Raw genomic sequence first — 71,301 nt, 5'->3', positions numbered from 1 at the left:
CACAGAAATTACTTTTTAATTTCAAATGTCAAATTTCTTCAAATGCCCTTGAGCTTGCCTTGGGGAGGGAAGGAACACTAACATAGGGAAAAAACCAGTAGATCTCTTCCACTTCCCTTTAGAGTTATGGGAAGAACTAAACACAAGACTAACAAGGGAAAAAACAGTTATTAAAACAACAGATCTGTGCTGTCCTTTGCTCTAAACATGCACTATGTTTACTCTCTCCTCTTCCTGCATTTATATGCAAGTCTTTTCTTTGTAGGTCAGAACCCCCTAGTTCTTAGGGGCAAAGGACCCCCAAACTATGTCAGCTTTATGGCTTCAGACATGGCATGTTTCTGCTGTTATTCCTGTACCTCAGGCACAGTAGAGGTCTTCCTCTGGAAAAACCTCTTTCAAAGGCTGCATTTACACTGAGGATTTTTTAAACCATCTCAACTTTGACCTAGCAACTATGGGAGTGCAGTTTCTGCCAGCAGCTGATACTGTAAACCTTATTTTCTAAAGAGATTAAATTTATGAGAGCAATCTGCCTGCCCCTCCCCTTGTCTGTCTCTCAAGCTTGTCCCACCCCTCAGCTTCCCTGTAATTTTGGGATCTATTAGCCAGTGTAAATTAGAAAGGAGTAGAAGTCTTAAAGATATACTGATGCTCTCTCCTCCCCTGTAGGTGCAGAGATGTAAACAGTATGACCTGGTCACATCCTCTGGTTTTGTGTACTTCTCAAGAAACTGGATGATGGCAAGGGCAGAAGTTTCCATAGGAAAGAAAGAAGTGCAAAGGATGGGACAGCCCAGAGACAAGAGGCGGGGAATGACAGGAGGCAAAGGCCATGTTTTCTAGCAACCACACTGGTTCCTCTCATGAGACTCCAACATAAACAAGCCTGATACACATTGTCCTGGCAGCCTGTGCTTCTCAGGATTCACTTTCATTTACTTTCACAGGGTTTCCCTCAATGAAAAAAGTAGCTTCATCCCCTTTCCTTTTCTGATGGGTACAATGGCCGGTGCCTCAGGATGGTGAGCTCCAGCACTGCTGCTCCAACCTCAGCACCGCCAGTGCAGCTGCCAAGGTCAGCACGCCCTCCTACCCCATGGAGACATGCATCTGCTGCCCCTGTTACCTATATTGATAGTATATGGCATAAAGAAGCCTTCTGAGTATCAAGGTGACAATCTCAGTCTTGTTCTCAAATATTTCCAAGAGCATCAAGTCCTGAATCAAGGTGTATCATCAGTAAGTTCACAGATGACACCAAGTTCAGCAGGAGTGTCGATCTGCATGAGGATAGGGAGGCTCTACAGAGAGACTTGGATAGATTGGATCGGTGGGCCAACATTAACGGGATGAGCTTCAACAAGGCCAAGTGCCAGGTCCTGCACTTGGGCCACAACAACCCCATGCATCACTACAGGCTTGGGGAGGTGTGGCTGGAGAGCTGTCTGGAAGAGAAGGATCTGGGGGTTCTAATTGACAAGCAGCTGAACACGAGCCAGCAGTGTGCCCAGGTGGCCAAGAAAGCCAATGGCATCCTGGCTTGTATTAGAAACAGTGTGACCAGCAGAAGTAGGGAGGTGATAGTCCCCCTGTACTCTGCACTGGTGAGGCCACACCTGGAGTATTGTGTCCAGTTTTGGGCACCTCAATATGAGAGAGTTATCGAGGTGCTGAAGCAAGTGCAGAGGAGGGCAACGAAGCTGGTGAAGGGCTTGGAGAATAAATCCTATGAGGAGCGATTGAAGGAGCTGGGACTGTTCAGTTTGAGGAGGAGAAGGCTGAGGGGAGACCTCATCACTCTCTACAACTACCTGAAAGGACATTGTAGAGAGGTTTGTGCTGGTCTCTTCTCACAGGTGATTAGTGACAGAACAAGAGGGAACGGCTTTAAACTGCAACATGGGGGGGTTTAGACTGGATATTAGAAAAAATTTTTCCCAGAAAGAGTGGTCAGACAGTGGAATAGGCTGCCCAGGGAGGTGGTGGAGTCACCATCCCTGGATGTGTTTAAGGGTCGTTTAGATGAGATGCTGGGGGATATGGTGTAGGGGAGAACTTTGTAGAGTAGGGCTGATGGTTGGACTCGATGATCCCAAGGGTCTTTTCCAACCTGAATGATTCTGTGATTCTGTGTTTGAAGGACTCAGTGTCTGTTTCGTAAAAGGTCTTCAACTTTTTTCTTTTTTTTTCTTTCTTCTCATGCTCACCTATAATGGCAGCTATCCTGCAAAGTCTGAGTTGTTTCCCTAAAACAAAATTCTATCTTAAACTCATTCTGAAAGTGAGTTCTGAAGATAAAAAGATCTTTATCACAAAGTGGGAGACTGCCTTGAGAGGCAATCCATTGCTGAGGCAGCCTAGTGTAGGTGGACATGCATTTGGAACCCACTATAAACCCACTGAATTTTACCTTTGCCTAAGAAAAAAAAACCTCGAGAGCTACTTTCTGTGCATGCAATCACTTACCTTTAATAACAATTGGGAAAGTGAAAAAACTTTGACAACTTTACTGCAATTTGACAACTTTTGCTGAAAATCCAGTGGACTGAACTGCCACAATCTATTAAACTGTACATTCACTGCCTAAGCCCACTCTGTCTTGCATTAATTACAAAAGACAAATCAGATCTTGAAAAATGTTTTTATCAAGAAAAAAAGGCAATACAAAAAAAACCCCAAAACCTTTATCTTGTGATCTTTTGTTAATTGCAGCAGCATTTTAATATAATAATTTTAGAGCTGGTGTCTTTTGCCTGTGAAAAATTGGCAGCTCCTGCTAAAAAAAAAAAAAAAAAAAAAGGAACTCCTGATGTCTTATGACTTTTCATTAACTCATCAAAATCCATCTTTCATTTGACCGAATAAAAAGAAAATGCAATCTCAAAGCAAAACTATGAGAGCAGGTGAAAATGATGACAGCAACATGAAAATTGTTGGCTGTTGGCATCAAGTAGCAATTTTTTCTGCTACTATCCCAGCTCCCCCTCAGAGGTATTACAGTTTTTACACAAGCAAGATTGACTCTGACACAGTTCTCCTGTATTCAGCTGAGTCACAGGTCTAAAGACTTTGTAGTATCTTTACTATTACTAGTTTAATGAAAGTCAGCATAGGATCCCTGTCTATCCACTCCAGAATATGCATCAAAAGCCAGAACTGCTCTTTCAGGGGAACTGAAACAAAAAGCAATGTATTCCTTCTTTACAGTACCTAAATTGGGGGTGCCTACTTGCTTTTCTGTAGCAACACTGAGAACATAAGGCCACGACTGCTCTGACAACTGTTCTAGAAGAATAAGATAATGGTTGTAAGTTAGTTAAAATCTAAGCATACTGGAGAAAAGCTAGAATACCACATTTTTATTCAAATGCATTGCACATGTCTTACACCAAGTATACATCTTGGATCAATGCTATTTGCATCTTCTTCATGTACGGTTGACCACATTCTGGCCTAAACTTCATGCCACTTTGAGAAGACTGGGAGCACTCATAGCATAAAACCAGCTTGAATTTGTATACTTCTACAGAAGAAAAGGGGAAGATCTGTGGTCACGTCCATGCAATTGTGGTCAGAGTTGAAGACTGCGTGATCCCAAGCACAGTTCTGTGTGCAGTGGTACATAGTTGTGCACTAAAACTCATCTGCTATTATAAGCGTTGGATTATTTAGAGTAAGATGACTGCGTCATGCAAGATCTTTCTCAGACACTTTGGATTGTGGAGTCTGAAATTGTGTTTTACATACCAACCATAGCCACGCATATATCATGGCCTGTTGGCTTGGGAAGGTAAAACTGAAAAACAAATGGATTGTCTGGGTCAATCTTAACATTAGGTCTCCAGTACTTTCTCTTCTTAGGCTGGCCTTCAGTCTGCCCTGGGCTTTCATGCCCCTCAGCCTGTGAAAGCCCTTTGGCAGGCTGAGAGTTGACCCCCGTTGAGTGACAATTTAAAAATAAAGAGAGAGAATTCTTAGAGAAACCCGACAGCCTTGCTAGTATATTAAATGACAGCCTGTAGCCTGGCAGGCAGCTTCCCTTGCTCCTCTTTGCAAACACCCGGAGGCCGGCGGGAGATGCTGCCGCGGCTGCCAGCGGGTCCCGGCCCCACCGGGGGCTCCGCGGCCGGCGGCGCCCAGGCGGGACTGGGCCGGGGGCTTGTGCCCCTCGGGCAGCGCCCCACCCCGCCCCTCCTACCAAATACGTACATAAATAACGGCGCTGACACATACAAAACCAAACAAACTTACCCAGCACCCAACCCAGAACCGCGGTTGTTGGTATTTCTCACCGCCCCTTCGCATAATTAATATATTCGCGTTTCCTCCCACTCTCCCAATGGGCTACCAGCTGCAGAGGTCCTGAATAGCGAGCTTAATTGGGCTTTGTCATGCAGAATACCTCCATTTTCTATAGCAGGTTACAAAGGGGCCCTTGGCAGACGTGGCGGTCTCCCCTGGCCGCGGGCCCTGCCCGGCTGCGCCCATCACCTCTCCGCAGGCCGCGCAGGTAGCGCCGCCGCCACCGCTGCCCCGTGCAGGGCCACCAACCGCCCGGTAGCCGGTGCCCGGCGCAGGGCCACCTCCAACCTCCCGGTGGAGGGTCCCGCTGCTCCCCGGACTGCTCCCTCCGACCCGGCTGGGCCCCCTTCCCTTTCGAACACGGCAAAAGGCTCGCCCAGAGTGTATTTCCTACACGATCTAATGTTTCATTAAAACTCGGACCTTATGAACAAATGTTCCCGTCTCATGGCAAATCGGGGTGATTAGGGTTAATTGGCAAACCCCGGACTCAAAAGAGATTTGCCATTATAGGCTAATCATACATTCTCTATATGATATAAATAGCGTAGAGTGTGGGGTGTGGATATTCACCGTGAATTACAGCTAATTATTATTTGGATACCAAGCTACTACTTCTGCCCGTTGATTGGCACTGTTGCCTTCCGAGTATCTTTTTCCCCCCTCTTGTTTCTTGTTTTGACAGTTTAAATCCAGGTCTATGTGACACAGAAAGCTAATAAAATTCTCATTTCATTGTTAATCTGATTTCATCGCAGTATAGGTTTTTACCCTCACACCTGCGTAGCAGGGTGTAATTCCATTAATAATAATAAAAAAAATCAACATATTCATTGCATGTCTTTTCCTTGATGATATATTGTGAGCAGTGTGAGTTGAAAAAGAGCCATTTATTCTCACCGTGAATGAGTCTGCCTGGAACTGAAGACTTCACCTGCCTCCTCAGTCAATTAGGAATGTATCGAAAATTCTACCAGAAAACGAGTTAAATTAACCGTTAGCTAATTTCCTTGTGTCCCTCCTACATAATCCCCCCTTTTCAGCTTGCCCCAGAAATTACCACATGTTGCAAGGTTCAAATAGTGCCTAATGAAACAGTGACTAAATGGTTCGCTCAAATCCACAGTGAAGCCCTTTCGCTGTGCCTTCAAAGCCTGGGGGGCTGCAGCGGTCGGGGGTCCCCATGTGAAAAAAAAAAAAAAAAAAAAAGTAAAAAATAAGAAAGGTAAAAAAATCCTCAGGTTTGATAGAAAAATCTCAGTCGGCAGGGCTGCGGCACCCCGGCTGTCCCGGGGCAGAGGAAAGGTGTCCTCCCACCCGGGGCCAGGACGGGAAGGGCCGGGGACCAGGAGGGACAGCCAGGACCCGGGAGAGGCTGCGCGTCCACGCGGGACCGCCGCCGCGCGTGGGAGCCTGCACGCGCACGCACACACACACACACACACACACACCCCGTCCCCCGCGGGATGGGAACACGCCTGAGCTGCCCGGGAGATTGCGTACAACTTTATTTTCAACTCCCCGTGTTGGAGCTCTCTCCGAGGGTGCAGCAAGTGATTTCGGAAGGACCGCCCCTGTGCTGCCGGGCTCTGCCGGCGGGCAGCGTTTCTCCGCAGCATTTCGAGGTCTCCCGCCGCTGCCTTTGCGTTCATACGGAGCGGAAGCGCTTTCGCTCTTTCGCACAGTGGTTCCACGTCAATTGTAAACCTTGATTTTACCTCCCTTAGTTTGGGGTCGGAAAGAAAAAACAGCCCCGGGTCGGCAATCTTCTTTGCGAAACCCGCCCGAAGAGGAGTTTTGCCCCGCAGCTACAAGCCCTTGTTCCTGCCTAAAGCGGCTTCACTGAAGTGTCATCTACTAAAACTCGGTGAATTCCGCAAAGAAAGTCGAGTCACTTATTTGAAACGGTGAGGCTAATACAAAGTCATCAAAGCACTATGGTTCTTGTCTTTAAGTGACAACCCTCTTTACTGAACTGTTTGAAATACGCCTCCTGCTTTTCAATGTCTCTCTATCCATCTTTGTCTGCTCTTCAGAGAAGTAGACAATATAAAGCAAAGCCTGGCGAGCTCCCCACGCTCTGGCTCGGGCAGTGCCAACGTTAGCCTTGAAATTGTCACTCCTCCATTAATCTGGGACTAGTTATTTTTCCAGAGCACACAGCACACGCTTCCGATCTCTTTGGGTTCGCTTCCAACAGCTTAAATCCCCTCGGACCCTCCGGATGGGCTCGGGGCAGGGGGGAGGCGCGGAGGGGCCGGCTCATCGCCCGGAGCGGGGCCGGCTGGAAGGCGCGCAGGGGGGCGGAGCGGGGCGCGGAGCAGATCCTGCGTGAAATCGGCGCTTTCACGGCGAGGGCGGAGCGCGCCGCAGCGCGGACACACGCCCCGAGGTTTTCCGAGTGGCACATTGGCTTCGGGCTGTTTGTTATTCCGCTGTCATGCGGGGCTCCCCGGCAGCTGCCCCGCGCACCGGCTCTCCGCCCCGCGGAGCGGCCCAGCCACCGGCGGGGGTCCGGCGGGGCGGGGGCGCCTTCCCGGGGCCGGGGTCCTGCTGCGCACCCCCGGGCAGGGCTGCAGACCCTCCCCGGGGTTTCTCCCCCAGTCCAGCCGTCGGAGGTGCGCGGAGGCTGCGGGGTGCGGTTCCCGCGCTCGTACTAAAAACCGTCACGATTACCCCAGATCCTTTCCGAACAGCTGCAAAGACTTAAAAGAAAATTGATGAAATAATAATGGGGGGCGAGGGGGGTGGGGGTTGGCCGGGTTTCTTTCCCGAGGGACTGCGTGCGGTCATCCTCAGGCCCCGGGTCCAGGCGGGGAGCGCTCCCCGCCCCGCCTGCGGATGCTCGCTGGGTTCCCGGGGCGGTGGCAACCGGACTCGCTCCTTCCCAGCCGTCTTAACCCGGTGGGCACCTCAGCAGCCCCCGAGCAGGCCTGATCCTGCCGGCCGTGGCCTCGTCCTACGGCCGAACCGCCTGGCTGAGCCGCACAGGCGGGGAAGGGAGCCGAGCCCAGCCTCGGGCAGCGCTGCCGCCGCTCCGGCCGGCACTGGGGAGCCGCTCCCGGGGCAACGTCCCGGAGGGTCGGGTCAGCGGGAGCGGCGGGAGTAGGAAATTAGGACAAGTTAGAGAGGAATGCAGGGGACTTAGATAGATCGTCCCCTCTAATTCCCAGATCCGAAAGCGGAGCAACTGAGGAAGGAGAGTCTCCCGCAGTCCCCTGGCCTGGCTGCCGGCGTCCCGGCACCGGGAACCCTCCTCTCCGTGAGCGCTCAGGCCCTGCCTGACGGGGCTCCGTCCACCCCGGGGTGGATCCGCAGCCGGCCGGGACGGCTGAGCGGTTGGGTCTGGGGGTGCCTGTCCCTGCGGCACGGGCGCAGGACGTGTCCTGTCACGGTGGTCCGGCCACGCCGCGGGTCGAGCAGGGAGCTGCCACCAAGGGCTGCGCTCCCCGAAGCCGGAGGTGCGAGGCGCCGGTGATGGGCGTTGCGGCAAGAGCTCCGACAGCGGGGAAGTGTTTCAGCAGCGCCCGTGGGGGCTCCGGGGCAGGACGGCAGCGAGCAGCCGGGAGAGCGCAGTGCCTTCAGCGCTGCCAAGTGCCGGCAGCCGGCAGCCGGCGCTGCCCTCGGGCAAACACACCCCCCCCAAACACGGCAGCAGCTTCAAACCGGAGATTCACAACCGGAGAGGTCGGTGCCGTGGATCCGATCTCGGCCTTGAAGACCGGGCTCGGGGAGACTCTTCGAGACGGATGTTTTCCTCCTCCGAGTTTTTTTAATTGGAAAGAGTTAAATCGAATTAAAGGAAGCAAATAAATATCTAAGGGGGAAAGCTTCGCTGGAGGAATGCTACGTCTTCTCATTCAAGCCCCGAAAGGTTACAGAAGGTCGGCAGCGGGGTCGCTCACACAAACGTAACTCGCATCCCTGGTGCAAACGCACGGGCTCCGACGGCGCGACCAGCCCACGCGGGTCCCGGCCCACGGGGCGGCGGCGGGCTCAGCGCGGCGGGGCCCGGCGAGTCTCCGCGGTGCGGGGGGACGGCCGGGGCCTCGCCTTGGCGGCCGTCCCATACCTGAAAGCCACCCGGGACACACACCGTCGTCCGCAACCGCCGAGCCGGGGAAGAGGCAGCTCCTCTGCCGGCGAGTGATGCCAAGACGAGTGGCTCCGGCAGCACTCGCCGCCACATGCTCCTCTTTTCCCGACGGCCCGAAGTGGGGCACATCTGGTGGATAATGCGCAGTAAGTGCAGTAAGTGCAGCTGGAGTATGTCGGGACGGTGCCTGGGTCACACCCGGTGCTAAAAACGGGAAGAAGGCTGGGAAGTTGCATGGAGCCGCCCGATGCGAGGGCAGTGCCGCGGTGGCGGTCTGAATCTCTCCAAGGCTTCATTCCCGACCTCTAAAGAGAAGCGAATTTATTGCTCCCACGGAAGCGATAAAGCTAAATGCAGTCACGTTTCCAGTGCTCTCAAACATCGTCGTGACAAGTACCAAAGAAAAAGAAGAGGGTAGCATTTGTTTCTTATTCACTGCACTTGCAACAAATAAGGCTTGGGACCACACTGAATGGTAAAAGGAAAGAGCTGTTACTTGGGTGCTGTCCCGTGTCCCCCAGGCCCTTCAACCACCTCTATGGCTTCTCTTCCCAGCCCTGTTGCTGTCCATGCCCTCTGCTTCAAGGTCTGCCTCCATGACCCCTGTTCCCTATCTTGTTCCCCCTGCAGAAATCCTCTTCCACAAGGCTGTTGGGCAAAAGACATCCCGCTGCACTCCAGTGATGGGTTACCCGATTCCTGACAGACTGGATGGTGGCAGCTGAGGTCTCTCCTGGGTCTGTCCCTCCTAGCCTGCTGCTGAGCTCTGTGGAACTCGTAGGAGCTCAACACCTCGGAGACCCTCGCAGAGCTATCGTGTCAGCCCGCTGGTTGGTATTGATCACAGGGTTTAAGAGTTATGAGGGAATGACGGCAAGACAGACAGATAAGCAGAGCAACTTCATGGTTCTTATTTCCTTAGAAAACTAATGATAAGAGGAGTATTAAATAGGGAGCTGAACACTGCCCATCTCGGTCATTGAATGAGCAGGGGAAAGAACCTGCACTTCGCACTTTGAGAAAAAAAAAAAAAAAAACAAACAACAAAACAAAAAACCAACCAACCAAACAAACAAAAAAACCCACCAACAAATCCCAAACAAACAAAGAAGAAAAACCCCAACACATTATAACGTCAATTTGCCTAAATTTCTAACTGTTGAATGCTGGAACCCTGCAATGTGTTTACTGGAGGTTAGGGTATGTACAACTTCCAGCTGCACTCCTGTCATGCTGGTTTGGACTCAGGTTGAGGAAGTTGTACCACCCTTCTGAGATGTGTTGGGGCAAACCGCTGCATCATTCCCCTCTTCCAAAATTTTGAACATGAAACGTTTACTTTGAAATAAAAAGAAATCTGGTAATGACAGCAACTGTCTCAATGGTATAGCTTGTATGTGATAATAATATGCCACTATTTCCTTTCAAACCTTGAAAGATACATGCAAACATCGATTACTACAAGAAATAGCAAGTAATTTAATTTTCCTTTTATTTTTAAGAAATTGTTAAATACAAGAGATCCTTCTTGTATATCTTCTAGAAGCAGAGGGAAATACCCATTTCTTCACTGAGGTGCGTATTTCCACAGAGCTACACTGAGAACAGATACACTCTACTAAGAAGTATCTTTGCACTTTTAAAATATCTTTGAGTTTTGCAATATCACCCAGTTTTAGACTGCAAAGAGTGTGATGCTTTTTCTCCCCCAGCAAAGCTTTGCCTTCCCAGGCTGCTGCAGGCCTGTTGACTCCCTCCTGTTACAGGCCGGGGATGACACTGCCAAGAGGGTGGGCAGGACTTTCTGTGGTGCTAACGCCTGCTCCCAGAGCTTCTCGGTTGGAAAAGACCCGATGAAGCCAGACACGGGTGAACTGAAGCAGAGGAACAACAGTTTCCAGAGCCCACCCCAGCAGATTTTAGGGTAAAAGGAGGCAGACTGGTCCCCTGGGAGCCAGGCCCTCCATGAGGTCCCCTGGGAGGAAGTCACAAGGCCCACAAGCCCTTGGCCCGGCTCTCCCCAGCCTGGCAAGTGAGAGGACTGCCACCTGGGTAAATGACATCCCCACCTGCTCAGCTGGGATGTGGGCTGCTGGCCTCCATACAGGCCTGCAGCTGAGGCAGAGAAATGGTTGTGATACAGAAGGGTGAGGTTTTGTTTTCCAAGTCCACGCTAGAAACATCAGTCCTGCCTTTCCTTTCCCCTCCTGTTACACTGCGAGTGTGCTGGGCCCTGCCTCTGTCCCAAGCCCTGCAGCTGGTCCAGTCTGTGGGGCAGCAGCCACACCAGGCCCCCTCCACCCTGACCCAGACCTGCCCATGCACCCGACCTCTCCTCCAAGACACAAAGGTCAGTGTGCTGGGGCTGCATCTCTCGCCAGCGTTAGTCCCATTGCAACACAACCCCCAGGCAGGTGTATTACTTGTTCTCTGATTAGAAGCAGAGCAGGCAAGTGAAATTGGAGACAAATCTCGGAGCCAAAGCTCTGAAGGTTAGGGATCAAACACCAGAAACGTAGGGATTGCTCAGTGAATTATTTACCGAAAAGGTCTTGCAATAGTTTCGGAGGTTGAAGTCAAAAGGGTGGGTTGGGTTAGTGGGAAACCCACCCAGGGGAGAGGTGTGAGTGGGCAATAACACAGAGTGCGAAAGGCCCCTCTGATCTGCTATGATGCTCTCTGCCAGGACTGCAGAACCAGGAAAAAAGTTACGAAGAGGCTTATTTGGGACTGAGCAGCTCCAGCTCCATCCTGCTCTGCACCAGCTCCCTGCAAGGAGCTCGGGAACGCCCGCCCGAGGCAGAGGCAGAATGGGGCCCGTGGGCTGCCCGGCGCAGACCGTAGGGCACTTCGGCCGCCTCTCAGCCTGACCCCACGGGCAGGTTTGCTCGTGGATCTGCTCCCTGAGCCCGGCCAAGGCTCCCGAATGAAACCAGCACCCACAAGGCTGGATACGGTCCCGCCGCCTGAGGAAAAAAATATAATAAAGCAGTCCCTGACTGCTGATTAACGTCCTCCCGGGATACCATAAGCGGAGTCTCAGCCTGGCGAAGGGCTGGTGGGCGCAGGCAGCCCCCTCGGTGGGGGGAGGGCCGGGCGGTGCCAGCCGGGGCCGCCGGGCTGGGCAGCATCGCCCCGGGGTGTCCCGGCGCGCAGCCCCTCGGCGCGGCCCCGCTGCCGGGAGCGGCGGCCCTGGGCCAGCGGCAGCCGGTGGCCCCGACGCGGTGCCGCCGGGCGAGCAGACGGAAGAAAGCTGTCAGCCGCGGCGAGGGCGTGCGCTGGCTCCGGCTGGAAAAGTAACACAAAGCTGCTCGGCTCAGAAAAGCGGCTTCATTTGCATTCCGCTCGGCCGGAGCGCACCCCCCCCTCTCCGTCCCCCAGCCGGCCCGAGTCACAGGGGAACAGAAAACATATTCGGGTTAGTAGCCGATGGCATTTATTTCTAGTCTTTACGGAGGTCTGACACATATACACCAAGGCATTCACCGTACAAAGGACTGCGAAGAAACGCACCCTGCCCCAGCCAGTCCACCTTCGCTGCTTGGACTGGGCTGGCACTTGCGGGGAGGGAGGGGGCGGGAAGAAAAAAAAATTAAATTCTCGTCTGATCTCATTTATTTAAATAAATATAAATATAAATTTTATATAAAACTATTCACAAACAAACCGCCGTCCCAAACCCAAACAGCCGATCTTTATTTCTTTTTTTATTTTTGTTAAGAAGTCCGTCCAGGAGGTTCTCAGCCCTACAGGTTTTTGTTTGCTTTTCAGTTTTTTAATGTCTGGTCTTTCGGTTCCAAATACAGGTTTTGGCTGTTTGGGTTTTTTTTCCTTTAAGTTGCCTGGGGGGAAGGCGGGGGGAGGCCCCCTGGGCCGTGCGAGTCCGGTCCTGTGTTACATGTTAGGAAGAGCAGGTGCCCGCTCCTGGGGTTACATAAATAGCGTTTTAGCTGAACTCTCGCGACTAAAACATTTACATTCCAAAAATATATTTATATATCTCTCTCTATTACTGCGAAGGGATGAAAATGAACCTCCCGGCCGGCGAGGACCATCCCGCTCCGGGTCGGCGGGCTGCTGTCCCCGGGGCGGCGGGGCCAGGTGAGCCGCCGCCCCGCTCCGGGCTGGTCCCCGGCGGCGGGAGCGGAGCTCCGGGCCCGGCTCATAACGGGGAGATCTCTTTATCCTCGGTAGCCGATGAGGGGGATAGAGACTCTTCGTCCTCCGACCTGGGGTAATGCCCCTGGCTGGTGCTGCACTTGCAGCCCCCGTGCGAGTTTCGCTGGGTGCCTTTGCCTTCTTTCTTGTGCTTCACCCTCCTGTTTTGGAACCAGATTTTCACTTGCTTCTCGGACAGGTTCAGGTAGGTGGCTATCTCGATCCTCCGCAGCCGGGACAGGTACATGTTGGAGGAGAATTCTCTCTCCAGCTCCAAGAGCTGGGTGCTGGTGAAAGCTGTCCTCATCCTTTTCCCGTTTTGAATTTGGCTGGAATCGGACCCTCCTGGACGGGAGAGAAGCACGAACTTCAGTGGGACGGGGGAAAGGAGGGGTGGGGGGGAAAGAGAGAGAGAGGGAAAAGACGTTCTCCCGCGGCTTTTCGCCCCGGGGCAGCCGCTGTCCCTCGGGCACCCCAGGGAAGACCCTTCTCCCGCTGCCCTCCCCTCCCCGGCGGCCGCGGGGCTCCTACCCATGCCGAGGCAGTGAAACCTCCGGGGGTCGCTGACGCTGTAGGTGGTGGCGGCGCAGGCAGGTGGGTGATGCGCGGGGTGCCCCAGGGCGGCGGCGGCGGCGGCAGCGGCGGGCACCGAGGCGGCGGGCGGCGGGTGCGGCGGCGGGTGGTGAGTGTGGCCGGCCCGCGGGCAGCACTGGGCCTCGCCGGCGGCGGCGGGGAACTGGCTCTTGAGCAGGGGGATGGCCCCGCCGCCGCCGCCGCCGCCGCCGCGGGAGGAGTGCAGGTGCGAGGTGACACAGAGCGGGCAGACGCAGAAAGCACCGCTCTTGCGAGACGGGCAGCCCGGGCCCGACACCGACATGACGAGGGGGGAAGGCATGCTGAGAGGGATGAAGAAGTCCTGGCCGTGGTGATGCTCAGGCAGGGACGGAGCCGGCCTCGAGGAGTCTTTGATGATTAAGGAGTCGACATAGAAAGAGCGGGACATTTTGGAGGGCTGCCGGAGCCGGGGGCCGTTCTCCCAAAGTCGGGTTTTTTCCTGCTTGGCCAAGTTGCCACTGAAGTCCTGGCGAGGCGAGAAGGTGCTTATGTTTGAGAGCTGAACAAAAGGGTCCCTGGAGAGGGCTGGTCTTAAAGTCCCCCCGCCTGGATCCCCTGCGCCGGGGTTTTATATCAACTATTTAAACACGTGATGGCTGAAAGCCTCGCAGATCTAAATCTCCCCGGCTTCCCAGGCCGGCAGGAGAGGCTGTCGGGGAGGGCGGGGGCGCAAAGCGGGGGGGCCCCCAAAGTGTGCGTGCTCGCTCGCTGCCTGATGACTTCAGTCCTTGGCCTCCGCCTCCGCCCCAGATAAATTATAGGAGCGGGGAAGCCGGGGAGGGGGCGGCTGCCCCGGGCTGCACCGCGGCCCCGTCGCACGTCGCGCTCGCAGGCACATCCCCTGTCAGCACACCCCGGGGGAGGGGTAAAATCGGTCGGAGGGAGTTTCTGCTCGGGGGTTTTCCCGGAGGAGCACGGTCCTTTCCCCCACAGGGAGGGAAGGAGAGAGCGGAGCAGGTGATGCGCTGAAACAAGCGGGTCAACGCCGACACCCCCCTCCCCCGTAAAGTATCATCCAAGGGGCCGTGACTCCCACGGAGGTGTGGGACCAACACCTTTCCCCGGTCCGGTCCACTCCCTGCACGCGGGACTCCTTCAGGAGGCCCCTTCCTCACCAGAGGAGCCAGGGTCACAAATATAGACGTAAAGTTGGGGATCGCGCGTGTCTGTGTGTGTCTGTGCACACGCATGTCGGGTGGGTTGGTGGGGTTTGGGGTCTTTTTTTTTTTTTTTCTCACCCTTTTCACCCCCAGTCAATCTTGCCAAATTGGCAATTACTCCAGCGGACAAAGCCTTCAAATATCTGGACACTTCTCAGCCAAACGGTATCAAAACGGAAAACTTCCAAGTGAACTTCCCCGACCGCTTCAGGGCTGCAGCGCGCAGCGCTAATGAAAGGCGAACATGTCAGGGGGGGATTCTTTGATCTCCACCAAGTTTGCTGAAGCAATCATTCAAAGTAAAATTGGATAAACAGCTAAATACGGTCGGTGGCTCCGGAGCATTTCAGATTGCATTAAAAAGCCAAGGTATTCGCGGCATATTACACGATTTTCCAATGACCTGTTTTATGGGAGTTTAAGAGACTTATCGTTAGTAGAAGGGCGATCGCGTTCTTGTTTGGCAGATGCGAAGCAGCGTTTAAAACCCGACTACGGATCCCGTCCCACTTGACTCGGGAAAGGGAAGCGACAATTGTGCTCTAAAGCAGAAAACACAGCCTACGCCTGATTGCCAGCGGCTGAGCCGAGCCTAGGCAGTGAATCAACAGCCGTAACAGGTTTAGAGGCGGTTGTGGTGCACAAGGGCCGGACCGGGACGCGGGCATCCCCCCCAGCCCTCCTGCACACCCACCCTCCTGCTGTTAAAACCCAGCAAAATAAAATTGCTGCCCGCCTTCTGATGGGGACGGCATTTCCTCGCCCCTGGGACCAGCGAGGCTCAGCGGTGCGACCGGAGCCTTGTGAAAAGAGGGGCCAGGTCTCGCCCCGCTGTCCCGTCCTCGCCCCCAACCTGCCGCGGACAGTATCGCCGTGCGGACCCGGACCCGGGCCCGGGCCCCCGCCCCCGAGCAGGGGCCGCCTCGACCCCCCGACGGTCCCGAGCAGGCACCACGCAACAATGTTTTTAGGGACACTCCGCACTCGGCGATCTGAGGATTTATGGATGGCAATTAAAGTTTTATGAATTGCAGCTGAGGCTGGTTATGGAGCTATTTGAATGTGATTAGAATTCAATTAGAAAGTGTTTACCGGCCGGCGGGGCTCCGGAGTGTAAACAGACAGCTATTCCAGCAATGCGCTAATCCCGCGTCTTGTGACAACAATTAGGGACTCGCGGGGTTTAGGCGGGTCGGCTCCGACCTCACCTACTTTTCCCCAAACTGCTGCCGAGGGCTGAGCCGAGGCGGCGGAGCCGTCAGGCCCCGGAGCAGCGCCGGGACCGGGACAGCTGCCCGCGCCGCCGCCGGGGCCCGCGGCCCCCGGGGTGCGAGGGGTGCCCCACCCGGGGGCTCTGAGCTCCGGAGGGGTCGCTGAGATGTTAATCACGGTCACAGTGCACAGGCATTGGATTTTGCCCGGCTCTTCCCGTTTAAAACACAGTTCATCTGGCAGAGATTTGAATTAATCTCTGCGTTTTCTTTCTTTATGTTTTTTTTTTTTTTTTTCCTTTACGAGAGGCTATTCTGGAAAAGAATAATAATTTAAAAACCCCCATCGACCTCAGTGGAAAAAAACTGTCTGCAGTGATAGAGTGGATCTGGGGAGGGGGTTGTCGCGAAAGCAGACAGAGCAAGAGTCGGATCAAAATTGCAATTTGTAATTGTTATAATAAACCAAGTGCAGTGATAAAAGAGAGGAGAAAAAAAAAAAAAAAAACCCACAAAGAAAAACCCACCCCTGAAAGCCAGAGCAAGAAAAGAAGTCATTTGAAAGCAAAGATATCCCAAACCAGGCGGAATGATGCAAGGCGTGCGCCCACATCACATCGGCCTCGTTACAATTTTATTTTTCAATAATTCTGTCCGATAAAATTTCATTGTCCATTAAGTAATCCCCGAAATGAGAGCTCTTATGAGCCTATAATGAGCTCTAATTGCTACGACTGGGAGAGCCACGTGGAAGGATTTAGAAGGTATTAAGCAGTTGGGTACAGAGCACAGGCTGTTACCTAGCCATTACTTTCATAATTCAAGGAGAAAATTAGTCCTTTTAAGGGAAAATCCTTTGATTCCCTTCATTCTGCTCGGGGTGACAGAGTATAGCTTTGTCTGCCTTTAGTTCAAGACAGTGTAACAAATGAGAATGTAACGAAATTGCCCCTTTTGAAAGTGGAGCAGTTCAAAAAGAACATCAGAGCCGCTCCCCTGGTCCGCCGAGCGCAGGACTGGGTGCTGGTCCCTCTTTTCTTCCAGATGTCTCTAACACCTTTATGTAGAAGAGATTCACGGCTTAAATGACAAAAGCAACTCTCTCCCTTCCCACCCCCAACCCCCGCAGCTCCCGGCAGAAAAAAAAAGCCATGCCCGCCCGGAGAAAGCGCCGGCTTTCAGGCGCGCATCTCCCCTGAGTTCACGGGAGGAGCTGCCTCCGTGGAAAGCGCCGCAGTCCGGGGACACGGTTCGACCAGCAACCACCACCCCCCCCCCCCCCAACCCCCCACACCCACCCCAAAAGCAACCTCCGCACAGCAGCCCTGGTCGCAAACCCCACGCCGGGGTGACATGCAGTGGCGCTGGGCAGGAGGCGCCTCGGGCTGGGTCGGTTCCCAGGCGGGAAAGCCCCGCTCAAAATAAAGCCGTGCGTGGGGAAACGAGGGGCCGCGGGCTCCTGCGCTCTAGTCGCATTTATTTGCTAATCTAACATTGATTTCCTATTAGTTTCCCAAGCGATCGGCGATCTCGAAGCCGCGTTTTGTGAAGTGAACGCAAGCAAAAGACAGGACTTGCCCCCAGTTCCCATTAAGGAGGTCATTATAAAAGCGTGAACAAGTCTATTAATGTTTTATTGAAAGCGCATCGTTAACTTGTATCCATCCTTTTCTGAAAGTGGCATTGTGATATTGCTGTCTGTGGCACATCTTACCCAATATAGCCCGAGATTTCTCCATTATCTGTAACCAAGCAACACTTTCTGAATACCAAAAATTGAAAAGAACCGCTTAGTCTTCAAGAAAGTCCTCAATAATAGTGGAAAAGAACAAAGATCCAGGAGACAACAAAATGCCACAGGGGTGACTTTTCATGAGCAATTATCTCTCATTAATCAGAAGAACAGCTGCAATATTAATTTTCTCTCTTTCTTCCTCTCTTTTCACAGTCCCCAACATTTGAATAATCATAAATTTTGATTTCATGGAGCAGCAGCATTGCCAGCGACTTTGAGACACAAGCTACCTACGCCGGGCGCACGCTTTGCACATAGCTCTTATTTTAAGGCTGCCAAAGAATAAAGTGAAGAAAAGAAAAGCGAGGAAAAGCTGGGGCTGGGTTGCTTTCCCCCCCTTTGCCTCGGAGCACGGCTTAAACCCGCAGCCCCTTCCCTCCACCCCTGCCTCTTTCACTCACGGAAAGCAACGGGCGAGCGTACCGAGTGTCTGCGCTAGCTTAAAGCGTGGGAGTTTCAACAACCTCGCTGTCCATTTAACTTCCAAACATGAAGCCAAGCGTTGTAGATCTGTCCAAAGAGACAATCTTTGGGCGTAACACGCATTGTGAGACATCAAAAGGCCCTGGCGTTATATGCACTAAGAAGTGCATTCAGCAAGAAGGGTGCAATGCCTCGCTTTTCAGGGGCTCAGCCGCTGATTGTTTAACAAGCGACGTCGCCGCGGCAAGAAAACCGCGCTCTGCCAAAGATAAGGATGTAACGTTAAAACTCGCTTTTTTGGATTTCAAAGAATCTCGTTAAGGGCAGGGGCCGGCGACCGCCACGCCGGGGCTGGGAGCGCGCAGTGCCGCCTGCCCAGCCCCTCGCTGTCCGGGGGGACAGGGCAGAGCCGCGGCCGGGACTCCGACCCTACCACCCCTCAAACTCTGCCCGTCTCCGGGCACCCACGTTTCCCTCCCGGGCCCCGGCGGGCGGAGGCGCGGAGCCTCTCGCCGGAGACCAGCCCGCAGCCCGGCCGCGGCTCCCGGGCTCGCCCGAGGCTTTGAGGGCTGAGGAGGGGGGCGCTTCGCTCCCGTCCCCGCAGACGCAGCTCCCCGGTGCCCTTCCCTTCCTTTAGCCCCATTCCGGGTCATAAATTACCCCACCTCGACTTGGCACCGCAGCCTCCCGGGAAATCGGGCCGTTTCCGAGAAAAAGGTGGGGGTGGCGGTGGGGGGGTGTTGGCTGAGAGACCCGCGGAGCCCCCCCGCACAGCGGGAGGACGGGCCCCTGGCTCCCCTTCCCCGGGACGGCCGAGCCCCTCTTGGCCCAGCGCCCTCCCGTGCTCGTCTCCGGCAGAGCGGGGGTGCTGGCGGGCGGCGGGGCGCGGAGCTCCGGGGTGGCAACCCCGGGTCCTGCCGGAGCGTGAGCGGCGGCTTCTTGCTGGGGAGATACTTGCCCCCTCCTTCACACCCTCGCAGCCCTTGGAGGAATGGCGCTGCTCCCTCTTCCCGTTGTTGGTCCTTTTCACGAAGTTGTTTTTTCACCCGTTTAGAAGCAAAAATTTCTAGGCGAGTCCTTCAGGGCGGCTCTGGTCACCCGCATTTGAGTGAGTGCTACAAAAAAGCCCCAGCAGCAGCCTTCAGCCTGCTCTTCACGGCCTAACTCTGTGTCTTCTACCTTCACCTGCAGGTCTACTGTGATAACTGTCTTTAATGCAGTGACCAACCCACAGGCCTCATCCTGCTATTGCTTTTGATTCAGAGTGGGAACTTTCATCATTCACTCTGCAAGGTTCTTCCTAAGTGAATCAAGTCTGTACTTAAATATGTGGGTGTAAGCCTTAATTCTCTCTCTCTTCAACCCTCTCAAAAAGAGCATTAGCTCATTGATGGGTTCCCTTCAATGTCTGGATGCAAAGGAAGCTGCTTCTTTGTGCCTTCTCACCATAGTGAAGGTGTTTCTGCACTGTCCTCCTACAAGAGATCGTGTGGAGGAAATGCCCAGTGACATTATTGTCATCCACAGTCTTGTCTGGCATTTCTCTGAGACCGGCTTTGCCATGTCCCTAGTCCCTATCTTCAGATACGGGCAACATTGGGCCAGACGCTCCAGGCAGTCTGGGCCCTGGTTTCATTAACAACATTTGTTTAAAGCTCTAGCAACTAAAATTGTTGCTGCAGATGACGTGTATGAGGGAAAGCTGTGATGGTGCCTCTTCAAAGGGAATAAAGCAAAACTCCTGCAGCAGCCTCAGTGGAGGTCTATGGTAGGAGATGGAGCTGAAACCCCAAGCTCATGTGAGTCAGAACAAGGATTCAAAATGCTGCTGTGGACTCCAGGACATGCCAGCCATGAACAGTTTTGTTTTTACACTGATGTATCACAAATCAATACCAGAGTGACACTTCATAGTAATACAGGCCCCAGTCTAGCAAAGAACATGAGATTTCTGTGTAATACTAAACATCCTATTCCATTTCTATCCTTAAAATTCAACCCTCATGCATTTCAATTCTTAGGGGTCATGCTTAGGTTGAAGCATTCTGCTTGACAGTGACCAAAAAGCATCTTTTGAGTTTGCTACCAGAGGAAATGCCACTTTTTTTTGGTCAGATTAATGGGAATGGACATTAAATTCTGCCTGTGAGAAAAATGAAGAGGTCATCAAACAGGTCATTGTATTACAGGAACTACCTGTTTCACAGTCTGAAAATTGTATGAATTTTCGAGTTCACTTCATCCAGCCTAAACACATAAAATTGTTATAATTTCTTTCCTTTTTCCTGTAATGAAAGTATGAACGTGGGATAGTTCAAGAACTGTCGAGTGATGAAAGAACTACCTAAAGGAGAGATGATACTACTCCTGCAGACTCAGGAAGCAGAGGGGAATACAATTAATGATGGAATTCCTCAAGGATAAGTCTCAGAAGCAGTTGAATTACTTAGCTTAATCTGTTTTCTTGGCACAGCCAATAGGACTTCACTATTCATAGGAAAGAGGTGAAGTTGGTACCCGCAGAGACTAGAGTGCTGTACTGGAAGAAGTGGATTCTCTGAGAAGAGGAGTAATAGAAGCGCAATGACAAAGCCAGTATACGCTAGGAGCTCCATGGCTGAACATGACATTGTGACTGAGGCACCTGGGCACGTTAATCTATGTTTACGAAGCATCTCTGTGGCTGACAGGCATCACAGAGCATAACAGGCAAGGCCACTGCACTAAGGAGATGGAAACACTGAAGCCACCGTACATGGGGAAAACTTGTCTGGGATAGCAGACAGTTTTCCATGTCCATCTCAGAAAAGACTAAATAAGAGCAGGTCCAGAGAACGGCTTTAGGAGTATCATATTAGAGGAACATGGACCGTCATGAGAAGAGAAGGGTCAAAGAGAGGAGACGTGACTGTTGCTTATACCAGTGAGGTAAATATCCACAAGAGAGAAGAGCTATTCCATCTAAAGAAGAGTATCACCACAAGAACAGATGGATATACTCTGGCCATGTAGAAATTTAGCCTGGAAATAAAAAAAAAAGAAAAGCGCTTCTAAGTATGAGATCCTCATTGTGGGATTTACCAATGGGAATATGAAATGGAAGAGGTTTAAGATAAAACTTGACACATTTCTGGCTGTTATATAACAGTGCCTGAAGTTATGGGATATTTTTCTGGAGTGAAGACACACACAAAGACAGCTTAATACCCATTTTAACGTTGTACTGACTTAATTTTAAGTTGTTGATTATTTGAGGGGAATGTATATTCTCAGAAAGATGCTGAATGGGTATTCCTGGAAACTAAGGTCCACAGAGCAGCTAGAGCATGGTTGGAAGCAGCACTCTACTGCATCTTCCCTGTCCTCTGTCCTGTACCATCTGTGTTCATTGCCTGATCAGTGTTCTGGATACCACCTCTGCTCAAATAGGAACTGGTTTTTCCCTTTTTACATTTGCTGTTAAGATAATGGAAGATAAAAGCCATGTGTGCCAAAATGGTGGGTTTTTTTCAGGTGTCAGAATAAACAGTCTGATTTTGATATGATTTAGAAACCTCTACAAGAAATAAACCTGCCATCTAATTTTTTCAGCTCCCTGTTCACAATACAGTCTTAGCTTTGTCCAAGCAGCTGTTACGTGAAAAATCTCTAATGCCTGTGGTTGGAAGCAGCCCTTTTTCAGTTTCATCCTTTTATATGTATTTGTATCCTCAATTTAAAATAAAGGAACAAACCCGAAAGTTTCAGGAAACAGGTTCAGTGAAGTACAGACTAGAGGTACCCTACCACTTGCTTTGCTAAGAAGAAAGTAACGTATTAAAAACCACACAATGTGAGCATGTCAAAATGGAACCAAAATGAAGATTTTTATTAAAACAATATAAAAAAGTTTTTCATAGCCTGCCTCTTCATATTTATAATGAATACATTGTCCAAGGTTGTATTCGAAGCTTTCTCTTTAAAAAATCATACAAACAAAGTACTTTCACATATTTTACGATTTTGTGCAAGTTTAGTAGTTCAAAGCTTATTTAGTCTGCTATAGTGTTGAGGCTATGCCAAAGTCTAATGGAAAAAGAATGACAGAAGTCCTGAAAGGTTTATAAGGTCCAGAGCACTAGTGAAAAGGAAAGACATTAAAATGGCAAAAAAAATACAGTATGAAGCTTCTGAAGAAGGAAGAAATATTGGAACTTAAACCACCAGAAGACGTAACCAGGAAGGTGTAAGCCACAATTTTAAAGTGCAAACAAAATATAATTACTATTATACATTGACCAGATGAAGAAACATCAGCCAAAAAAGAGTCCAGTGCTGAAGAGCAGCTCAGACTCAAGTATCTCCACTTCAGCAGTTTGGGTTCTCTCCATTACACTGCAGCTGAGCCAAAGAATTAATATTACTATTGAAACATCTATATGTCTAGAATACAATTTACACTACAGTCTATAAGAGGTATGACTATCTGCACTTTCAGACATAGTGAGACAGACTTGTTATAAGTCAGAAGATGGAAAGGTTTGTGTCAAATACTACTCTCAGTTACAGAGCTGTAAGATAGAGTTACTCTGCAGCTATTCTGAATGGTGCAGTGGGAGTAGAATTTGGCCTGGTGTTTTCAAAGGTTAGTTAAACAAAATATGACCTTTTTAAGGCTAGGGGAACAAAAGAGGTCAGCTCATTCTCCAGAGCTACAAAAGGTCTTTCAAGGGTACCAAAGAAATAAAAATAAAAGCCATGATCACACTTCCTAGATGCACACATAGAAACAACACTTGTATGTTAAGGTATCACCCAGTGAGAAAAACCCTGGGAGCTTCCCAATGAATGAGAGTCCTGACAGTAATTCACCCACTATGGGAAAGGTGTACAGATTCAAACAATTAATTTTGTCCAAGGTCCTAGAGCAAGATAGTTGTGGAACTGGGACTTGACCCGAAGTCTCCTATCTTTCAGCATCTTGTAGTAAATAACAATGTTTCATAAGGGATATTGAAGAGTCTGCTGAATCTGATTGCGCTTTAGTAACTCCTAGGGCAAAGGAAGCCTAATGCAACTTCCCCACTCCTTTGTGGGTAAGAGTTTATACAGGTTATTCTCTTGCTCACAAGGGCATTCTGGTACAAGTTGTCCACTGTGTACAAACAGATCAGTTACCCAAACTTCACTGATTTCATTATCTGCTGCAGGTTGCAATTGTTACTCTAGTCTCTTCCAGAAGAGACAACAACTCTACTCCAATGTCTTAATCAAGCTGCAAGGAGATTTACAAATCCGATCACAAAGTGCTTTTGAATCATGTGTGCAATTCTTTCCTTTGCTGCTTCTTCACATGTACATCAAGAAACTGTAGCATTCATATGGTGCACAGATTTTCACTCTGCTACGTCAGGCCTGATGCTTTGAGCAAGAATGCTAGCAGCCAAAAATGAACTCAGAGAAGGAACGGATCCCAAAAGAGAGGCAATTCCTTTCCAACATCTCTCTTGCTTTGAAAGGAAAGTAAGTTTCTTTTCAGGTTGCAGATTATTCCCATCTTGCATGCTTTACCTCAGAGGTTGGAATTGTTATTTTGTCTTTACCTTGCTTGAGGACCTCTTGCTCTAGGAATATAATATATTCCATTGTAAGTGCTTTTGTCACACTTTAACAACTTCTCAGAACAAGACCATCTATTTTTTTCATGCTTTGTGGATCATGCCTCACATTATCAGAGAGAAGAATATCTACTTGGAAGCAGAAAAGATGTTATCTGAAAGATGTTCAAAAGGAAATAAAATTGTCATATCTGAAAGAGACAGGTGCTAGAAATCTCTCTTTGCTTATACGCAATAGGAATGAACATGTTAGCATGCCCAAATATTAATGAACATTGAAGTGTTCAGAGGAAATCTCAACTGTTCATTTTGATGATTTTAAATGAAAAACATCCTTCCCTGTTCTCTTTAGATCAACATTTGTCACAGTAATTAATGAGGAAGTAATTATAATGTAATTTGTCAGAATAATCTGACAGGCAAAGAATTATGTTCTCAATCCTAAAGGAATACATAGTTCTAGTTTTCCAACAGATTGGGTACATGTGGGTGGCATAGCAGAGGGTATTTGCCTTTAAGCAGGATAAAAACTTTGGCACTTTCTATTCTCAAGCAAAAATGGACAGAGGCATCATTTAGTTATGTTACATTAAGGCATTTTATCTTAACAACAGATTAGTAAATCTGATTTTAACACTTTCTTCATATAAAAGCTACTTTTTTGTAGTGACTTTGAGATCTGCTGTTCAGTTGCAGTAGTTAAGCAGTCACTCGCTGTTTCTTTAAGATGGTGAGTAAACAACTTAGTCATTCAGTCATATTTACCAAGAGAAAAATAACTATCCTCAAAATAAATATAAACTATGAGAGGAGACATCAAAGGATGGAAAAACAAAGAAACAAGGAAAAATAAAGACATTAAATTAAAATTCTCACTGGTGTTCAGGGGGTATGATAGTTTACTCCAACAGCAGTTAAAAGAGCCTCACATTTGTCATTGGCTTTTTTGTTTGGTTTGGTTTGATTTTTTTAGGATAGAAGTTGCCCACAGCTCTACCCAACTGGCAGCATCTGTATCTCTAACAAATACAGCAGAAGATGCAGCCCACAGTATCCCCTGATACTTGTTTTCATCACTTCCAACAGATATTGTTCTTAAAGGTGACCTTCTGAAGAAAGTTTTGATATTGTACATTTGCCATTTTAAGAATGACTTAAAAACCTAGAACTCGCTGTTCCATTTGTATGTTTATATAACTTTATGTTTGGTTTTAGTAGACTTTGTGCTTATGTACTTACAGCATTGAAATCCCCCATCGATTTCAATGGTACATCCATCCTACATAAAATGAAGAACAGAGACTTTTTGTGTTTCTGTTTGATGTGATTATAGGACAAAAAAAAAAAAAAAAGCAACAAGAATTCTGCTATATTAGATTCTTGGATTGATGGGAAGGGATGAAACAAGTGACCATACATATTTCCTATGTCAGTGAATGCTACAAGAAGAAAAACCCAGTGCCATGCCAAGAGTTCATCTTGCTTTTAGGTTGCACGGAACAGAAGTAGGTCTTTAAATCAAGCATATCACAAATTATTTTTGGATTAGGAGATTCTGCCTTCAGTAATGTGTTATCATGTGCTCCTTGAAAGAGCAGGAATATCCAACTGCACCTGTCCACAGTTTTAACAGACTTGAAGCTACAAGGACTCTATTCTTCATTTTATTATATGTTAAGGAAATTCTGAAAAGGAAGTATCTGCTTTTCTCTTTACATGAGATCTATGCCTTCTGTACTTTACTTATGACTTATAAAGAGTCTCTTTCAGAAATGCTGTTTTCTGTATAGAGGTATATTTGAACTCTCATTAACCTCATATAAATGCAGTATATGAAGCTGGACCAGAAGGAAAACAGAATAAATTGCTCATCAAGAGGAAAAAAGACTAATAAAAAATAAACTGAATTGGAGCTATTCAACATATCTTTCTATTCCAAGAGCTCACTCAATTCTTCATCATAAAGTCAGCAACACAACTCTGACTTATTGTAATGGTTTGGTGTCAAGACTTCCCTTTGCCTTTCATACAGAAAATCTTGGTTAGTTTACCTGTGGTTTTACAGATATTTTGCGAAATAATCAGTTAATCGGCAAGAAACAATGCAACCAAACTGGTCAGAGAAACAAATGCAATCCTGTAGCTCTAACAGTAAGTTCTGCTGTGTTACTTGTAGCTACCTACCCGTTCTTGACTTTGCCTTTCAACATTTCTGCAATACCATAACTAAAATCTTATTTTTAGGTTTTGTTTTGTTTTATTTTGTGTTGTTGAAACTCAAGGGGTGGTGGTGACTGATGTCATTAGCAGGAACGTTTACATTATCAGTAGCACTTCAGCCAGGCTCGTTGAGAGCAATGGGACATTTAAGCAGGACAGAAGATCCAACCCAGAGATGAGAGGCTCTGTGCCATGGGAAGGGACTGATGTGAGAGGAGGTCTCGGAGCAAAAAAAGCAAAGTACAGCCTGATGCGAGTATCCTTGGAGGTCTGCTACAGTTCTGCAGCTTTGCAAAACTCCCACTGTGCTGTCAATGAATGTATGTTACAGTCTATTATTTCTATCTTCTCTTTGGCTTCTGTACCCTTCTATCCTCCCTGCTTGCTCTCTTCCCCTGCCACCACCGCCCACTCCTCTTTTCCTTCTTACTACTTCTCTTGTCTTAATTAATCCGGGAAAGAAAAAGAGAAGCTGTTCCTGCCAGTTTTGCTTTGCTGTCCAGTGGTGGTAGGAGTTCAAAGAACAAGGTTACCTGCTGCTTGTTCTTTGATGCCCTGTTGCATGAAACGTTTCCTTCAGAAGTCCAACAACGTACTAATTAACAAAGGAAAAGACAAGGGAGAAACAAGCCAAAGACTATGGGAGGAGTGAGGTGAGTGACAACGGAGATGTTAGAGGGAGGCGGAAGGAAGAAGCAATGACAAAGGGGGAACTGGGAGAGAAATGCACAGAAATAGGAGAGAGACAAACGATGAAGGAGAGGAAAATAAATAAAGCGGGCAGCAAAAGAGAAAGAGAGGGAACTGGAATAAAGGGCTATAGAAGAAGAAATGTGAAAATGATTTAAAGTCCCCTTTAGATTACACTATGCAGTCCTTATGGAGCGACTCTGAGGACAGCAAGTACCTCGGTCAGAGAGAGTTGTGGGTGGCACCGGCTCTTCCTCAGGGAGCTGCTGGCACAGTAAGCACTGGGGAGGGCACTCCTACCTGGAACAACAGCACAGCACTCTTCAAGCTGCACTTTAGGCCTATCCTTTTTTATTTAGATATAAAGAGAGTAAGTGGCTCAAAAATGCAATTAGTACGAGCTCAGCATTTCTCTCACTTCCCAGACAAAGGACAATGTAAATGGGAGAGGTGAATCACCATTTTGGTCAGAGTACACACCAAAACAGTCACAAGCAAACACTGTGATGTGAAGGCCCAGACTCGGGAGTGCGTGGCTGGTGGGGGGGTCTGGCACATGGCAGTGAGGTGACAGCAGTGGAGGAGTGACTACTTGCGATACTCCTTGAACCAGAGGAGAGGCCCATGGTAAGACCTTCTTCAGTGTGTGGTAGGATGCCAGCTGCACAAAACGGGGAGTTTACTGACTGCCTCTAAGGGTGGTGCAGTACTGCTGAGACCAGTACTGAAAGTGTCAGCGCCAGTGAGACAGAGACATAGCAGTCTCAAGATTAAGGCAGTTAATGTCTGCCTGGAAAACAAGATTCTAACAGTGCCCATGTGAGATGATGAAAATGTTACTTAAGCTGAATTTTTCATAGGTGGCTGCTGGCTGTGTGTACTTTGGTTTTAGTGCCTGTCCCAGAAGCCTGATACACTGAAATGCCTTGCACTCACCACTGCAGTCAGTCGCAGCGCTTTGAGCACACCAGGTGCTGCAGAACACATGCTGAAACATCGTGGGTGCTTCATCCTAGGAACATCACACTTCTGACTAATACCTGCCCCAGCTCGTCGTCTGTTAAAGGCTACCACATACTGAGCAGCTGGAAACAGCAGACCATGGAACGGGCATTTGTTAGTGTGGTGGTTTAGCCCCTGCCGGGGTCTGAGACCACGCGGCCGCTACCCCTCCCCCACAAAGGGAGTGTAATACAAAGCCCGAAGACTGAAATAAGGAAAGGTTTAATACAACAGTGCAATAGCAACACAACAAACAACAGCAATAACAATAACAGTAATAGTGATAGCAATTAACAGAGCAAAATAGCTACCAAATACAGCAGTGAGAAGCACGATGTACAAAACCACAAGTGCACCGCGCTCCCGCGCCAGGAAAAATGTGACCTGCCAGGATGTGACGTCGGCATGGTATCTGAATAACCCGGCTAGAGCTCCCCCCCACTGCTGGGGAAACTTAACCCTATCCTGGTTAAACCAGGACAGTTAGCTAAGTAACGTACACCTAATGCAATGAACTAATCAAGGGTCCTGGAACTTTATTTCTCCTTATCTTACCTCAAACCCATCAAGCGAGCTAATCAAGCTTCTCACACCATGCAGCACAGAGGTCTCGGGCCTCAGACAGGATAGCCGGCCCCTGCAGCACTGCTACGTGGTAGGTAAGCCCACCCCTTCAAAGTAATTTCCGAGATTGCTGCACAGCATTAACTCTGATTACCTGGCTGCTACTGTGAAACAGTCATCTGAAAACAAACAGGTTACCAAATTCATCTGTAGAGTGAGCTAGCACAAGAAGGTATAGCTTCACTGAAAGCAGTGGGTTTCCTCTTGCTTTTGTCCGTATTAAGTTTGGTCTATTTTCTCAATTTCAGGACTGTGAGACAGAAGCAATGAGTCATCAGTCCTGCTAAATCCAACGTCTGTGTGAGACACATATGCAAGAACAGTAACTAGGTAAAAAAAAAAACATATGTAAGCATACTATATGAAAGCAAACTATTACTCAGGGGAAATTTGTGTTATTCTGCAGAATTCTTCTATTTTGGAAATGAAACCTGTTACAAGTAGCTCATGACAGAAATACTGTCACACTTCTCCAGTGTGACAGTAAGAGATGCTGATTTTTCCCTTTACAGCAAAGACAGTGTCATGGACTATCTCACAACCACACTGCTTCTACCCTGGTTTTACATAGAGCAGTAAGCACCCTCACAGCTTTGTATACACTTTATTCCTGAGAAATACACTGTGAGGATCTTTGTGAGCAACAGAGATTAAGCAGCAAGGTAGTCTTTCAGAAAATAAGCTGATATATCCTGTAACGAGACAGGAAAAAAGAACTGCAGGTTTCAGAGGAAAAATGCTCTAATATTAGAAAAGGACTATTATAATTAAGATATACCAAGTAAAGTACTAGGAAAGAAAAGGAGAATATGAAATTCTCTTCACACTCATGAAAAGCAGATTCAGCCCAAAACAGTTTGACTTTTTGGGGCTGAACCCCATAACTGACATTATCGATACATTAAATACTGCCGCAAGTACACGGTCCACTATGTCAGATAAAAATGATCTGCTCTCCCTTTTTAAAATGTCACCCTGCTACTGCTAAATTCCATGTCAGTGCTGCCTTCCCCTGTCATCACAACAGGCAACAGCTTACCCGTTGCTAAGGCCATTATGCTCGCACTGGCATTTTCCAGCCTTTGCTTTAGGCTTTGGTTATGACAAATACCAAAACTGCAGAGAGAGAACAAGAGTCCCATTCATTTTTATGGTTTTCTGATTAGCTTTCATATATATAGCCCTAAAAAGGGCCATTACTCTGCAATTTCCTTGCTTGTCTGCTCTGCACTTCATGCAGACAACGCCCTCAGCATGGTGTTTTGCATGGAGGGCTGAAAGGCCACCGGAGGGATGGTGGACCCAGACATCGACGGCACCAAGGGACACGCGAACCTCCGGCACCAGCCTTCATCTGAACAGGCCGGCCTTGGCTAGTGGCCGCGGCCTCACGTCCCCCTGAACTAAGCCAGAGGGCCCAATGGGCAACCCCTAACAGCAGGCTAACAGCAGGCCCCCAAACCCCTCGGTTGTTTTCGTGGATGCCCAAAACGGGGATAAAACGAGGGGAAAGAAAACACCCGGCTCAATCAAACAAAACAAAAAGCCCCACGCACAGCTCCACTAAGGGTCACCGCCAGGCAGGGCCCTGAGGGCGCCGACACCGCCCGCCCCGCCCCGCCCCGCCCCGCCCCGCCGCGCGCGCCCCGCCCCGCCCCCGCCCCGCGCGGCGGGTGGACGGGGCGGGGGCGGGGCGGGCCCCGCGGCCGGATGTTGTTGTTGTTGTTCCTGCCCCGCCCCTCGCCCCCCCCCGCGGAGGGTGACGGGCGCTTCCTCGCCCGGAGCCGCCGCCGCCGTCGCAGCTGCCGCTGCTGCCGCCGCCGCTTGGCCGCGGCTCCGCTGCCACCCGCCCCAGCACCGGGGCGTCCCCGCCGTTCCCCTCCCGCCGGCCCCCGCGGCTGGTCCCGACGCGTTGCCCCGGCTCCTCTCTTTCAGCGGACGCCCGGGCCCGGCCATGGCGGACTTTGACGAGATCTACGAGGAGGAGGAGGACGAGGAGCGGGCGCTGGAGGAGCAGCTCCTCAAGTACTCCCCCGACCCGGTGGTGGTGCACGGCTCCGGCCATGTCACTGTGTAAGGGCCGCGCCGGGGCCTGCGCGGCCGGGGCGGGCGGTGGAGGCCCGGGCGGCGGGACGGGGGCGGCTGCGTGCCGGGCCTGGGGGTGGCTGCGGCCGGTGGCGCCGAGCCGGCGCTCTGAACTTGGGGCAAGTCGGGGAGGTGGGCGGGGGGAGCACCGGGCCGGTTCCGCTGCCCTCCCCCCCTTCCCTCGCCGTCCGCGGGACTGCGAGGGGGCTCTTCCCGGCCCCGCCGGGCAGCCGGGTGCCGCCTGGGGTCCGCAAGCGGGTGCGAACCTCTAACGAGGCGCAGAGGAAACGAGGCTGACTGGGGGTGACTGGCAGAGGAATGCCAAGTATTTGTTCGAAGTGATGAGCTGTCAGGAAGTAAGGTGCCTGTGTTCCTGCGGATAACAGGTATGTGCCAGCACATGACCGGCTGGACTATCGCTTAGGATTGTTTGTGTATCTGTTACCTGCTCCCACTTAGCATGTGGCTGCTAATATAGCTCTGAGGACTTTTAAGAAAGAAAGGGAGTCCATGCATCAGGTACCTGTCAAATCATGTTATGTTGTGATTGATATATGTTGTTTCACTGTGTTTAACATGGGAATGACTGTGAGTTTTGTTTTGTGAATGTTTGGTATCTCTGATGTCTAGCAGCAAGTGACCATGAGTTAGTGTAGTACTGCTCAATAACGTAACAGGTGAGGATATCTTTCCTTCAGCCAGTTCTGTCAGGCTCACTCTACTGAAATGTAGTTGTTGACAGTTCTGATGTACAGTTTCAGAGGCTGAAATATCAACCTGGAGACAAAACGCATTAGTGCAAACTTTTTTTTTTTAGTATTTACTGTTCAGCAGGACTAGGCTTGCAATAGAAGCATAAAAGTTTAAGGTGTTACGGTCTGTTGCTCTGAGTCCCATGAAATCTACTGATTTTCACATACTGAACTGCACAGAAATCTGGGGTTAAATTTAGAGTAATTTTGTGTCATTACTGCTTTAATATTTGGTTGTCATTAAGTGATACTCACAGCTGTGCAGTGCCATTTGCTGTCTGGTTAAAAACAGGAAGTAAGACATGATAGACTGAGAGAGGTTTGGAGGGTTGGAAGGGTGTGGATGGGCAGGAGGCTGAGGAGGCCCCATAGAGGAACAACATACCACTCTGTTTATTGTGAATAAAAGTTATGACCATCCCATGACTTCTCTACAAATAAGTTGGTAGCCTTAGCCTGTTTCTGGTAAACAGAGCAAAGCCACAATTAGATAGTTTTCATGTTAGTGAGTACAAAAATATAAAGAACTGAAATGGAGACAAACACTGGCTGCTTCTCCAGTAGTGGAAGGTAGGTTGTGCAAGACAAGATCGAGGCCCGTTAGCGGAATTGTGAGGAAGCTTGTGTATTGTGTCAGTGACTAGTAAGGGCATTGTGGTTGAAGAAGAACGGTTGCCTCATTAATTGTTCATTAATGGTCACTAGCTCATTATTACCTTAAGATCTTCCTTAAAATATTTGTTCTTTAGGTTTTGGATGAGCGATGAAATAGGGACATGTACCTCAAATCAGGCAATGGTTTTCATCTGATTTCATCATGCCAGGTGTGAACAGTTCACTAAATACCATCAGCCACTTTTACTTTTGTACAGCCTATAACTTTTTTTGTCATTGATTGAGAAGCTTATTATTGAAAGTTAGATCACTGTCAGAACATTCACTTGGCAGATTTAAGGACTGGGTCAAGTCCTATGTATATAATGAATTAGTCTTGCCTGGTATAAAAGCGTGCATGCATTTTGAAGGTCTGACAAAAATTATCAGCAGTTAAGCAAATACTGGATTGATCTGTCTCTGGCTCTGCAGTTTAAAGAGTTGCTGACTGCTTCAACTGTGTGTGTATTTAAACAGAAGCTCTCTTTTCATTGTCTATTGTCATATCCTCTCTGATCTTACATAGGAGTCATAATGTTGAGTTTGAAATATGTTATTTCCATGACTACAGATTAATGTCAGAAAGACACTGTTACTTGATTTCATCCAACAGACAGTGGAAGCTGTGAGAGTCCTTTCTAAGCTGAGTAGTTAAAAGCAATTAAAGGAAAGCAGGTAAATATTATCCAAACAAAACATACAAAGGCCTTGCTTTTCCAGGGTGTGAGGCTTTTGGTTAGCACTAATTTTCTTCTTAAAGTCACTGTTTGGAGTGTGCTGCATACAATTCTAAAACACTTTTTTGACATAGCTTTTTAACTATTGAGTTAAACTGTTTTCACACCAGCAGAGTTTAGATAGCTCAGTAGTGAGGAGTAGTATTTGACCTGGTTTCTGATAACTTGAGGTGATGTCTCCTAATGTCAGGAAACTTGAAAGCTGAGAGAATATAGAACTTTACTTACAACTGAATTGAAAGTCCAAGGTATTTCATACTTGTTTCTAAAATTGTATTAGGGTGCAAAGAGAGGTACATGATGAATTTGAAATTTCAAAGAGAATATTTGTGATAGATGTCTGTGTTTTTCAGTGACTGTTTTCCTGTGCTTTCCTGTTCCTTGACCAATCGAGACATGTGTGTCTTACATATACCAGACTGTGTTAGCTAGTAATATTGGATTTATTAGTCTTTTGCAGTGCTGGAATGATGGAAAGCCATTGTGATGTGCTAGTGAATGCCCTCCTGTGCTGTTTGTCATCTTAGCACATTGTGTGTTGATGCAAGATAACTATATGGAGGGGGAAAAAACCTCACAAAATATATTTTCATCCAAGTCAGTTTATTTAATATTAAACTTAAGTCTGCTAATACATTTACTCTGTATCAAGGACATATGAGTGAAAACAGGGCTATGTGAGAATTATGGATGGAGAATGTTAAGATTTGTGAAATACATATTTATTTTGTAAGAGTTGTGAACATGTGGAACTAAAGAGTATGGGTTAAGAGCAGTGAAAAAATGGTTTAGTATCCCTGTAAGAGAAGACAAAGAGGAAGAAGGTAGCGTGTGTCAGTTTTACGTGTTAGGAATATCTGAGCTGTAAGGTGAGAAAAGGTTGCAGGTTGACTGTGTCCTATGCTGTAAACTGCTGTACTTTGAAGTTTCCACCTCTCACCATTTCTTTCTGCACTGTACACTAGGGCAGGAACTCAGCTGAACCTTTCAAGCAGAGTCATGTTCAAGAAACACTTTTTCAGGTCCCAGGAAGGTTAAAGAAAGTACTCATGCATGAGGTGAGCATGGATCTGTTGAAGACATGAAAGTAGAATGGGAAAGGCATAGAGTAAGCAGAGAAGAGTACGTGTCACTGAAGATGGAGTATTGTACAAAAGAAATCTAGTGCTATGTGAGTACAGCTGTCTGAGGAAATGCATCTTCAAAATATTGATTTCTAGTGTTTGATTTTGAGACACTTTTTGATGCTTTTTCGTCAGAGCTGTTATGTCTTTACAGTGAACGTGAAATAGTGTTCTGTGGAGTTACTATTTAAATTTCCAAATTGCAGCTTTCAATCAAGAGTGATAATACTGAGATCACACAATTACTTACCAAACATTTGAAATGTATGGAGTTACTCCTTTTTACTGCCTGAGTATGGTGGCAAAACTGTAATATGGAAAGCTTAGAATGATTTCGGTAGCTGGTTGAGTTAGCTTTGATGTTTGTTTCGCTACCCCACCATGTATTAAACATTGCCACAAGTGTTGAGTACGGAGGCTCAGTCTCGTTTGCTTATAACTTCACCAAAGTGTAACTGTATTGGTCAGAAGTTTGTGCCTCACTCTGCCTCAGTGTGTTTGTAAATTCAGATACCTCTAGAGCTTTTCCAGTAGGGTTGTCTTTGTCAGGCATGGCTTTTGTGATCTCCATGAGTATTTCCTTGTGTTTGATGAAGCTGTCAACATTTGAATACTTTGGGATTATGCATTCACAAAAAAAAGCCTTGTTTCTGGCTTGCTGATTTCCCAGCCAATCTTCAGCATGAGACTGAGCAGGGCTTTCCCTGCAATTAGATCTTTTTGTGTCTTAACTGAGAGCTGGGAGACTTCCTTGGGCCTTTGACTTACCTGCTTGTGCCTCAAAGTAAAGGGCTTCCTTAGTGCTCTGGGTAGAGCGGCAGCTGAAATTGTCCCATCTCTTGGTCAGGGGCTCAGATTCATTTTAGTTCTTTCAACAAGAGCTGCTTTGGACTGAATTATCCTTTTAGTTGGCCACTCCCTTATTGCTCAAATTTATATTTAATTCCATTATTCATAGTAAATATCTTCTGGATGTTGAAGCATCAAGTACATGAAGATAATTTTTTTGAAGAGATATCTCTTTAGACATTTGTCTGATTTGATGAATTAATTATGTAGTGAAGTGGTGTTACCTTTTAGTTTTGAGACTTCTGATGGCAGCTGTGTATCTTGAGCTTTGAGTCCTTCTCTAGACTTGGCTGCTTATGAAGTGTATTATATTATAATTCAAGGGATTTTTTCAGGCTTTGGTTTCCACTTCAACCTACTGGCAATTTTACATAGCTTAACTGATAGGGCATGACACTTCTTTTTGACATTTACATAACTTTTGCCTCAGCACTTGGGTTCACTCAGGATTTTGGGGAAAGGGTGGATGGTCCTCCTGTCATGGAGTATTCAACAGGATTTTCAGTGGCAGAGGTATGTGTCTAGTAAGTATGGTTTTCTTTGTTCAAGTGGTAAACTTACCATATATTTCTCTGGTTAACAATTTTCATTTGTTACTTTACCAGTTTTGAGGGATTTGTAGGAGTGGCAGAGCTACTGTTCTAATTACCTAGCATATTTGAATATTTGTAAGTTATGTGTAAGTAAGGTCTCCAGGGAGACCTTACTGTGGTCTTTCAATATATAAGGGAGGCTTTTAAGAAAGATGGAGGGAGATTTTTTTTTTTTACCAGGGCCTGTAGTGAGAGGGCAAGGTGCAATGGTTTTAAACAGAAAGAGCGTAGATTTAGGTTGGATGTAAGGAAGACTTTTTTTTACAATGAGAGTGGTGAGACACTGGAACAGGTTGCCCAGAGAAGTTGTGGATGCCCCATTATTGGAAGTGTTCAAGGTCCATTTGGATGGGGGTTTGAGCAACCTGGTCTAGTGATAGAGGGGTTGGACTTGATGGTCTTTGGTCCCTTCCAACCCAAATCATTCTGTGTTTGTATGGTTCTACTGCCTGCAGTCAGTCATAGGGAGATGACTTGTTTACTTTTCCTAAGACCATATATAAAAATCACTTACAGCATCAAATTTGTAAACTAGCCCTGTATGCTGTTTGCAAAGTGTGGCAACGGGCATTGCTACTTACAGGTTGCATGTAAGTCTAACTGTTCCTGGTGTCCATTCTCCCTGTGCTCTTTGGCATCTGCAGTTGTGTGAGGTGATGTATACTTCAACATCATCTTCAGTGTCTGTTTGTCAGGGAACTTGTGTAATCTCTCTGCAGATCTGATGTACAGTCTGCGTCACTAATCTCAAGTGGAAACAAACGCAAAATTTTGCTACTTGCAGCTTGAAGAAGCACTTTCTTTCATGTTTTAAACCAATCTCTGACTAGTTTCAGTGACTGCTCTCTGTTGTGGGGATTTGGTGATTAACAGTTAATCACCCACCTTATCCACTGCCTCCTTGAATCTTTGCAGTTTGATCATATGCCGCCTCAGCCTTCTCTTTTCCAAGCTAATTGTTGGTCTCCTAAGGCATCTGCTCTATTCCCTTAATTATATTAGTCTTTATTCTCTCTGCTTTCTCTTAACTCCACCAAGTCCTTCATGAAATGCGGATGCCAGAACTGCAACCAGTACTGAATATGTGGGTATATGAGGATTTTATGGAGAGTCAAAATGATGCCCTGTGTTCTTCTTAATCACTTTCCTAGTGGTGCCCAGTATTTTATTGCTATTTCTGGCGGCTGCTGCTTGCATCGAGCTGGTATTTAAGAGACTCATGAGTGGTGATAAAAGATCTCTCTCTTGAGCTGTAGATGCCAAACTTTAGTTGAGTGTCACATAAGCACAGTTTAACTTTCCCAAGATTCATGACCTTTTATTTATCTATGCAGACGCTCATCTGTCACCTTTTGTTCACTGGGTTTTGTGAGGTTATTCCACAGTAGGTCACCATTGGTACAGCACTTAACTGCCCATTCGATTACTTGGACAAAGTTCTCCATTGGCATGCACATCATTTAGTTCAGTAAGAAAAAAACAAAACCAAAACCCTGAGAAATACCTAGCTGCTCAATAAACATACTGTCAAAGCAAGTTATGTCTTTAAAATCTTCAGCTGTCAAGGCTCAGGTAAGCTTTTCTGCATACAACTGATCAATGTGTGATAGGTCTTGCTGCCAATATTCAAGTCTTGAGTTTAACTTCCAATTTGTGTAGTATCTGATAGTAAGACTGCTTTGTTTTATATTCAGAAGGTTGTAATTACAACTTACATTTTACACTGACTGCTGTTTACCAAATTAGTAGCCAGTCATATGGTTTTATTAATGACTTTGTTAGACAGTATAGTCCCTATTAGAAGTTACTGCCGAGACTAGATGCCAGAAAATATTCAAATTTTCTTTGAGGTTCATCCATTCTTGAACCCAACCAGCCAACTAAGATAGAAAACAATTTTTTTTAATAGACAACATGAAACTCTTCTAATCTTTAGATCTTCTGAAACCCGGAATAGTCAGTAACTCCAGCTCATCTCAAAGTGCTTCATAGCTTTATACATTCGTAATTGTTACATTTCTTTCAAATTAGGTATAATTTAAATCATGTTTTGTTAGGTTGTATTTTGTGTTCTGAAACTTACTAGTGTATTTTTTTCTGAATAAACATGCTGGTATTTATTCCATTTTTATGCTTAGAACAGTTATTTAGCACGACCTCAGTGGAGTAGCACTGGATGAGCTTTTCTTCAAGATACAGCTGTACTGGTGGAGGAGGGAGGTAATTAAAACTGTGGCCTTAACTTCCCCTCTCCCCTTAAGTACTTCAGTTTTCACACTTGCCTCTATTGCTTATAAAGATTTTGCTGAGTTTGGGGAAGAGTCAACAGTATCAACAGAACTTTAAGAAGAGACTATATACAAGATGGATTTCAAACTGTGTACAATGGTGTACTTTTGTCTGTTCGAAGTAATTTCTAGAATTATCCTAATAACAAGTATTTTTTTTTCCTGAAATTAATGCTGTTGTGATACAAACCCTGAGAGTGTTATGATGTGCTTGTAACTTGTGTCATGAATTGGGTTTATTTATAATTTTGGTATGATCTTCATCTTGTTTTTGCAGGTTTGGACTAAGCAACAAATTTGAAGCAGAATTTCCTTCATCTTTAACTGGAAAGGTAAATATTTGTGAATAGGAATTTGGAATGAGAGTCAAGATTTTATTACAAAAACAAGAGTTCCAGGTGTAGACCATTGTAAGAGTAATAGATCACACTGCTGTGGTACTAGTTTGTGTTTTGTTGGGTTTTCTTTCCCTCTTGTAGGTTGCACCCGAAGAATTTAAAGCCAGCATCAGTAGAGTTAACAGTTGTCTTAAGAAGAACCTTCCAGTTAATGTACGATGGCTACTATGTGGATGCCTTTGCTGCTGCTGCACTTTAGGTTGTAGTATGTGGCCAGTTATCTGCCTCAGTAAAAGAGTAAGTTGAACTGTTCATATAATTTTTATAGAATTGTACTGGGTTTGTTCTCATTTTGTTGTTTGGGTTTTTTTTCCTCCCCCACCTTTAAAAATTCTGTGTTACAGTTTACTTAAATTGGTTTGATTTCATGAATTTTGGTATCAGTTGTCTGCCATAGTAGCTAAAGTTACAACAGACACCAGTTAGAACTTTGAGCTTGTAACTCAATGAGTGGTAGTATAGCTGAATGTCTCTGCTAGAACTATGTACTGTACAGCACTTATTATTGAAGTAACTTTCAACACATATATATAATAGTTGCATCTTCTCTGTGATACACTTCGGGATTATCGGAATTTGGCAGTGGTTGAGTGGCAGTTTGTTTTGAGGAGCTTCGCATTATACTGTGGCCCAAATAGCTAAATGTTTTTGTTTACAAAGGCAATTTTAAAAAAAGATAATTGATTTTTCTTTTTGGATTTTCCTTCCAAGCTGTAGATGAGTAATTTTTTTTTACATTAAGAATTGCAAAGTAGTGTTTTGTCTGTGTACGCTTGACACTTAGTGTACTGTTCACAACAGAAGCTCATTGCACGTTCCTGTTCGCTTCCTTTCACTCAGTGCAGTTAATTAGGCTACCCTTCCATCTCTTCTGTTTTCATGTGTGCAAAAATTGTCTTTGTCTAGTCCTGTTTCACTGGTTTGCAAGCAGTTTCTGTGCCTCGCCATCATCTCCTCACTATTAGTACTGTTCATATTTCCATTTCATGGCAAAGTTTGTGTATATTCTCTCGTGTAATACCTCTTAAGGCTACAAATTGTGTGCAATTCAGTACACTGAACATCATTATTATCTTTATAGAATTCCTCATTTTACAGAGTCAGCAAATCAACGCATTCTAAAAATAATAGTTATAGGATGAACACTGATCATAGTACACTGATCACCTGTACTTATTTTTGTATTGTCTACCTTTCTGTGTTAAGATCTTAATGCTTAGTCCCTTTGAGAGATTACTTAAGGCTGGTTTTAATTGTATACAGAATAAGGTAGAAAAGCTTCCTAGTAACGTTGGAGTCTGTGGAGGAGAAAAAAATGTTGATGTTGGTGTGAATTACATCAAACCTTAGGTTTTCAGTCTTTAAGCTGTCACAAACTGCTAAGCCTCCTTGGATTGTATATCCATATCCTGAAAGTCTGTTACAAGAAATTAGAATTTGCTGATTGTTTCTACAGATAAGTTGGTGACTTAACGAGCTTGCAGAGAAGATGACCTTTACCATTCTAGACCCAGCTCTGTTTGTTACAAACACAAGGGAAGCTTGCATTGCTACTGTCCGTGTTCAACTTACAAAGGAGAAAGCTTCTGGTGCTCTTCAGTTTGACCCATTTTTCTCACATAATATGCTGTTGTAGCAGGAAATGATAGCAGGATGTAACATGGTAGGGGCTGAGACCACAAGCCCTCATCTGCTAAAGTGGGGCCTCTTAATCTATTACCAGAAGTCACAAGCAATCAATTTTTTGTACCTTGTTAAACAAAGTCAGAAAAAAGGCAAGGGCTTGTAGCATTTGGAGCCAGAAAACAGAGTTTGAAGCAGAGGAAGGAGTTTCTATGTGGAAAGCCAGTGAGGCAGCAGTTAGAGTAGTGCTTCCATTGACGTTTACGTGGAATAGGAGTTAAGGTAAGCTTCCCTCCAAAAGGATAAATTTGAAAAAAAATCATGGATACTCTGTTCAGAGGAGGCTGGAAGGAGGTTAGTAGTGTAATTGTTGCTGTCATATACAGACTGCATAAAGACAGAATAGGCTCAGAGAATGAATAGCAGGAGCAAGGACAGAAACTTGGGTTGAAGTTCTGGAAGTCATCCTAGACATATGTCCCAGACTGTCAGTAAATGTTGCATTTTTTCTGTTAAAGCTGGTACCAGGAGACATTTAAAGACCTTCACACCTTTTTTTGCACTTAAGATTGGGTGACTCGGGCTCAAGCTTGGATGTCCAGCATTAGTGAAATTGTGGTTAGGACTCAGCTGCCTGATGGATGGCACAGTGGTGCTACACACTAATGGTACTGAATGCCTGTGTTTAGGCAGTTTGATTATTACTCTAAAATGAAAATTGTTTAGGTCAATCTGGAGACTTCAGATCTTGTGGCAGCATCATTTGTCTGTGTCAGCAGCTCAGCAAATGGATGTCTGCTTAGAGGGTTGTCTATCAGAAAACCAAGAACTTGGTGTTGGTTGGGCATCTGGAGATTATAAGATAGAGAAGAATTAATTAACTTGTGTTCTTAAAGACAAATTGAAAGAGACAATATGCTTTCCCAAACTGTAACTCTTAATCCTGGACCTGTCTGGGAAGACTTTTTTTCTGCTAGAGGAGGTAAGGAGGAAAGCTATGGAATGTTTTTGAGGACATACTTGGAAATTCTAGTATAGGAAACAAGCAGAAGAAGTTGTAGTGATTCTAGTCAGGGCTACTACTCATAGAAAAGCAGCGAAAAGTTACTGCCATTTGAGTTGCTTGAATAGGTATGGGTGGATTCAACTTTATCACTTGGTAGACCCAGATCGGGAAAGTACGAAGTGATTTTAAATCCTTTAAATTCCTCTTATCTGGAACTACAGGTTTTGTACCCTGAATTCAGTACTGAATTGTATCCACAAGATTGTAAGATTTCTTTTATGCAGGACTTTCCATCAGTTTATGTCAAAGTGCTATGACAAGTGCAGGAAACTAATTGTATGTATTTTCCTTGAAGTGGGGAAAGTGAGAGACAGTGCATGATGTGAGTTACCTGGAGCTGCTCAGCAAATTGACAGCACTTGTAAATGCAAGATGGTTCATCTAGGTTCCAATCTGTAATTTGCTCAGTGGATTACAGTAGAACCGTGACAAGAAGCAACTTCATATTTTTCCACTAAAAAAAATTTAAATCCATAGACTATTTTGGTTTGCTGCTAGTGTCACAGTTTTGCTGATACATAGGAGACTAATGTATTCAGTATAAAGTAATCACTTACATTTGAACTCTTGTACTGCTTGTATCTGACTTGGAAGAAGGTTGTGTTGATCAAATGATCTTCCATGCTGTGCCTTCTTCAGATCTACTTTCATGGGTCAGACTCCAGCCATAGGTATAGTCACAACAGCCAGGATTCACTTATTGAGGAAACAGGGATCCAGGATGACATGTGTCTTGTTTCTTCCCTTCAACTTTTAGATACAATGAATTCTTTCTTTCTCACTGGCACTCATAATGTAAAACAATTCCAACAAATGAACAGTGATAAAAGGTTACTTATTTTACAGTACCTGCACTTGTCTGAGAAGTGTTACCCAGAGAGCTTTGCTAATTCAGCCCTGTTCCAAGTGATTCCTAGTGAAAGGACAATTACTTGGAACTGGCCTTTGCTGCGGTGATCATGAAAGACTCCCAAGACCATATAATTAGAGAATTTGATTTTGAAAGCAGGATGGGAGTGTTCCCATATAGAACTGAAATTTGTGTAGAATGTTTTAATTGCACAATAAAAATATATCAGCCTTCATCTTTGCCCTTTTCTACTGCAATAGAAGACTTAACAAATTTGTTTTGTAGAATTGCATATACAGTGAGCTAACAAGTGGGAGTGTTTCTCAAGTTAAGGATTTTATTAAATGAAAGTTTCAACTGTACAATTGCTTTTAATACAGAAAAGTAGTTTTTCTCAGAATGACCGATTAAGAAATGTCTGTTTTAATGAGGCTGAATCAATCTACCATGCTCTTAAATTGCTGGTATACTTTGCAGCTATTTTTCAGAGAAACATTTTTTAAGGTTCATGTAGACAAAATGAAAGCTGCAGCTTCAGAGTTTGTGAAGTTACAATAATTCTTTTAATCTTTCTCTGTATTCTGTATTTTTGCTGTCTTTCATTGACTTTTTAAATTCTAATGGAGTGTTATCACAAATGTAAATATGATTTTTGAAATTACAGACAATTATTGAAAGTTTGTGTATAATGGCAATATATGCTTATTTTTGTGCAGTAAAAAAGTTATGGGTTGGCTTAAATCAGCAGGTGCTTCAAACTAGGAATTCATTAAGTCAGACATTTGTAAGCTTAATTGTTAATTATATCACTTTAATGCATTTCATTGCAATGAAAGCTTTCCCTTCACTGTATTTTTCTTTTCAGTGCTTTGTTCAGTGCTAGTTTTGGAAGACTTTGTACAGTATTGTTTTCTGTCTTCTTTTGCATTGAGGTATTTGAGAAAAAGCCTGCTGCTCTTCATCAGTAGAATAAATGTTTAATTTGATTCAATATCTTATTGCCTCTCTCCTTTTATGTGGTCTTGATTCAATTTTAATGAATAAAAGCTGCAAGAAAGTTACAGGAAATACAGTCCCTCATTTGCAGATCTAGATCGTCAGTGATCTTCAGCAGTTTTACTCATAGATGGTACCATCCTTTCTGGGACAAGTTCCAGATTGTACAAATGAACATTAAGTCTTTAAGTTATTGTTCTTTAAATAAAAAGAATGACAGTAGTGAATTATAATTCAAAAAGCACTACAGGCTGAGGTGCCCATTTGAGGCCACTTTTTCAAATGAATTGACCCTCATTTTCAGTGTTAACTAAATGCTGTAGTTCCCAATGTGTAAATAGGATAAATAATTTCAACAGAAATGGTAACAATGAAAGCTGATAGAATTGCAGTACTGCTAGATTTCTTAAAAGCTGGTATTGTACATGTAAATTGCATGTTTCAGAAGGCTTATGGGCAATCTCTTAAAATGAATAGAATGAGATATTTAATAGTGATCTGTACTAATACTTTCAAGAGCTACTTATTTGTTTGTGAATTCACACAAAGCTGATGAATGCTGCTTAAGCCTCATCATTAGTTGTCACTTACGTAGCAGTTTACATCTTCAGAGTGCTGTATAAACACAAGCTAATTACAACTTCCAAAGTATTTATTAAATTAAATATGTGGTGGAGGAGCTGGAATGAATTTTCTTAAATACAGTACTCTTGCTTGTCAGTGGATGATACTGATGTTAAAATACATTAGCTTAGTTTATTGAACCTATGAATACATTATATTCATTTTCAAAACTGAAGAAAATACATATTTTTCTCCTCTGCCTATCTGCCAGGGGCTTAGCACTGGAGATACTCTAATACCATAACGCTTTTCCAAGCAGTTCCTCAAGGCAACTACATAAGATGGAAGGTGCCTTGTTTTTGAGGTCTCTGTTGTGACAATTCACATTGTAATTCAGTTTGGAAGAATCTTTAAAATTGTAATGTATTTATTATGTTTATCCTAACCAGAACATATGTGATCTCTATATTGGCTTTTGTCAGCTTAGTAAAACTTTTTTAAAGTAGAGCTTGTATGTATCAAATATATTCAGAGGTCTTTGAAATAATCTATTTTTTTAGTACTAGCTATGCAATGAAAACTTTAAAAAAATCAGAAGATTCAGACCGGGTATATTTTTCTTCAAAAATTGTTCATTATAATTTTGGTCAGAAGAGTCACTTACGTCCTCCACGTACTGAACTTGGTGGCAAAGCTTGCAGAACACTATAAATGTGAAATCATCATGTATATAGTGCTCTGATTATTTTTTTTTCTATCTCTGAAACCAAATTTTATTTCCTTCAGGGAACCTTGCAAAGGTTTATCAGGTTTTCATGTGCTTTCCTAAAGGATAGAGTAGTAAGGTGGTGCATAACAAGGTGTGGGAGCAGATAGTTCTGCCATGTCTCTTAGCAAACCTGCTTGGGGGGCAGGGTAATAAGATTGGCATGAAGAATACTTACAAATATAAGTAAATCACAAAATACTTATTTCTTTATAGGTCAAATGCAAATCCTTTAGTATTTCAAAAATATGTATTCTGAAGTGAAATTTGTAATTTCATGTGTTCCTAATAGGTTTTATGTTAATCTTAAAAGCAGCATGTATCTTTGGTTTCTATAGTGAATATTCTAAATGCTATTTAAAATTTAATTGCATTTGTAATTAGAATGATATTGCTGAACATTCTAATATTAATCAAAATAATACATCTAGGATTAACATTTCCATGTTATAGTGCCTCTTACATTGGGATGGCTAAGGTATATAGAGGGAGCCATACATCATGCAGTGACTTGGTTTTAATATTGCTTTTTGTATTGCTTTTTGTATGCAATTTGGCATGTTGCTGAAAAAATGAATGTGAGCTAGTTGAAATTCTCACAGACCTGTTCTGAAAGAGCATGCTAAAAATGGTCTCGCTAGCTGTCAGATTTGGAAGTGAGGTTAGGAAGGGTCATTGTAGATGATGCCAAATAGGAAGCATATGCAAACACTGAGGAAAGAATTAGAATGCAAAATTATCTGAAATTCCTATAGCAAATTAAGTGTTAATGTAAAGCAAACATAAAACTAGAATGGGCTGCTGCAAATGTGAGGTTGTGACACTTCTGTGCTGCTTTTTCTTAAAATAGTCTTGCTCTGGGATGTATTCACTCTTTCATTTTATTAAACAAACCAGAGTAAAACATTATTTTCTGTATAAGTGAAGCATTCTCAGTAACTCAAGCACTATGTAAAAATGAAGTAACTTGTTATTTAACAAAAAAAAAGTAGTTCAAGGAACATGACTGATGACAAAACAGTTAGGAGGATGAGGGGGGAAGCTCTACAAAAGAGAAGACTGAAGAAGTTGATAAGTCTACCAAATATACATGTAAAGTGGAAAGCGACTAGGTACTTTTCATTTTGTTCCCCATAAAAATTATTTTTGCTGAATTTTGGAATAAATTAATGAATTTAGAACAATAATGATGATGGTGATTGAAAATATTTTTTTAAGTAGCGAGATTTATTTTTTCTAAATTGGTTATCTAGCTACAGGATCAACCTCCTTGGGATTCTGTAATTTTCTGGTTCAGTCCTAGACGGACAAGGCACTGTAGAGGCTGTCCCTTTCAGAGGGATCATTCTCTTCAGCATGCACACTAGCGTAGCGTTGGATTTTACAGGGCCTTCTAGAGTTATTTTGTTAAGTTGTGCTGCTTTTCAGTCTTTCTGGCCATGTAGCTTCTCTTCCATTCTTGGCCCCTGCCCTTAGACATGCCTAACAGCAGGAGTCAAAGGCTTCCTACATACTAATAAATTAAACCTGGGAGTGTTCCTAGGAATTGGCGCTTTATAATTTGTGCCCTTACAGAGGTCCCTGGCAGGCTCTGGGTCTGTGTTGTGTAACAATTCCTAGGCATTGTCAGAATGCTCCAGGCACTATGAGTGGTTCGGAGGTTATGAAAACTTACTGATATAGATGCAAGTTGTTCCCTGCCAGCTGGCTTCAAGTGAATGGGAATGTTTCTGGGCACAGTTTCATTTCCTAATAGAGTTGTAACCTGAGATTCTTTAATTTTTCCACCTTCACTGGCCTTGAACTGTGTTCCATAGCATACTACTGGATATTTTGGAAATAAATGACGGAGACCTAAATTAACATCTCTGTAACCTTAAAAGACATCATGGAGGTGGAATTTTCATCCATGTTCAGTTTATAATTTCCCACAGTGGATGACACTGGATGAGCTATTTGGTGGAGATTCAATCCTATTTTCATCCCTGTTACAGTCAATACCATCTTAAGTCTTCATTTTCTGTGGCCCTTCAGCAGGAGGTGGATGCTTTAGATTGTCATGGCCAGATTTGAATAATTTGTTTGGAGGGAACAGAGCTTCATGGTTTTTCTTTTCTTATAATGACAGAGAATCAGAGCTAGAATTTATTCCTAGAATTAAAAGTGTTACAAATCTTTATTTACAAATTCGAGTAACAATGTTAGTTATAATTGTGATGCTTCATGGATCAGTTCAACATCTCTCTGTCTGTGCAGTGTGTTTTTCCACATCTCATTTAGGCCTTCTCAAGGGTTAATTTTGCCAAGGTCAAGACCATTTCTTCTACAAAGCTTTTCCATAGTATGAAGTTTCCACAATGGTTGGCTCTAGTTGCTGTCACCTCATTACAGGAAGTAGCTAGCTACACTTATTTGGTGACTTAGCTATTCTGGGACAGTTAAAATATCCAGTGGCTAAAATAACAAGTTAGAATCTTGAGTCTTTTGGATTGTTTATATTTGAGAAGAAATTTATATAAGACCTTTGTAATTAACTTTTAGGAACTTTACTTGATAATTTCTCTCTGCCATGTGTTTCTACTGCGGACCAAGATGACTTCAGAAAATACTCATCCAGTGTCTTATCAGTTAATATGTTGATGATAATACTATAAGATGTTCTCCATTGTACTCCTGGATAATGTACACCTTCTCCATTCTCCACATGTTTCACAGCTTTAGTGCTTTCTTAAACAGTGTAGGAGTTTGAGAATCAAGGTAATCAGAGTCTCTGAGGAATCAGTCATCTTTGGCTTACATATTAAAAACTGTTACATGGAGTAATGTCAAATAATGCTGCTCTCTATATCAGCAGGCAATATGGTGGAGGAGACCTTTCCAGAAAGTAGTTGATTCATTAAGCTTGAAATTCATCTCCCTGTGATGTACCAGCCCAGGGTTGAGACCTATACAAATTAGGTCAGTTTATGGATTGTGTGAGGATATGGGACAATATCCTCAGGGCTGTCTTTTAGAACAGGAAGTTCCCTGAGGTCAACTTGGTGTTGTCAGTTCTTCCACTCCAGAATTCTGTGGATTAAATTTCTTTTTGCCTGATCAGAAGCTTTGATTGGTGCTTTGGTCTGGGCTTACTTTCTGCCCAGAATCCTCTGTAAGGCAAGACAAGATGCAGCAATAGTAATCCTGTTGGACAAGGCATTTATTTCAAGATCGTACAAAAAGCACCAGAATGCTACATTTATTTCCAGATATTCAATCCGTGTAGTATGGGTTTCACTCGTTTTCTTGCATGGATGCTGCAGTGGCTTCCAGGATGAGAACCCTTACAATAGTCTCTAGTAAAGAAATATCCTAGATACTAGTAGGAAAGATGATAAAAGATACACCTATGTGCCTGAACAGACACCTTTTCAAATTACTGTACATGCTGAAGAAGGTATTCCAAGATGTCAGGATCTGAAATCAACCCAGGTTTTACCTCTGTCATCATTGCCCTTCACAAATAAAGAATCCCTCAGTAAGATGGGAATCTTACCAGTTTACAGTTTCTAAAGGGTTTATTTGTGATACAGTGTTCAAGGTGGGCACTTTCTCAACACAGATAAAGAGATATGTAATTCAGTTATGCGTGTTCCAGGTACAGCTTTGGTATTTTCATGGCACCAATATGGGCCTCAAAATTGACTTGGGGAATGTCCTGGCATGTTGAAAGTGAGCGTACAGTTGTGTGATTCAGTTATCATCTAACTTTATATTTCATTGTTTGTGCTGATAACTAAATTACTTGGGTATAAATTTTGTAGTCGGGTATATCTTTGGAGAATGAACAGAAATTCCTGCTTCTATCATTCTGTCTTTGAGCAGAGATGGTATAGTTCAGACCTCTGATAGGTAGGATCCTTCGCCTTTCTTCTGTGGGGTCTAATATAAATTCTGGTCGTATGAAAATAAACAAAAATATGCCTTAATTGGCCTCTTTGTATTTTGAAATTTAAGCATAAAGTGTATTATTTCCAGGTAATACTCAAAATTATTAGTAGTTGATTGGGGTAAAGTTTTATATGAAGGAATCTGAAAATCTTCACGTACTATTTATTGGATTAATGTTACACTACATTTACATATGTTTGGGAGTCTTCAGATGAATAGTCAAAGATCAAATGCATGTGGTGGGAGATTCTTCTGTTGTTCCCAGATAACTGTGAATAAAACTGATAGTGGAGAATTGTGTTGTTACTGTCCCTGTTGTTTCCCCACTTAAATGAAGACAAAGGCAGGTGCTCAAATTAGCACCATTTTAGGAGTCGTGTAAGTTCTTTTGTTTAATATTGTACCAGTCATTCACTGATTTACAACAGGAGTTGAGGGGGCTTTGGCTCATTCACTAGTACAGCACTAGTACACTACTAGTGTAGCAGGCATGTTCCAGGTCATGCACTGCAAGAGGGGACCCTGTGGCTGCACAGCCTCCCAGTCCAGATCATAACTGCATCTAGAATTGTAAGCTAACTTCACTAGGCACTGTAAAGACGTAACAGCAAAGTCTTGCAGTTGGTAATACAGGTAACACACTAGTTGTATTCAATACTGCCGTGTTTCTGCATGAAAAGTTCATACTTAGTCTTCCTATTTTTTTTTCTTCCATGTTGAAAGGCAAAACTTTATTTTACTTAATTGGGAGCAATAAGTATTGGTGAAAGTGTATTCTGAGTTGGGATTTTTTACTAGTCTGATTTTTCAAATGACACTGTCAAACATTAATATCTTTAAAGAATCAGTTATTTTTCAGGAATGTTTCATTAAACGTTGCATCTAGATCATTGATTGAAGAAGTCTATTTCACAGAATTCTGTCTAACATTAAAGACTATCTGCTTTTTTCATGGAGTATGTTACAAAGCATACTTTCTTATCATTGGTATGCTAAAAATTGTACTTGAATTGCAGTTTTAGCTTTGCTCAAATATTGGATTGGGTTTTTTAAGAAAAAAAAATTAAAAGCTGTATAGTATTAAATCTTCCTAATAAGCAAGTCTCTCTTCCACTTAATTTGTGCTTTTGTTGTGGCTAACAAATAATTTGCTGTATGGGTTTTTCTGTACACCATTGATAGAATATATAAGCTTGTCATCCTAGTGTGCTGGAAATGCTACACTCAAATCAAGTGTTCCTTTCTGGTTTTGTATATCCTCACCTGCTCCTCACTGTAAATCATTGAGATGTCAAGAGCAGTGATTAATTAAGCTGCACGTGCAAGTGCTTTTTTTCACCTGTCAAGTAGGAAGAAAACTTACTATAGTGAATTGTGTGATGCTGTTTAATGCATTTCTTTTTATTCCAAGCTCTGAGGTTTGGAGAAATATTTTACAGTCTAATTTTCATTAACATTTCTGTATTGATGATATGACGTGATTTGGGAGCTATTGCTATCCCAAATTATACTTCAGGAAGAATTGTATTTGAGGCTCTGGGAATATAAATAATCGTGGTCTTGAGGCTGCATGTGTTTTTATTCATGCTAGTCAAATGACTTTAAACTGGCTTGCTTACTTAAACCAATTAATAGTACATAACTACCTATCAGTTTCTTATTTATGTGTATGTATTGTAATATATATGTAATTTTATTGGAATTTGAAAAGCTTGGATGTTTTTCACACTCTTTGGGGCAAACAATGCAATTAAATTGTATAGTGATCTTAATCTATTATTAAAAGGTCCTGGAAAGGAAGATTACAAGGTAGATTCAGGTTTTGAATCAGTTTTGCCATTGGTTTAGCAGCGGGTGGGCAGGCAGATGCCTGCTCAGAGTAGAACCTATTGCCATTTTTCACCATTGATAGAGTAGCCTTTCAGAGTCAATGAGCTCTGTCAATGTGAGCTTGTCAAGGCTACAACTTCATAGACCTGAGAGGCGGTTTGAGAGGTCAGCCCTTTTCAGGTTTGCTGTGATGCAAATGAACTTTAATGCTTAAACAACTATTGGAATTTTTATGTCTGCTCCTTGTTCTTTTTTCTTCACAAAGTCATTGACGAGACATTCAGTGCTTTTTAAATTGGAAGTTGCATTGTGCTAAAGACCTAGTACAGATTTACGGAGGGCTGAAAGCAGTTAGATCATGTTCTTTTCATGGTGCGATTAGAATCAAATCGATTTCCCTACAGCCTTCAGCATTCAGATGGCAATTTTAACAAAGCTTGGGGGCTAGACAAGGGACAAAACGACTGAACTGAATGTTAATTACACTCTGCAGCCTTATTTTCTTTTGATTTGGAGCTGACTGGCAACTAAATTAACAAAAGTGTGACCATAACTGCTGCCCTATTTTCATTTAAAAGGAGAGCAGACTCTAAAAGGCTATCTTTACAAAGAAACAAGTGAGGTCTACTGATTATTGTTAAAGGGCACTGTCTTTAAAAACATAATAATAATAACCCCAAAAATACTCAATTCCCAATTGATGTGATAAATTAGTCACTGGCACATCCACCTTCTGATAATTCCTTGACTTAAGCTTTTTAAAATAAAACATAATAAAAATTCAGTGTAATGATTACTCATAGATAGCAATGATCTAATTTTTAATCATGTGACCACAGTACATGCTTAGATGTGTTTCCTCACAACCACTTCGGTATTAAACTAGAGAGAAACCGATGTTTGAAAACCAAGGTGTTAATATTTGGAGGAAAATGAATAATTTGTCTAATTTTTATTTTACTCAGACATTCTTGTTTCTCATGACAGCATTTAGTTTCATTTGTTAAGGTTCATTTACAGTACTTGAATTTGTAGTAATAACAGCAAGATGCTTTCTCATCCCTTCCCCTCACCCCTCCCTGCCTTGTAAGGAAGCTGCAGCTGCACTAAGTTGTATTTGATCCTTGTCATTGCTCTGTCCTTTTGCACCTGCAGCTCTGTTGGTCTCATCTTAACACCTGGCATCATGAATTATCCTCTTTTTATTCATAGTCAGTAGCAAATCCCATTTAGAGCTAAGCAGTATATATTCTGGCAGGCAAATGACCATAAATGTCAGAATGTATTTCTCAAATGTAAATATAACTGAATAATTATATTCAAAATGCTGTGAAACTTTGTAGCACAGAATATCCTTTAATACTAGCATGCATAATCTTAAAAAGCTGTGCAGAAGAACTTTGAGGATTCTCTATCTGAAGTGTCAAGTGTGGACAACATAGTCAGTAAAACTTCGTTTTAGAATCCTGAATACTGTGTTTGCTCTTTATACAAATCACACGTTTACTAATATTCATTGTGCAATTTACTGTAACTTTCTGCATTTGTTTTTCAGTCTCTGGATATAAAAGTAATAAATTTCTCTTTTGTTTAGAGTATTGTGTATTTGTACTTGACCTACAGCGTTGCAAAATAGTTTGCAGCATTTGTCAGTTTAGATGCCGACCTTTGTAGCAGTGCATTTAGACCACTGATACTGGGGGTAGCAGTGTTCCTGCTTTTATACTTAAATCACTTCACAATTTCTGTAGTTTTAAAGTTATAACTGCTGTAAGAATGAGAAAATACATATATGAACAGTTTTTGTTCCAAAATGGCTAAAGATAGTTATTTGGGTGGCATAAAAAGTTGTTTCTGTTCCAGTTACTGTTTAATACCAGAGAAGTTTTAATAGTACTACAGACCACCCTGTACTCAGTCACTGTCCTGTACCTCTCTCCTTTTCACACAAAAGCAGCTGCAAAACAAAGTTTTTCTAAAACCAGTCAAGAGTAAAATTCTTTCTCATTTGTCTTCCAGACACGAAGATCGATTGAGAAGTTATTAGAATGGGAAAACAATAGGTTATACCACAAGGTGAGTGCCGCAGGGAGCAGCTTCGTACTGTTGGAGTTTGAATTGCACAGTATGGAAACAGATGCTTTTGTTGAACGAAAAATATGAAAGGTGGACAAATGGGCTAGTCTGTGTGCTGCAATAAAATACAGCTCATTTTTCTTCTTTTTCTTTCCTCCTTGTCTAGCTGTGCTTGCATTGGAGACTAAGCAAAAGGAAATGTGAAACGAATAACATGATGGAATATGTAAGTTAAAGGGCTGTTTTGTGAGTTTCTCTATTAAATGATCATTTATTTTGCTTCTGATCTTATTCTTTTCATGATTATTAATCAGTAAAGGTGTCAGGAGCTTAATCGCCTGAGTGCAAGGATTTTCTACGGTTCACAGATGCATGGTTTCATGTGCAGGACTGATTTATAAAGTTATGAATGACTTGAAAACAAGGCTTCACTGTGTTCTGAAAAATAATAAATTAATTGCCAAGATAAAATAGCTTGAACATGTGCTGATGGAGTGTGAAATTTTAGATGCTGTATAAAGAATAACCACAACTTTGGTTACGCAGCAAGTCAGATATGGCTGTTTTATATAATGCTAATCAAGTCTAAAAGTATGGAAGAAGACCTTTCAACTAAGCTGTTGGAGCTTAAGAAACCTTTAGCCTTTTTAGATTTTAACTGCCCCTTACCTCAACTGTCTTGAAAGTATCTTTATCTCCAATTGGTGTCACTAAAATATTTTTAAGTTAGTCTCTGGAGTTGCAACTTACTTCAGTCTTTGGCTGAGACTCTATAAGCCCTTCTTGGAAACATACAGTGAGAAGTTACATGTGGTTTAAATGAATGATGTTCAATGTGGGATTTCAGTTTGTTTAGCTTACAACCTTCTTGCTCTTTTTCGGTGCTGTTTTTATTTCCATTTTCGAATTATCTTGGAGGTACAGAGAATAGGATGAAATTAAGCTGCTAAAATTTAAGAAACACTAGAATTTGCGTAACTTCATGCTCTAGGAAGTAGGCGATATGAATGGTTAACTTTATTTTTAAAAAGATCAGCCTTTGAGAAATTTCTACTGTATTAGTTCTAACTTATCTGTGATCTTTCATTACACGGTATTTTGTTCTTTGAAACAACAAAGCTATCATGCATATAAAAATTTTGAAAGTGATTAGAGTTGGAAATTATATTAAAAGAATGTTTTTCTTTAGTCTTCCCCTTTTTCCTGTTTCTACATTGGATCTTGTTCATAGGCTGAAACATAACATCTTTAAAATGCATCTTTTACAGAATGGCTTTATTTAGTTCAGTGAATAAGTAGACTTTTTATAACATCTATTCTACAAAATTTTTTGGTTTAGATGTATGAGATGTGACTGAAAATGGAATAATGCAAATTCCAGAAAGCAGATTTGAGCTTTACGTAAATGAAGCGTTGTCACATACAGTGTTTTGCAGATTCAACTGAGAAAACCACATACAATGCTAGTTTATAAATACTATGGCCCAGCAACATTTAGAGGTGAACATTTGTTCTATTAAATAAAATTTAAAATCAGCTGATGTGTTTAAATTGTAATATAATGTAAGCATGGGCATACAGTTTTACGGGATAAAGATCGAAGATTTTATTTTCAATTTGTGAAATGTCTAATATATTATCTCTGCATATATTTAATGAGAAATTTTCAACAAGACTTCTCTGTACCACTTTCTCATTTTCAGTGAACTGACTTGCTAGTCTCTTAAAAATTGCCCTTAATGTTGTGTTCGTGATTAATAAACACTTACTGCTTTTTTCAAAACAGGGGATTTAGACTCTTGTTGTACCCAAAACTGGGTGCTTTGCCAACTTGAGGTTCTAAATTCACTGCTGTAGATGCTAAATTAAATAAGTAATTAAATAAATTAAGACAAGATAGTCTTACACCTTTGGCGTAAACACAGTATTTCAGCTTTTCTTCTTGCTCCCTTTTTGAAATGTTGCCTGAATATCTGAAGCCCTGGTATCTCTGAAGCATCCAGTGGTTGACTCATGTCAACGATCAATGGAATTTGAGCGGTTTGCATCGCTTCTGCGAATAAGTCAGTTCTGAATATCTCTAAAAATAAACTTGTACACCTGACTTTTATATCTGTTATTTCAAAAGTGTTTGCCTTAAAAATAAAATCAGAGACTACTTTTCTGATGTTCAGTATGCTGTCAGAGATAAAGTGTTTACTTCTAAGCAGCCAAGTTGTGTTCTCCTTCACAATCAAAAACATTTAGAAATTCTTTTTTAACTTCTTAGCAAGGCAAGCTCCCCTTAAAAGTAAATAAAATCCTGTTATGTTACCAGATGCATTTGTTTATAAATACAATCGTGCTGCTGTATTTTGACTGTGTCTCTGAAGAAAGAAAATGCACAAGTGAACATTTTCTTTAAGCTTTCTATTTAAAGTAGGATAAATACTTAGATTGTGTTCTGGAGTGTACCCTACCATGTGTACATAGCTCAGAAACACATAGTTTAAATTTGAATTGGGACCATAAGAATAATCATGCAAAGCATTAGTCAAGTTTCTTGTTAACTACTTGCAGACTTGTAGATATGGGAACTTTGCAAAGGTTGATACACCTTTCTATACAAGTTTTGAAATATAAACATAACTTAGAATCCTATGTTAAGTGGAAACAATTTGAAGTAAGAGGAATTGCATGTGTAGTTGAAAATTAACTTTGCATACATTGTGCCTTCTGTTTTTAAATTAATATGTTTATCTCTCATAATTTTTTCCTAATAATGTAAATGAATTATGTTAAGGAGTAATTATGTAGTAGCTTATTTCAGTTTATTTAGAGGTGTTAGGTATTGGTAGGGAAGTTTTCCTATTGAATTTGATTCCTTAAGAGTTTTGGTTTTCTACCCCAAAACAGTTAACATCAAACATGACTTTTCTAATGGCCTCTTACCTAAGAAAAGCACCGTCATCTTTGATCATCATCACAACTTGATGTACTTAAAAAAAAAAAAAAAAAAAAAGGCATGTGAATTATCATTGTGCTAGTACGATTGCTGCCATCTTCCATTTAATATATATTTGTTTTCTTTTTATACAGGTCATCCTTATAGAATTTTTACCAAAGACACCGATTTTTCGACCAGATTAGCATTTGATTTATTTATAGAGACTTATTCAAGTATGTTGTCTTTCCAATGGTGCCTTGCTTGGTGCTCTCGTGGTGGTGACATAGCGTTGGTTCTACAGAATCTTGTGGTGTTTTCATTCTTTTTTGTTTGTTTTTTTGTTTTGTTCTTTGTTTTGGATTTTTTTAAAATAAGAGCATGTTCTAAGTGCATTTGGTCAAACTCTGCAAAGTAATTTCACACAAATGTTAACTACTACTTAAGTTATTGTTACTTTTACTACTTCTGTTTACTAATGTATCTTGATTTTCAAAGAGTCTTTTATATGTGTGCGCGTGTGTGTACATACATATATTACTATAAATACACAGCTGAAAATGGTATACAAGTGAGCAGGTATTTTTTTATCCCAGAATTACACAACTGATTGACTGTACCTTGTGTAAGTCCTTTTAATCATTCATTTACATGCTGAAGTACCTTCTAAGGTGGTCTTAAACTTTCGTCAGTGACTAGTCAGTTGTAAATATTTTTATTTCTTTTTGGGATACTGGCTAGCCTCTTACAACAGCAGAAGGAGATAAAGTTCTTTTTGAAACTATGCTTTTTGGAGCCCAGATGTCATTGCATTAGCAGAAGTCTTTGTGTTCTTTATGAAGAAGTCCTGTCAGCTGGTTCTGAAAACATTCTAATTTAAAAGTTTTTTTAAAAAAAAGGCAACAAACCAGAATTATTTTACTCACACCAGAAGAATCACTGAGAGAATTGCATGTATCTGGTTAATAGAACTCAAGATCACAAAAATACTAGTATTGCAGTTTATAATGTAGCTGTTTTAATTCAGGCTAATGCCATATATCAGCTTTATTCCTAGTGTTTACCAGATCCTGTACACAGGGGTGCAGAAGGACTTGTTTTACTAAAACTTACTGTCCAAGAGGACCTTTCAGGGTGGGTTTTTTTGTTGTTTTAAAGCCACATAAGCAGAAAAAAGTTATTGAAGAAATCTTGAACAGTACACTTCCAGATGCAAATGCAGATGTCATGTATTAAAAATAATCAAAGCAGGGTACACTGGGCAACAGTGTAAGTTTAAATGTGTTATTTATTGCACCCTTGCTTCTGCTCATTTTGGTTTACAAAGCTTATTTTCTGCACAAGTATAAGACTTTTTTTTTTACTGGATATATGATGTATGCTTGGGTCAGGCCAGTTGTGTTTTGTTTCTGCTACTTATATCTTAGTTGTACATATCTTCACACATAGGGTTTTTTTTTAATTGCAGTCAATCACATTTTTAAATTTGCTTTAGGTGTCTAAAATTACTGTACATGAGCATTAAGTTAAGAATATGTTCTTTGTACAGTTGTGGTAGCAAGCAATAATGTGAATATATGAGAAAACAGATATACTCTGCTTAATATTTGTATGAAAGAAAAGTTGATACCACTACAAGCAAGAATAATCTTCTCTTTTTAATATTTTAAATACAAGTTTTATTTCAAGGTAATATATTACAGGTACCTTGATGCTGTGAACTATTTTTCTATGTCTTCAAAATATTTATGCTCTGTAAAATATTCTTTAGTGAGTACTATATTCCTAAATTGTTCATAGTGGGAGTGGTCTAGAAAGTTTTAAGTTTTCTTAAATCTAAGCCTTCTGTATCTGTTCCTAAAACTCATCCTTTGCTCATCTTTTGTCTGTGGATTCCTCATGTTTACTTTGAAAATAGCTCATCTATGCTTTTCATACAAGCCTACAAGTGTGTTTCTTTAACTTGACAGGATATGATTTTTAATTAACAATACCAGTTTTGTGCTGCCTCAGTCTTCTGGGTCCCACGGTGGTTTCTCTCCAAAGTAATTGCTTATAATTTCTTTAAAATCGGTTTCAGCCTGCAAGGGAGGCCAGAAGCCTAATGTTGATGGCAGCTGAGGTTGTGGAAGTTGGAGGTTCAGGGGAGAGGTTGGAATTGAACAAGAAATGATAACTGGTGATAAATACTGATGACCAGAAATATATGTTGATTTCCTCGAGTGTCAGTTTTCAATAAAATGAACATTGAATCATGCAAGGCCTAGATTTTATTATCGGAATTCTCAGTTGACTCTATATAGATAGGTTTGTGTCATGGATGCACTGATAGTTCATTAGTGCAGAAGGATAAGGTTGGTTATGGCTTGTGATATGTTCATAGCAGCATCTCATTCAGTGTGAGCTGTTTGCCTTAGTTTACTACCCAGACTTTACATACTACATTCTGTGACACCACAACTACCTTGCCAGCAGCACCCAAACCTACCTACAGAAAAGCCAATTTGAGCGCTATGTGTGCTGAAACCAGAGCAGTGAATAGTGCAAGTATCTTGTTAGTACAGCTTCCACATAAGTGGTAGTACTTGTTAAAATCTTGTCTACTTTTAGGTGCATCTGCAGTCATCTACTTGGTTAGCAGGCATTTCTGTATTTCAGCTATGACTTTCTCTCTAAGAATTCTAGTTTAGGGGTCCGAAGTAGAGCTCTGAGCATATAAAAAGTGAAATCCCTTAGTAAGGAGGCCAAACTAATTGCCTCTTAAAGAATTTCGGATATTTTATTAAAACAGTGTCTCTGACTTAAAATACAACCAGGAAGCTTGAGAAACTGCTTATCTATATAGATGAGTTTTGCTCAAAAGTGTTACTCTCCTGATGATGTAGTACACTCAACTGGTAAGTATGTTATAAAACATTTTCATACAATCCCTTTCGATTCATTAATTACAATGATAGAAATGGAACATAGCAGGAATTTTAATCAACTGTTTGACACCTGCAGCAGTCATCAGGTTTTTCCTTTGATGCTGTTTTTAAAATACTAAATCTATTTATTTTGTGTGCTAGTGAGAAGACATATATTACCTTTTTTTGTACAATTGGCGAAGAATGAAGTTGCAACAGTTTGAGCAGGCTGGAAGCTATAGTAGAACTTCCAGGACATAGCCTACTCTTCGCTGAAATAAATATTATTACTAATAATAGTACAATAAATTGTTCTAACTTGTTCAGCTTGCAATTCCTACAAATAATCTTATCTATTTAACAAATGATGCTGATTATGTGTGTTTCACCTTTAGCCTAAAATCTAATGGTAATGATCAAGGACTTCCTGTGAAAGCTAATTACTATTATTAGATATAGTAGCCTTTAGCTGTCTGATGAAGACTTCTTCTTTACTTAATAAAAATAAATTATTTTTAATGTTTTAAAGCTAGGTAGAAATAAGTCCTGAGGGAGAAAGGCTTTCTGTCTGACCCTACATGAAGAATTCTATAGAACTCATCTGTTGTTAAATAGCTATGATTTGAAGTTTATACTGAGATTGGTAAACTTTACCAGAAATTAAAATGTTTATGGAGATAGGCTACATGAAGTAAGTAAATTTTTTGTAATAGCTAAGTAAGAGTCATTTTAATAAACTATGTATGCAAACCTAAAATTTGCCACAATACTCAAACCCGAGTAGACTGTAAAAACTTTTTACAGTATTTAGATGTAAATTATAATCTCTAAATCGATTTGTTAAATGTTACCTTTTTGTAAATCTCAAGACCATGGTGTTGTAATTCTCTGAACTATACTTACTTAAAAGTCAGTTTTCATTTTTTTCTAAAAGTCATTATTTAGCCTTGAAGATCGTAGGGAAGAGCTTTAAAGTGCAATCTCTAACTGCTCAGAAGCCAGAAGGCAAAGAAAAAGAACTTGTCTTTATTCCCTTCCCTCCACCCCTCCCCACCCCAAAGTCTTAATTTTAAATCAGTCCCCTTGTTTTGGGAGCCTTAGCTTATGGTTTTTGAGCAGCTGGCAATAATGCAAATTGTCCACCAAAAAATCCCATTTGAATTCTGAACAATTTAAAGAGATCACTTTAATTGAAGAGGCAAAAGACTTGTTAAGCAAAGAAAATCCCTCATTCTTTTAAGTTCTCACAGCACTGCTGTTGAGTAATTAAAAGAAGGATCATGATGACCCTACATTAGGTCAAAATCCAGATGATTTTATGTAAAGGAAATGCTCAATTAAAGAGGTCTCAGAGCCCCAAATGCATTGGATTCATAGTAGCGACTTACTGCGGGTGTAAGTGGTTCTGGCTAGTTTTGTATCCGTGACTAAAATAATTTATGTTGCTCTTCAGCAACCTTGCTTATGAAAAGAAAGCATTTTCAAAATAAGATCTGTATTCATCACTACTAATTTGCTGTAGTTTCTGTGCTGCTTCTCCCTAAAGCCACATTGCATTTCATTCACAAACAGCTAAGTGTATGATCGTTATAATGCCTTTAATAGCCATATTGTAGGTAGAAATATTAACTTCTCAGGGACTAATAGAAAATATGAAAATTGAGTTAATGAGCTGAATGCCTATCTGCATGAAGGCTTACTTTGCGAACGGCACCGTAGAAAACTTCTGATTGCAATATGCATGACCGTTATGAATGTTACCAATATACAGCTATGAGAACTTGCTTTACCCCATACCATTAGGCTGCTGAACGTCAAAGTATGTTGGATAAGGTTAAATTAAGTTGGCTTTTTTTTCTGATTTGGAGAGAGTGATTATTTCTAATGTTGCTACCTTCTTAATTCCTGTGTTTATTCTTTGTAAAGTTCTCCGTTGGCTGGGTGAATCAGGAGATACTGGTCTAATGGGAAAACAGTATAGTTCTTATTAATGAAGTGGAAAAATTTCAAGGGGAGAAGTATTCTAGAAGCAAAAAACTTCACTGCTGAAAATCATGCATTTGGGTTGTTTTGTTGGTAACAGTAGTTTGCAGTTAATTTTTGAACATCTTTTTGCACACTGATGTTTGTCAGCATGGGCTGAATTAGAGACTATTTTTGAAAATTAAAAAAAAAGAATCCTTGCATGAAAATTCATATGTTGACATTTGTTGTGCTGGTGTGTGTTTCTCCACCACATGGCACCTGGGTAGTACATCTTTTATAAACTACATGTTATTTTTTTCATAGAAGATGTCCTTTGAAAAAATTCTTCTGCTTTGTTTAGCTCATTAATATTTCATTAATGTTTATTTTCTTGAAAAAAGTTTCATAAATGCTTGACCACTCAGAATACAACAGACCATTAGGAAAGATTTAAGTGAGGCAAAAGATGAAACATAGGAATTAGGAGAAGCAATGTGATAATGAATGATGAAGGAATAATGAAAGTTAAATAAAAGCTAGCAATTCATTTTGGTAATTAAGTAGACCGTCTTAATTTGTATTCATTTTTTTATTTTAACAAGTGTGTTATTAATTTATTTTGGTTATGCCCTAGTTCATAGACAATTCTGCTATTACGCAGATTTTGAGGTAAGCTTCCTTCTAAACTCAGCATCTCTTAGTTTAAAATATCCAGACCAAAACGGAATTGCTGAAGAGAGCTGCACAGCCAGTACAGAACAGTCTTTTCCTAAGCTGGAGCCTGTAATGCATGGCTAATTGTTTCCAAAGAAAATTCTTGACTTGTCCAGACAGCTCCTGTCATGTGACAGTATATCTGAGGCCCAGAAGTAGGATCCAGTTAGGATAATTTAAGTTCAGGTAAGAGAGACTTTTGTAGTTAGTTGTAGCTTTTATGGGGAAGGGAATCACTGACAAATGCTCACTTTTGGAGGGCAGATAGTAAATTTTATAATGTTTATTGAAACATGCTTCCCCCTGCCCCATTTATAACTTCATAACTGAGAGTTGCTTTGCCTCATGTTGAAAACTAGACTTGGTAGTTAGCTGAAGATTTTTTTTCTATTCTGAAAAAATGTGAATCCCTTTTTTTAATCATGTTTAGAAACTTTTTTCAATAAGTCAGATATCCTGATGCAATACAACTGAGATTTTTAGTGGCTCTATGTTTAAACTGATTTCATTGTACCAATATAAATATCTCACTCATCCACTCTATGTTTATCTCAGAAAGCCTGTTGCAAGCACAGAAGGATCAAACTTGCTAGGGTATGCAGTGTACCTACTTGTTAATATTGTCAATGAGCAGTTTGGCTCAGTGAGGTAACAAGGAATGCAGAGCAGTTCTGCATTTGAAAAGTGTAACTTGGATTCTTGTTTTCTTAAAAGACTGAGTATGGCAATCGGAATACAAAACTAATTCCAAACATAAAGTTTGAAGAAAACAGTAAGCTACAAAACAGTGCCTAAATGTTGTGTGCTAAATTAGTCCTGTCTAGTTCATGTTGCTTTAAAAGAATTTGCAGAGAATTGCATCGGATTGCATGTGCTTAGGAAAAACCTGTTAAACGTACAAAGCAGTAGTGGTAAATAAGTCACTGAAAGGTTGTTATCTTTCAAGAACTTAAAAAGCAGTATTTTGGACTATGTTAAAAATCCATTTCAGGCAGAAAATGTGTAAGCAATAATTTAACCTAAAACTGGATATTAAGGAAGCTGCTATTTGTAGAAGGACTTGATGGTAGTTTTGCCTGCTGGGCATCTCCTCTCATAGAGTTTAGAAAGATAGGGTTGCTGCGACTTCCACTATTGTAACATTCCTCTTCAAATATTTTAAGTCTGTTTGAGAGACTGAAAGCTTAGAGGCCAGTACTGTGTTCACAGGGCGCACGGCTTTGGGAGGAGAAGATAGGAAGAAAAGGACTTTTTTAAAGGCTGCACAATTGTATATATGCATATTTAAGAGTATTTAACCATGTCTGCTAAATTACTGAAGTTAATCTATTGTTGAATTATGGAATATTATTTAATACATCAGCGTTGTTTTTTCCTGACCTGACCCAGAATTGGAATGGACTCCAATATAAATTTTTTTAAAGTATTTCTTAAGTTGTATGTATTATAAACTAATAAAATAATTGTTAACCTATCTACTGAGCCTTACTGTTTGTCATCTATCCAATATGTTGTTGTTGTTGGGGAGTGGGGACAGGAAGAAAAAAAAAAAGCGCCCCAGAAACTTCTGCCCTATGATACGATGATCTCTTCTAATTTCCAGCTGACACTTTCAGTATAAATTGGGGGGTGGGGGGAATGTTTTTGTGTAATTTAGGTGACTCTAGGACTAGAGTTACCAAGTTTAGAGACATTGCCTTAAGTGTTTCAAACTGGCTTTTCATTAAGTCTGCATTTGGAGTTCTTCAGGCTTTTTAAAGCCCTAAGGGTAGTAGGATTTATCATATGTATTATGGTTATGGTTGAATAGTCATGTTGAAGCTGTTTGTATGCTTTTTTTTTTAAATACACTAGTGTTCTCAAACAAGATAGACTGTCCATCTAGTTAAGGCAGAGACCATTTATTGAGAAAGGAATCATTCCCATCTATGTAAATCATGTATTTTTAAGACGGTCCAGATATGAAATGCTGGTTAACCTGAACCTTACGAACAAAAACTAATCCTGTGCTCCGCGGTGCTCTGAGGATGGTCTCGGTTCTCATCAGCCAGCTGCTTTTCTTTGCATGAAACATTTTCCAGCTCTTTGGTTACGCTAGTATGGAAATCTTAAGGGCCTCTTTTTAATGTGCATGTGTATAATGTATATAATATATATGCGTGTGTGTGTGTTCTGTATGCACACGTATAAAAAGCGTGCGTGGGGAGGAGGGGGGCTCCTGCAAGGCGCTGTGAAGCATTCCGGGTGTTGTAATTTGGGCTTGCAAAGCGGTATGATACAATGTTGCTGAGCAGAAAAGCGCACGATAGATTTAATGTAGCCAATTGTGTACTTTTGAAAAAAAGAGTAACTGTTCAGTGTGAGTTAATTTTGGATTTTTTCAGCATCTCTCTTTTAGGCTTTGTGCTGCATTCTTCTAGACAAATGCGTATTCCATGTGGGCCACTGTTCTGCTAAATGCTCTCAGTTCTCCTTTTGCAATCAAGATTATGTTGCTAAGGAGATTTTGCTTTTATTGGTGCCATTGATTTGTGTTAATACGTTTTGAATACCTCTCGGTATTCTTCCGTAGACAAGGCCAAAAGAAAAACTTCCCTGAGTTTCCCGATTTACATTACAAATGGCGCGGTGGTGTAATGAAGCCGATATAAAGTGGGCAGTTGAAAGGGAACTAAAGAAGGGCACTCAAGTGAGAAATGAAGAAATGTGCCGAGAGCGGCCTGCGGGCCGCCTCCGGCCCAGCTGCGGGAGCGGGCCCGGGCCCGGCCCGGCGCAGGGGCAGCGGGGAGAGCCCGCGCCTCCGGCCGCCCGGACCACCCACTCGCTGCGGCCCGGCTCCGCGGATTACCCCGCCGCTTCCGACCGGCGCCACAAAGCGCGCCCCGCCGCCCCTCTCCGCCGCCGGGGGTACGGCGGGGCCCCCTCCCGCCGCCACACCCGCTCTAGGCTCGCTCCGCGGAAGGCGCGGCAGGCCGAGGGGACGCGCGGCCTGGGCCGCCGCCGGGGCTCCCCTCCGGCCCAGGGCCCCTTTGCAGCCCCCTGGGGCGCGGGGTGGGGCTCCCCCAACAGAGGTGCCGCCGCGGCCGGGGGTGCCGAGTGCCGCTCGTGGTTGCTCCAGCTCCCCGGTGCCCATGACGAGAGCGCAGAGGGGCCGCTTGGGCCTGATCCCTCCAAGTCTGCCTGCGCTTTAAAAACAACCGACCCACCCCCCCTTCAAAAAACTCCCACCAAATGAAAAAGAAAAAACAACACTTTACAATAACAAATGAATTTAAAAACACCCAAAGCCTTTTAAGCTTGTGTTCATAGATGGCTCCACTGAAGACAAGCCCCAGGAGAACATCAGTCTTCCTGCCCTCATGTGCGTGGACGAGGACCTCCCTTGGCTGCTCTCATTCTTCAGCGTTATAGGGGTGAGCTCCTGAAGCGCTCAAAGACCTGGTAGTTTTTAGTATGATTATTCAGAGAACGTTCACAACAAAAAGCCAAAGAGCGTTCCCATCTTCCAGGATTGTCCATCACAGAAATCTTCCGTATCTGGTGATAAAGACCCCTGTCCCTGCTTGACGTCGGGATGACGACGGAGAAGGCCTGGGTCTACGTCCACAAACAAGGTAAAGGAGCCTTTGCTGAGTGATGTCTGTAGTTGCAAAGCACCTTGGTGGTTGCACTACAGATAGAGATGAGGACTTCTGTTACACAGCCCCCAATGTCACAGGGAAGCAATGTGAGCCACATGTTAGTGAACAAACTGGGATAGTAACTGGCTTCAGGCACCTCATTTAGGTTTTGGTTTTTCCCTGACATGAAGAGGTAACCCAAAGGCACAGTATCACCAGACTTCTGATCCAAAGGAACAAATGTGTTTTGAAATAGAAAGCGTTGTTCTACCTTTTGCGTCGGGACCAGCAGTCTGCTTTATGTTGTATATTGCTTACTGCAAAAATGTCCCATTGCATTTATGTAGGCTCGGCTTGCACCTTCCTGTTGCTCCATGCTGTTCAAGCCAGAGCTCTTAATTCTTAGGCTATTGATCACATTATATGTAGCATAAACTTTCCTTCTTGCACTTTCACTCTCTGCAGTACTGAGCCCCTGCCAGTAGGATGGGAACTCAGGCTTGCTGAATGGATGGGAGGAGTAGAAAAGCTCAGCCTCTTTACTCATTCTCTGTGTGACCTTTTGAGGACTCCAGGTATTAAGTGACTTATTCCTGTTTGTGTGCCTTTGAAGATCTGGATCTTGAGTAGTTATTTAATGAAATGAGAGAAATGCATAAGGTTAGCTATTCTATCCAGATTACACAGAAATCATTTTAACAGTGGGTCTTACTCAGGATTTTGTGCTATTCTGTATTAATTTCCTAGTTCTAAGCGAAATCCTTTATCATGTTTCAAGAGTGTGTGCCCAAACACATTATCTTTAATATGCTTTTTCATACCTTTTCCAACACACTCTATGAAAATGGCCTGGTTTTATATGAGATAATGAGTTTTGGGGTTAATGAGGATAGGGCCCAGAATTCCTACTGTATTGTGTGCCATTGAGTATACAGTAGAAATAAATTAGGAGAGGCAGACAGTGTTTTAAAATCCTCTTTCATTTAGGCATTTTGTTTAGCATTCAGAACACAGCTACATTACATGATTAGCTGATTTTAATGAGTGTCCTCTAATCAGTTAAATGAAAGTGTGTGGAAAACCTAAAAAGATTACTTTATATTTGCAGAGACAGTCTGTTTACGTTGTTATACCTCAGCTAAGAGGATACTTGGCATGTATGATGCATCTAAGAGAAAAATGTGGAAGGCCAAAGAAACCTTGAAGACAATTGGATCCAGCCCATTCTCTTTCTCCCCACAATGCAAGCTCTGATGACTTAGTATTTTAATTAATGTCAACCCTTACCATCAGTGCTCATGGGAACAATCATTAAACCAACACAAAAACATTTTAAATGGCTGGCAACCTACCAGATACTGAGCTAAGCATTCCCATGGTAGAGTGGACAGTTTCATAGCCAATTCTGCACTGGATTAAATACGTTCTCTAATAGTACTGGCTCGAAAGGCTATTATTTTCATACTAAACAATGCAGTATGGTTTCTAAGTTCTTCTATTTTAAAATGTTTTTATATTTACTTCCCAACACTAGTATCAGTGTTATTTATATGGATGTGGTTGAATTTTACTCTTTGTTGTTACTAAAGCTTGTTTTTCTTTTTCCTTCTCTTCATCCCTTTTTTGGTTTCCTTGCTGCTAAACCAAAACCATTTTTTTTAATGTCTTGGATAATTCACATGATCAGACACAGCCTAAACCAACAATCAGTTTCCTACGTAGCTCTAAAAGTTGCTGGCTGAGTGAATTTTAAAAATTGGACAACTTAGATATTTTTGGTTTCCTGTTATGTTACTTTCGCATGGTAGGAACTGGGTCCCGTCTCTAACTACCTAGTAGGTACTCTGCTGTCCTGATCACTGCGATATTTGCTTGCCAAGTGTACTAAGTAGCCTGATCTTTCTTATTCCTCGAAGGCCTTTTTCCCTCCTCCCATCTTCTGTGTTTGCTGTTTGCTCAAATTGTTTAAACATGGAGCTCAATGACAGGCTATTAGCGCTGACTGGAGCCACACATAATGTGGCCACATGTTGTGTAAGCTTCACAACTTGTCTGCTAATTCGCCTCAGGCCTGACCTGAAATACCCTTGCTATTCTAGCTCTTAGCCCTTCTGTAGCAGAGACAGACACTCATGCTAACTCATATGACACATTGGTAAGGTCTTGGATTTGGGGCCAAATCCTGCCTCGCTTTCAGCTGGAGGTAGTGCCGTGGCAGTCAGTGAATCTGTCTGAGGAGGAGAAGAGGACAAAGCCAGCCATGTTGAAAGGATGGTGACGCGGATGAGAACGGTACCCTCTTCTGGGCGACCCATCGGGAGTGAAAGCCTGTGGTTGCAGCGCATCTGGCAGGCAGTGCGAGAGGCACTGCTCTCCTCTGCCCCCGCGGCTGTGTGAATCCCACTGATGGCTCCCGAGGGAAAATATGATTTCCATAGAAAGTCCACAAGCTACGAGGAAGGAACATGGCAGGGGAAGCCCAGGCTGGCAAGCAGAGAGTGTTCTCCCTTTCATTCTTGTCATCAGGATCTCTGATGCCACTGTGATGGGTATGGAAGGGAGGGAGATTTTGTGGGAAAGAGTGGGAAGTGGGGAAAAAAAAAGGGCAGCCCATTTAGGAAGAAGATGAGGATAATTAAATACATAGTAAGGAGTTCAGAGAATTTACCTATTAGAAGAGGTGCTTATTGGACAGAAAATAAATGAAGCTGGAAGGATCTGAGCAGTGGAAAGTCAAAAAATCAATGCAGATGTGTAGCAGTGGTATCCAAAAAAGAAATTAGTTGGAGAAATGGATTTCAGGTGGTGAGGTAGATTGATTAGGAAGAAGGGTGCATGGTAGATTAGGTTGTAGGATTGATGGGTTGATACAGCTGATCAGAAAATGGAAATAAATAGAGGAAACCTTAAAAAGGCCATGGAAACCCCAGCATCGGTGTATAAACAGTGTTTAAAAAGACTAAAGCTAAGAACAGACTAGAAAAGGGAAAGAAGAAAGTTTTGGAGGGTGGAATTTAAGAGAACATGGAAAAGTAAAGTTTAGTGAAAATTAGCGAATTATGAGCAAAGGAAGACAAATAGCACAGAAAGAAAAAGAGGAAATTCTAAAGACCAGAAGGGAAAAGGTTTAGAGATGAAAAGGGAAGAGTTACGTGAATTAAAACCATAGGGGAAAATATCAAGGTGGTCACAGAGAAAAGGGGAAAAAAAAGGAGCAGGAGGAGTATACAGAGAATGTACAGGCTGCGTACAGTCTCTTTAGGAATACCTTTAAACCTTCTAAAATGTGGACAGCTTTGGAAACAGCAAACCCCATGATCACTAGCTCTGTTTCAGTGTATCCATCTTCATTCTATAGGATCAAAAATGGGGAAGCTCCTTACTGTTCCCATTTAATGAATGCACTTTCACACTCATACAATTTTTAAGTTACAGGAAGAACTCTTGCCCCATTTTATTCTGCTTTCTGCATCCTGTCACCCTGAAGCACTTCCAATCTAGTCCCCCATCTGTCTCAGAGATCGGGACCCACAACATGCTCTTCCGCTGTGTTTTCAGATTCTTGTCAAGCTCTTCTTCATTCACAACCTGAATTCCCTGACACAGGGAGATAACGAGTAGCAGGGGAGGCTGCATTTTACCCTAAATAAGCTGTTGCAAACATCTTTCCCCATTAAACTGTGATTTTTTTATTTTTTTTTTTTCTGAACATGGAAAGTGCTGTAATGATCGAAGGTTTTTTTTCCTTCAATTCAGTTTATGACCCATATTATAAATGTAGGCTGTAAAACCTTCAGTTACTATAATGTCCAGAAAGTCTCTGGCAAAGTCATCATCTGTTTCATAAAGGTGAAATTTGCTGCAGACAGATGAATAGAGTTTCTCTAGCTGAGGCATATAATTAGACCAACAGAATTTTCATGCAAATTCCTCCCCTAGGAATAATGAACAAATATACAGAATTTAGCATGCCATGCCAGACCACGGGCTAAGGACAGATGTTCACAGGATCTGAAAAAAATTAAAGCCAGGCAGCTAAAAACAATTTAAAGTTGGTGTAACCAAGTCTGCGACAAAGACCTTGTCTTTCCTTGAAGTGTGTGTATCAAGTGTGTGGTGCTCTAATTTACATAGCAAATAGGTGTTCTTATTTACATAGTAAAGCTTAAAAGTTTAAATTAGGATAGTAAGTGTGTTTTCCTATATGCTGTACAAATACATGTGCTAGAGATGGACCTTATTTCAAAGAATGTGCAAGTAGTTAAAGAAGAGAGGCAAACGGAAAGCTTGAATACAAGCAAAATATCTTGTTAGTTCCCTTAGAAATAATGGTGCTTCTTCATCATTTCCCCCTACTCATTTCAACTGTGCCGAAGCTAGCCCTGCCTGTCACTGCTAATGCATACCAAGCATCCTCTGTCACTCCCACAGCAAGGATTTAGTTGGGGGGGAGGTGTGTGTTAATCAACAGGATTCTTCTGTGAGTTTTTTTTCCCTTCTGAGAAGCGATTGTCTTTCTCAGGTCTGGTATGAATAAAAAGAAAGAGTAAAACCAGCATAGCTGACACAAAAACCTCAAGACAATTTGGTTTTTCTTCCCAAAATACAAGGCATTTCACCCCTGAAAGGTTTTGCTTCTGTCTAGCAGCGTATAGATGTCTTGCTTTTCCCCATTCAGGTTAGTTGAATGTTAAAACTGATTTTCAAAGATTCTTTTTCTCTCACCCTAGTCAGCAGAGAACTGACTCAGCATCCCAACAACAATGCATTTAGAGCAGGCATTAGTTTTGAAAATGTTGTTTCAACTCTGTGAGAGACCATGGCAACAAAGATAGGATGAAGACCTTTGAAGAAACCTTTGAATACTGTTTAGAAGAAGGAGAATGGATAGGAAAACAGAGGGAAAGAGAGTAGGATTCATTTGCTTCTTAGTGATGCTACCATTTTAAGGGGCAGTACTAATTCCTATAATAGATTTCACTCCTGGGCAAAGAATGCTACCAAAAAGCCCCAAATGAGTGCCACTTCCCATTGAGATAATGTCTGGGGTTGTACTGAGGGTTTTTTTCCCCCGTGTTTGTTTTGACAAGTAGATTCTTTTGCTTTATCTCTCTTAAACAAGAGAAGTTTTAAGGCTTAAAGGTTTGAGCCCTCTGAGAAATCAAAACTTCAGTCTTTGAGATTGTGCTAAGTATATTTACTCAAGATTTATGACAAATCCCACAGAAGTAAGGAGAATGCTTAATACATTTCAAATAGGCTGGAACTTACCATCTAAATAAGGACTAATCTACTGCCTGCCTGTGCTTCCCTCGGAAGAGACACCACTACTCCCAGTGTAAAACAAAAAAGGACTTTAGGGAAATAGAAAGTCTGAAAATCCTCATAGTCTATTCATGGGTTGTCTCCTTTTAACTGACATTTCAAAAGTTATGCCCGCTCATGACAAATGCACTTTTCAGGTTTTGCAAGTTTCATTCTTTTTATGATTTTCAGTCCATGCTAAGAAAATCCTATAATACTTTATCTAGCTCTAGCTATAAACATGGAAGAATTTTGATCAAAGGAGACTATTTTAACAGCTGTCTTTCATGGCAACATGTGCAGCTCTCTTGGCAGCTTCAGCTACTAAGGTCTGAAGAAAACAGAAGTCTTTGCAAAGCCTTTGCATGTTTGAGGTGTCAAAAATATTGAATATATTGCCTTTGCTTAGTGCTTTCTGGGATCTGAAAGCCATGGTCAGGCAATAAAAAAGCCCTGCAGCAGGAACCTTTAATTTAGTTCAAAGAGATCAGAATGACTGCTTTTGTGGGGTTTTTTTAGTATTCATAATCTGCCTTATCCAGCTATTTGTCAGCAGAAATAGAATTTTATTTTCTTGGATAAATATGGTCTAGGATTAGTTACAGGAGAAAAGGAGGGACTGTTGCTCTTTTTGCCAAAACAGAGAAGAGGGACTCCCTTCCCATTACCTTTTCACAACCAGGGAAATGAACACTTCCATTATGCTGGACAATGAGGAGCAGAAGTAGCAGGTGGTGACTGCTACTAATCAGGAAGTTAAGTAATAGCTGTACTTGAGCATTTTCTAAAGGATTACTGTTTATGGGAAGATTTGTCCCCTATCTGGGCACCATTGGAAAAGAAAACAGAGTGGGAAAGATGAAAAGATGCCTATTAGTTACAGATTTTCCATCCCCTCCCCAGCTCCGCACACACTACACACACTGCCTGCTGGCCTCCCTTTACTGCCCCAACCTGTTCAAATGACTCCAGCAGACAACTGGTAAACCTATAAGAATAGATCCTTTACTTAATCCCATCCCTGCTTCTACTTCCCTGCTTAGAAAAAGGCCAGCCTTTCCCTTGGCACACTGGCAGGTGTCCCTGCAACCTGTTGCTTGGCTGACCAAAAGGAACATTGTTTCTTCTGGGGAAGGCTTATAAATCTAAGTCTTCTACTTGTAACAGCACTTCTTGGCCGAAAAGGGGAAGGAAGCTATTATTGTCATTTTCACTCCGGGATTTACTCATTTTTTATCTGACAGATGCCAATAAAGAGGCCTAGATTTGCTGAAGAGATGTAACCATATGTCCCAAACCCTTCTCCATAAGGTACCGTGATGCTACTTCTCCAACATGAAAAGAATCACAGAATGGTTTGGGTTGGAAGGGACCTTCAAAGAGCCTCTAGTCCAAGCCTTCTGCCATGTGCAAGGACATCTTTCACTAGACCAGGTCACTCAAAGCCCCATCCAACTTGGCCTTGAACACTTCCAGTGATGGGACAGCTACAACTTCTCTGAGCAACCTGTTCCAATGTCTAACCAGCCTCATCAGAAAGAATGTCTTCCTCCTATCTGATCTAAATCTACGCTCTTTCAGCCTGGTCCCACTGATCACCAAATCTTGTCAGCTTCATTTTTGAAGACAGGAGTAGTTTTCTAAATCCTCAAGTAGGTCACAGTTCAAGTGACATTGTTACAAACCTTTAGTTTTTCTGCCTCTCACACTTTTCTCTGATCTTGAGTCCAGAATGACATGTCACACAGACATACAGATGCAAAAGGAGAACAAATTCGATATACAAATCTAAGGCCCAGAACTGCAGAAGTCACGAGGCTTGTCAGTCTCCCAACACCTGACAGGCTGCCCTTGGGACCCAGGGAGGCATTAGGAGCCTGGGTACTTTGCTGAGCCAGGACCCAGCAGCTGTCCTTTTAGGTTCACTACTTTTAATGCAGAGAGGAGAGTAAATGGTAGAGTGATACAGCACAGCCCCACATCTTGCCAAGGAGAGGCTAGCTTGCATATATTTTATATACCTTCTTGAATTGGTCCATGGGTCAAAGCTACCTCAACAGTGTTTGGTAGCTTTTTTTTTGTTTGGGGGTATCTTTTTTTAGACTGCGCTATGTAGGGCTGACATTTTTAAATTTTTGGATCAATATAGGGCATGTCATTCCTTCATGCTATGAGCTACAGTTTTTCAGGTCTCTTCTCTGGACTAATGCGATTAATACAAATTAGGTGTGACCCCTGGACCTTGCTATACTGTCAGCATGTCCTGGAAGCATAAAAGAATATCCTAAAGATCAGCAAGTACAGAGCCCTCTGAATTTGCCACAACTCCTCCAGGACAAAACCTTCTTTTAAATTCCGTTTGCTCCAGCCATTTCAGTACCACTGTTTGCTTTCTTATCTGTTGACATGGTGGCTTAGCTTCCTCAGAACATTTTTGTCTGAAAGATCATTATTTTCTTTTCCAAGCGTCCCATGAACAGACCAATTGTACTTCATCAATTTTAAATTTTGACCGTCTGCCAATTGCTTTCAAATCTGAAGCCAATCAAAATTTAGGGAGATTCAGAAAACAGTGAAAGAGGAGCACATCCACTTCAAAAAGGTTACCCAACTGTTTGTTGTTGTTGTTTCATTTTGTCTCAGGCTTTATAATGATGGCTTTCAGCATCTTGGCTCTGTTTATGTGTCCTTGTTTAAAAGTCAGGGCTGTGCCTGCCCTTCCCTAGGCTACAGGCACACAAGCGGGCTGCTGTGCGGTTCATCATTCGCATTTGAGCCTCTGCTGACTCCAG

At 42.9% G+C, this 71,301-nt stretch overlaps 2 protein-coding genes across 5 annotated transcripts; one reads left to right on the top strand and one right to left on the bottom strand.

Moving 5' to 3' along the window:
• Positions 1-12,563: 12,563 nt before the first annotated feature.
• GSX2 (GS homeobox 2) lies at positions 12,564-13,562 on the bottom strand. Its single transcript, XM_074865065.1, has 2 exons — positions 13,091-13,562; positions 12,564-12,904 (listed from the first exon to the last, which is right to left on the bottom strand). Exons 1-2 carry the CDS (start codon positions 13,560-13,562, stop codon positions 12,564-12,566), a joined length of 813 nt encoding a protein of 270 aa, XP_074721166.1.
• Positions 13,563-29,660: 16,098 nt separating this feature from the next.
• CHIC2 (cysteine rich hydrophobic domain 2) lies at positions 29,661-61,059 on the top strand. 4 transcript variants are annotated; one of them, XM_074866205.1, is made up of 7 exons: positions 29,840-29,969; positions 36,834-36,910; positions 37,256-37,310; positions 37,458-37,613; positions 51,021-51,077; positions 51,244-51,303; positions 54,156-61,059. In XM_074866205.1, the coding sequence occupies exons 2-7, from the start codon at positions 36,867-36,869 to the stop codon at positions 54,204-54,206; spliced, it is 423 nt and encodes a 140-aa protein (XP_074722306.1). In that variant the 5' UTR covers positions 29,840-29,969; positions 36,834-36,866; the 3' UTR covers positions 54,207-61,059. The 4 variants fall into 4 exon arrangements, with proteins under 4 accessions (XP_074722304.1, XP_074722306.1, XP_074722305.1 ...); XM_074866204.1 differs by having other exon boundaries at positions 29,845-29,969; positions 36,829-36,910; XM_074866206.1 differs by lacking the exon at positions 29,840-29,969 and adding an exon at positions 30,039-30,367 and having other exon boundaries at positions 36,829-36,910.
• The last annotated feature ends 10,242 nt before the right edge of the window (positions 61,060-71,301 follow it).

This window comes from Strix uralensis, chromosome 4 (assembly GCF_047716275.1).
Source record: "Strix uralensis isolate ZFMK-TIS-50842 chromosome 4, bStrUra1, whole genome shotgun sequence".
In the NCBI taxonomy this organism is placed as follows: Eukaryota; Metazoa; Chordata; class Aves; order Strigiformes; family Strigidae; genus Strix; species Strix uralensis.
This window is presented reverse-complemented; position numbering and strand designations above follow the sequence as displayed.

Coding starts and splice junctions, on each gene's coding strand:
- GSX2 (XM_074865065.1), bottom strand. CDS start 13,562: ATGTCCCGCTCTTTCTATGTCGACTCCTTAATCATCAAAGACTCCTCG. Junction 12,905..13,090: donor GTTTCACTGCCTCGGCATGG/GTAGGAGCCCCG, acceptor TCTCCCGTCCAG/GAGGGTCCGATTCCAGCCAA.
- CHIC2 (XM_074866203.1), top strand. CDS start 29,851: ATGGCGGACTTTGACGAGATCTACGAGGAGGAGGAGGACGAGGAGCGG. Junction 29,970..37,255: donor GGCTCCGGCCATGTCACTGT/GTAAGGGCCGCG, acceptor TTGTTTTTGCAG/GTTTGGACTAAGCAACAAAT. Junction 51,078..51,243: donor ACAATAGGTTATACCACAAG/GTGAGTGCCGCA, acceptor CTCCTTGTCTAG/CTGTGCTTGCATTGGAGACT.